At 42.0% G+C, this 72,089-nt stretch overlaps 3 protein-coding genes and 1 pseudogene across 3 annotated transcripts in view; 3 read left to right on the forward strand and 1 right to left on the reverse strand.

The window, feature by feature from the left end:
• The first annotated feature begins 14,100 nt into the window (after window positions 1-14,100).
• smox (spermine oxidase) lies at window positions 14,101-26,460 on the forward strand. The gene is made up of 7 exons (XM_056250509.1): window positions 14,101-14,271; window positions 19,572-19,806; window positions 19,932-20,158; window positions 21,041-21,214; window positions 22,033-22,732; window positions 24,413-24,573; window positions 25,944-26,460. The coding sequence occupies exons 2-7, from the start codon at window positions 19,599-19,601 to the stop codon at window positions 26,094-26,096; spliced, it is 1,623 nt and encodes a 540-aa protein (XP_056106484.1). The 5' UTR covers window positions 14,101-14,271; window positions 19,572-19,598; the 3' UTR covers window positions 26,097-26,460.
• A 4,596-nt stretch (window positions 26,461-31,056) lies between these two features.
• On the forward strand, window positions 31,057-49,428 carry si:dkey-37g12.1 (atrial natriuretic peptide receptor 1). The gene is made up of 28 exons (XM_056250510.1): window positions 31,057-31,176; window positions 31,364-31,558; window positions 31,648-31,769; window positions 32,119-32,208; window positions 32,299-32,444; window positions 33,919-34,040; window positions 34,127-34,273; window positions 34,383-34,537; window positions 34,730-34,865; window positions 35,156-35,247; window positions 35,361-35,490; window positions 36,577-36,655; window positions 36,952-37,051; window positions 37,273-37,362; window positions 37,521-37,598; window positions 37,686-37,790; window positions 38,067-38,138; window positions 38,227-38,389; window positions 39,824-39,976; window positions 40,104-40,278; window positions 42,005-42,148; window positions 45,265-45,388; window positions 45,991-46,059; window positions 46,132-46,306; window positions 47,717-47,815; window positions 47,993-48,084; window positions 48,487-48,652; window positions 49,365-49,428. The coding sequence occupies exons 1-27, from the start codon at window positions 31,170-31,172 to the stop codon at window positions 48,532-48,534; spliced, it is 3,108 nt and encodes a 1,035-aa protein (XP_056106485.1). The 5' UTR covers window positions 31,057-31,169; the 3' UTR covers window positions 48,535-48,652; window positions 49,365-49,428.
• A 2,245-nt stretch (window positions 49,429-51,673) lies between these two features.
• LOC130084970 (5S ribosomal RNA) lies at window positions 51,674-51,790 on the reverse strand (annotated as a pseudogene).
• Window positions 51,791-70,723: 18,933 nt separating this feature from the next.
• LOC130084968 (trace amine-associated receptor 1) overlaps window positions 70,724-72,089 on the forward strand; it is a 4,281-nt gene continuing 2,915 nt past the window's right edge. The window contains exon 1 of the mRNA XM_056250513.1: window positions 70,724-71,016. Within this exon, the coding sequence (XP_056106488.1) occupies window positions 70,859-71,016 (158 nt within the window). The 5' untranslated portion in view covers window positions 70,724-70,858. The remainder of the gene's footprint in view (window positions 71,017-72,089) is intronic.

Below are 72,089 nucleotides of genomic sequence, written 5' to 3' on the forward strand. Positions count from 1 at the left end.
GGTGCCCCGTCTCTGAGTCAGAAGATCCTTCGTCAGAGGAATGGGTCAGGGAGGGACTGTCGCGAGGAGCATGAGTTCTGGGAACCAAGTCCGGGTGGGCCAACAGGGAGCCACCAGAAGGACCTGCTCCTCGTCCTCCCTGACTTTGCACAGTGTCTGCGCAAATAGGCTCACAGGGGGAAACGCATATTTGCGGAGGCCCTGGGGCCAGCTGTGTGCCAGTGCGTCCGTGCCGAGTGTTCCCTCGGTCAGGGAGTAAAACAGCTGGCAGTGGGAGGTCTCTGAGGAGGCAAACAGGTCTACCTGAGCCTTCCCGAACTCTCTCCAGATCAGCTGAACCGCCTGGGGGTGGAGTCGCCATTCTCCCGGGAGCACAACCCGTGATAGCTCGTCGGCCACACGGTTGAGCACGCCGGGGACATACATGGCTTGAAGTGACCTCAGATGCTTCTGACTCCAGAGGAGATGGCGGGCGATTTGCGTCATGCGACGGGAGCGTAGACCACCTTGTTGGTTGATGTACGCAACGGTCACAGTGTTGTCCGTACGGACCAGCACATTCCTGCCCTGTTGCGGCCTTTTCAAGCGGCTCAGAGCGAGATGTACTGCTAGCAACTCGAGGCAATTGATGTGCCAATGCAGTTGGGGGTCCGTCCACACCCCTAACACAGCATTCCCGAGGACGAATCAAAACATGAAAGTATGCGTCCTTTAGGTCGATCGCTGCAAACCAATCTTGGGGACTGAAGATCGGTCGTAACCCACCACCTTTCTTGGGTACAATGAAGTAGGGACCATAGTGCCCTGACCTCATATCGGCTGGAGGGTCCGGCTCTATCGTGTCCTTCGCCAATAGGACTGCGATCTCCGCGTGCAAGACATGGGCATCGGCTGCTCTCACTGTAATGGAGTGGATGGCTGAAACTTGGGGGGATGCCGGGCGAACTGATAGCCGAGCCTGATGGTCCGAATGAGCCAGCGAGACGGACTGGGGAGTGCTAACCAAGTTCACAGAGACCGTACAAGCGGGACCAATGGGTCCGTAGGCGTACCCGGGGTGGGGCAGCGAGGTGGAACACAGGGACACGGCTCGGGAGGCTCTCTCTGGGAGGCGGACTGTAGCGGGGTCTGAGTGTGCTGTGCAACACTTACCTGGTTCCACGGGAAAGGAGGTGCAGGAGGCGGCTCGGTGGTGTTCTCGGAATGCACACTGCTGCCCGCTGGCGATAGAAGAGGCGGATGAGAGTGGTGAGGATTCTCTCCTCCCACTGCTCTCCGGGGCCTCTTCGGACCCAGAGATGAAGGAAACTGCTCTTTTATTGAAAATTTGGGTACCGCTGGTTTTTGAGGCCAGCGGCAGAACACAAACATAAGATTTTTCCACCCGGCCCTCTTCCGGGGGAGGAGCGGTGCGGTCACCGTCTCCTGGAGAGCAGTCCCATCCATCTCAGGTTCGCCCGTCTTGGGGCCGCTTACCTCTGGCTGTGCCTGGACAGACGGGCTGCCTGCCTGCGACTGGCTCCATGGCGCCGTTTAGGTGGAGGCTGCTGCTGCGGCGCGGGAACAGGGGCAGACGCAGGAGGACGCCCCCGGCGACGAGCTGACTGAGGAACCGCGGGCGGTGGGGTAAAGGCAGCAGCTGACCGCCGCGAGAGGATGCGTTTGATAGCCTCTGTCTGCTTTTGTACAGCCGAGAACTGCTGGGCGAAGTTCTCGACCGCGTCGTCGAAGAGGCCGGTCTGGAACACAGGGGAGTTAAGGAACCTGAGCTTGTCGGTCTCCCTCATGTCGGCCAGACACAGCCAGAGATGGCGATCCTGGACCACCAAGGTGGACATCGCACGACCAACTGACTGCGCGGTGACCTTCTTCGCACGAAGCGTGAGGTCCGTTGCGGCATGAAGTTCTTGGAGAACTTGTGGATCAAGACCACCCTCCTGCAGGTACTTCAGTGCCTTGGCCTGATGGACCTGCAGCAACGCCATGGCATGCATGGCAGAGGCAGCTTCCCTACTGGCCTTGTAAGCCTCGTCAAATAGGTCAGACGAGTACCTACAGGCCCGGGAAGGAAGACACGGTTCTCCGCGCCAAGTGGAGTTTTTGCAGCGGCCCGCTCCACTGGCGGAACACGCGTGTATCCCTTAGCTTGAAAAAGACGCGAACCATCTGTGTTAGCTCTTTTAGGGACTGCTCTCCTTGGTGCTGAAGCACGCAGGGGAACGGTCACCGCAAACACAGACAGGAATGTGCACCTGTCTGTGCGCTGTTCTCTCTCGCTGGTCTTACCAGCCGTGAAAACGGCTGTTGAGCATTCTCACCGCGCACCTTACCAGCTGTGAAAACAGCTTTTTTGTTTTGCTCAGTTTTTTAAAATAAAAAACAGAAAACAAAAAAGAGAGAGAGAATTGAAGACCGCTCACGCTGCTGTGCTGTCACGCCCGCACCAAAGTGGAGAGGTCCAGAAGAGGCTTGCAGATTCACTCTGTGTAGTCAGCATCCGAAGTGCTTGGCTCCGAAGCAAAAAGCTAGAGTGCAATCATCACCAGCTGCGTTAAATACCCGCGCTGCGAAGCTGCACAGCTGAGGCAAATGATTGCACGCCAATGTGCATTGGCTTGTTTAGTTTCACTCGAAGTAGATTGGCCTCTCTAGCGAGATTCCTATTCGTTGGTCTCGACGAGGCGTCGACTGACCGACTGAAGAGGAACATTTATTATTATCACATAATTAAAACAGTTGAAAATGTGACACATTTTTCAAGATTCTCTTATGAATAGAAAGTTTTTCAAAAGAACAACATTTAGTTTAAATATAATTTTTTTGTAACAGTGTAAAAGTCTTTACTGTCACTTTTGATCAATTTAATGTAGTCTTGCTAAATAAAAAGTAGTAATTTCTTACTGTTCATTTGGACTGTACGTTTTTTTATTGAAGGGGCTACCGGAGGAGTTTTGAGATTGTCAAAATAGACTTGACCCTCCCTTCGCTAGCAATAAATTGTTCTACGACCCTCCAAAATGATTGTGAAAAAAGGCATGGGCTGTACAGGGCTGTACAGTGCGACATATCTACGAAAAGATTGGTCTGTGCGATGAATAAATGTACCACTGTAGCACGCGTGCGATACAGTTTTGTAAACTCCTTTACTTGTGTTTGTTTTCAGACATAATCGTTTTATAGCTACTTGTGCTTATGTGATATCACGATTTTTGATCGTGGATGATTTAAATGTCTTCACGATCTGCTTTTGAAGAAATATGGTAGTCTCGTGCTACAGCGCACACTGTGTGCACGGGCACGGCAGATTTTGTAACTGCGCGCGCGGCTCCGCATCAGAAGATGCACGATTTAAAGCCGAATCTGGCCGAGCATATACGTCTCATCACACCGGCACCCAGTTTGTGCGTCTAGTAGTTGCTTAAATTTACAAAAAGTGCCTACAATAGCAGACATAAGCCCTTTTAATTATGGTCCATGTTTTATAAAAAAATGTTCTCGAAACTAAATGAAAATGTTTAGTGAAATTAGAAAATTTATTAGTTATCGTTAATTTAGTTGCATAGGCTATGTTCTCAAATTCATTAATTTTGTCTAATGTAACAAGTAATAATCTCAAGGTTTACTGCTTTACACGATTCTTTTGTAGTGTGGTTTTGGTGAAGAAGTGTGCTAAAATAAACATTCTCCCGTGTACCATACTTCTCACCGGTTTAGAGGGCAATTAGCCCTACTCCGAGTCGCCTCCTGTCGATTCAAATACTACAACGGCGAGCGCGTCATCAAGTAGCCTATACGCCTCGTCTGTTTGGGGAGGTGCGCGCGCAGGCAGCGGAGGCTTGCGCTGCGGAGCCAAGCATAAACAAGGCTTAAGTCCCAATACTGTAAAACGATACTCGGTTACTGACGTAACCTCGGTTCTCTCTAGAGAGGGAACGAGTATTGCGTAAGTTTAGCTTACGCTACGGGAAAGATTCATCTTCTCGAGATATTGAAGCCAAAAAATTATCCTTAATTTTGTATTCATTGTCAACGCAGTGCAGCAGCTAGCAGACCTAGAGCAGGCCATCTCGCGTGCTCATTGGCTGCCCTGCTGGCATCTGCTGCAGCCTACCAGTGAGCCCCGCGTGATGTCACGCCCAATGAAGGGCGCTCGCGCCTTCATAGCGTCACAGCCCGCCAGAATGGGCGTGGCTTAGCGTATAAAAGAAGGGGCTGTAGGCTGACTTCCCTGGTTTTTCGACGACTGAAGCGAAGTTGCTCATGGCGCGAGCACGGCCGGTTACGCAATACTCGTTCCCTCTCTAGAGAGAACCGAGGTTACGTCAGTAACCGAGTATCGTTCTCTTACGAGAGGTTCTCTCGTATTGCGTAAGTTTAGCTTACACTACGGGAACACTTTGTCAACGCCGTGTGCGCCAAGCATCCAACATGAGACCCCGAACTTTTAGGGGAACCCTATAAGGTGGAGAATAAGGTGGCCAGCCATGCGGGCCATCACTTGTACATAAGCACACATAGGGAATACAGAGCAGCGCGCCGGTCTGTATAGGCACATGGCACATACCCTACTTAGAGCAGCTCAACCAGGAGAGCTGAGTCATGTGAGAGTGATCTGAGCAGGAGGTCTGGGCAGAATACACCTCTCCTTTAAACTGACAACAGTTTAGCCTGCAAGGCAGGAACTTCTAGGTTATAAAACCTGACAAAGGTAGACGGGGAGCTGCAGCCCGCCGCTACACATATGTCATGGATAGAAATTCCACTGGACCATGCCCACGAAGAGGCCACGCCTCTCGTGGAATGAGCCCTGATGCCCAGAGGGCATTGCAGACCTTTTGACGCACAAGCGGCTGCTATAGCGTCCACTATCCATCTGGACAGGCTCTGTTTCGAGGAGGCGAGACCTTTGGTGCGGCCACCGAACGAAACAAACAGCTGTTCCGAACGCCTGAATGAGGCGGAGCGCGTAATGTAAAACCTCAGCGCTCTGACAGGGCAGAGGAGGTTCACATCACTTTCGCTGTCAGATGCTGGGAGAGCTGTTAACGAGATAACTTGCGCTCTGAACGGAGTGCCCATCACTTTAGGAACGTAGCCATGTCTAGGTCTGAGGATGACTTTAGAGTCATTCGGCCCGAACTCAAGACACGATGCGCTGACAGACAGCGCATGCAGGTCCCCCCCACGTTTTACTGACGACAGTGCAGTCAGAAAGATGGTTTTCAGTGATAGATATTTCAACCCCACGGAGTTCAGTGGTTCGAAGGGAAAAGCTTTCAGGGCCTCTTGGACCAGTGAAAGATCCCACATGGGAACTGACGGGGGGCGCGGTGGGTTCATCCTCCTAGCTCCTCTAAGGAAGCGGATGACCAACTCATGTCTTCCTAATGACTGGCCGTGCGTCGATTCTGCGAACGCTGCCACGGCCGCCACGTATACTTTGAGCGTGGATGGGGACCTTCCCTTATCCAACAGCTCTTGTAGGAAGGAGAGCAGATGCGCCACCCCGCATGTCCGCGGGTCCAGACCTCTGTCGGTGCACCATCCAGAGAACACCGACCATTTAACGCGTAGAGCCTTCTCGTGGAAGGGGCTCTAGACTGCGTGATCGTGTTCATTACTCCTTCTGGCAGGGCAACGAGTACCCGTTGATCAACCATGCGTGCAGAGACCAGCGCTCTGGATGGGGATGCCAGATCGTGCCGCGAGCCTGAGAGAGGAGATCTGCCCTCACCGGAATCGGCCACGGAGCTGTATGTGACAGCCGTGCTAGCTCCGGGAACCAAATCTGATTCTCCCAACGCGGGGCTATGAGGAGCACCGAGTGGCGCGTTTCCCTGATTCTCTTGATCACCTGTGGTAACAGAGAGACCGGAGGGAAAGCATATAGCCGGAGGCTGGGCCAAACCTGGGCCAGCGCGTCCTCATCCTTCGAGAAGAACGTCGGGCATTGAGCGTTGTCTTTTGACGCAAATAGGTCGACTTCCGCCCTGCCGAATAGGCGCCACAGTTTCTGGACCGTTTGGGGGTGCAGGGACCATTCCCCTGGGGGAACGTTGTCCCTGGACAGTTTGTCTGGGCCGTCGTTCAAATGGCCAGGCACTTGCGCCGCCCTCAGCGAGCGCAGGTGCATCTGAGACCAAATAAGGAGGCGTTCCGTCAGATTGCAGAGATTTCTGGATCTGACACCGCCCTGACGGTTTACATAGGATACCACAGACATGTTGTCCGAGCGGACAAGAACATGTTGGTCCTGTATAAACGGGAGGAAGCGCTTCAGCGCATTCTCGACCGCTATCATCTCCAGACAGTTTATGTGAAAACACCTCTCTTGGTCTGACCACTGGCCGAAGACCGGTCTGCCCTCGAACAGCGCTCCCCAACCCCAGTTGGATGCGTCTGTCGAAATTACTTTCCGATAAGAGATGGTTCCCATCATCACTCCCAGCTGGTACCAGTCGGCCACTAACCAGGGCTGCAGAGCCGCTATGCAGGTCTGAGTCACTCTGATTTTCTGACCGCCAGAAACCCAAGCTCGGTGGGACGCGCGAGCATTCAACCAGCGTTGGAGCGGGCGCATGCGCAGTAGGCCCAGCTGGAGCACCGCTGCAGCTGATGCCATACAGCCCAACATCCTCTGAAATATTTTCAAAGGGAGAAAGCTGTCCTTCTGGAAAGACGCGGCTAGGTGGCGAACACGGAGCGTGCGCTGTGCCGATAGACGAGCCGACATGGTCACCGAGTCCAGTTCTATTCCTAAAAAGGAAATTGACTGGCTGGGTAGTAATGAGCTCTTGGTCCAGTTGACCGTGAGACCCAAGCTTTCCAGGTGACTGAGAAGCACTGTTCTGTGAGATAGCAGCTGTGTCTCTGACTGTGCCAAAATCAGCCAATCGTCCAGATAGTTCATTATTTGCAGCCCCTGACTTCTCAGGGGGGCGAGCGCCGCGTCCATGCACTTTGTAAATGTACGGGGTGCTAGAGACAGGCCGAACAGCAGGACGGTGTATTGATATACCTGACCATCGAAGGCGAATCTCAAAAATTGCCTGTGACGGGGTATTATCTGAATCTGGAAATAGGCATCCTTCAGATCTAGAGAAATAAACCAGTCCCTCGGGCGAACGTGCCCGAGGATTTTCCTGGTCGTAAGCATTTTGAACGGTCTTTTCACAAGCACTTTGTTCAAATGTCTCAGATCTAGGATAGGTCTGAAGGCTCCGTCCTTCTTGGGTACGAGAAAATAACGGCTGTAAAAGCCTGACTCGCTCAGAGAAGGCGGCACCTTTTCTATAGCCCCTTTGCACAGCAGCTTTGCTATTTCTGCGTGAAGTAGGTGTGCTACTTCCGCATTCACTATCGTCGCGGTCCGGGCTCGAAAGCGCGGGGGACGGCGAATTAATTGAAGTGTATAGCCCTGCTTTATTGTGCTCAACACCCATTCTGAAATCCCCGGGATAGATTCCCACGCAGCTATGTGAGCCGCTAGGGGGGCGAATGGCCTCCGGGTTCAGATCGCCGCCATTTGCGGGCTTGTGAAACTGAGCCGGAGCTGAAAGCGCGGAGCGCGCGCTCTCTGTTCTGGGCAACGGCTGCTCGCTGAAAGCCGAAACCGGCTGATTTATGTGAGATGTCCCAATCATAAGGGATGGGGAACCTTTTCTCCTCACTTTTTGACGCACGAGCGGCGCTTTGGGCGGAAAAGCGTTCTGTAAGCGTGAGCGCATTTGCGCGGGCACGAGACTTACACGTGTATTTGACGTCCCGATCAAAATGGATGGGGAGCGTCTTATTAACGCCCTGCGTTTTGTGATAGCACTTAAACGTGCGGGCGGCACCCGGGGGGAGGTTTGTGTTAGTAAGCGTGAACGCTCTCTGGCGGGCACGGGACTTACATTCATAACCTGCTTTCTTGACCGTGTAACAGAGCGGGCAGATAGTGGGCACAGACCTGTGGACACATTTCTTATATTCAACACTCGAGCGGCTTTTCTGCGCTTTATGAGAGTGTGCTCTGTGGGTGACACGATATTTGAAGTGCTTGTGTGTAGGGGTGAACACTGGAGGGTGGGCACTTTCACTACACTTAAAACACTGACGGCGTGAGCCGGACCAGACACAATACTCTTTTTGAGATTTCTCTGGCTCGCCGTAAAAACGGCGTTTGTGTGCAGGCGAGAGGGTGGACAAACCGGCTCGTTGGCTGCTAAATGAACCACTGCAGTAGCCTGGTTGAAGGGGACTGACAGGGAAATAAGCTTTGACGGCGGTCCGGCCGTGGCGAGGACTTCGCGTGCTCAGACTTCAGCGTGATCTTCTGCCGAGACCCCCTGGGGGGCGGCGGTCTATGACGGCTGTCTGAGCGCGACCTAGGGCGGCCGCCCTGACGTCGCTGCTAAGGCTGGGGCTCCGCTGGACGCTGGGTGCTAGCTCGTACAGGAGGCTGGCTTTGTTTCTCGCGAGAGCGGCCTGTAGCGGAGCTCGAGCGTCGCGGCAGGAAGAGGTTCATGGCCTGCGTGGTCTTTTGCACTTCAGAAAAACGGTCAACGATCCCGTTAACCGCTGGGCCGAAGAGACCAGTGGGGGAGAGCGGCGCGTTCAGGAAGGTGGCTCGCTCAGCTTCCCTCATATCCGCGAGCGTCAACCAGAGGTGCCTCTCTGTTACAGTCAACGCGGCCATGGCTCGTCCGATGGCTTGAGCTGCGGTTTTGGTGGCGCGGAGAGAGAGATCCGTCGCGCTTCTCAGATCTGTAACCGCAGCTGGATCCTGGCCCTTCTCATCCCATTCACGGAGGAGGTCGGCTTCCAGGATCTGTAACACAGCCATGGAGTGGAGAGCAGACGCGGCCTGGCCGGAGGCGGCATATGCGCGGCCGACCAAGGCGGACGTGGCTCTGCAGGCTTTCGACGGGAGGGCTGACCGAGACCGCCATCTCGCGGAGGGCGGGCAAAGGTGCGCTGCGACCGTCTCTTCCACAGGGGGAATAGCCGTGTACCCTTTCTCGGCGGCGCCGTCCACTTGGGAGAGCGACGCGGAGGCCTGGGACTGAAGTCTCGAGGAGAATGGTGCATTTCAAGACTTCGTCAGCTCCGAAGTTCCGGCAGGAATGGAGCGGGCCTGCTCGCTGAAGCTGCACGGCGGCGACTTTGAAGGAAACAGCCGTCGAGCCTGTTCGGCGCAGGTTCCTTTGGCAGCGACCACTCGAGCCCGAGGCGGTCGACGGCCTGCGTCAGCAGGCGCATAAGTTCCGCGTCAGCTCCAGCGCGGGAACGGCTGGATTCCTGGATCGACGAGGAGCCGGAGTGAAGCGACCATTCCTCGCTGTCCGATGCCAGGATGGAGCAGCAGTATCTCGTGGCGTGTTCCTCGGCCTCCTCCTCAGACGCGACGGCAGTGAGGCTCGTGAGCGGCAGCTGCGCGTTGGGGAGGCGGGGAAGGCGAAAGCGGGGCTCGAGGGAGATCCTCCGGCGAGCGCTTCGCTGTGGCCACGGGCTCCGGCTGCCTCAGGGAACGGCGCTTCTTCCTGCGCGGTCCCCCGGAGGGCGGAGCGGCTGCATCCGGGTTGAAGACTTCGAGTCGAGCCCGTAGGGTCGACAGCGGAAGTGCTTCGCGGAGCTCGCAGCCCCCGGACGCGAGGGCGAGCTCTGCATGTTCCAGGCCCAGGCAGAGAGCGCAGATCACGTGGCGGTCTCCAACGCTGAGCGGGGCTCTGCACGAGCCGCAGGAAGTGCGAGGCATCTTTAAAAGACGCTCGCGCTCTTTTAGAAATAGAGTTTTGCAATGTAAAAAGGACACGTCGCCGGATAGCGTAGCTCGCACGGATGGCTGAAGGTGGCGAAGACGGCCGGCTTCCTCAGCGCTGTCCTAAGCTGGCTGTTCGCTGTTCGACGGCCGCGGTGGCTTCTCTCTGATCCAGCGATGCGGAGAGCTCGCTGAAGAGTTGAAAAATCAGGGAAGTCAGCCTACAGCCCCTTCTTTTATACGCTAAGCCACGCCCATTCTGGCGGGCTGTGACGCTATGAAGGCGCGAGCGCCCTTCATTGGGCGTGACGTCACGCGGGGCTCACTGGTAGGCTGCAGCAGATGCCAGCAGGGCAGCCAATGAGCACGCGAGATGGCCTGCTCTAGGTCTGCTAGCTGCTGCACTGCGTTGACAATGAATAAAAAATTAAGGATAATTTTTTGGCTTCAATATCTCGAGAAGATGAATCTTTCCCGTAGCGTAAGCTAAACTTACGCAATACGAGAGAACCTCTCGTAAGAGAACTCGACGTATCACATGTTAATGCAGCGGTAGAGTTACAATCACAGGACATTGCACTTATTCGCGATCACAAAAGTTCATTATTTGCTCGTACTTTAAAGCTTTGCTGGGTAAACATTTTATTGGCGTTCTGTTCTGGCATGCACTTTTTCTGAGCGCGTACGTCCGAAGCGCGCGTGCGCACAACAGCGCCAAACTGGACTTTATCTTTCGCGTCTGATTTTTGTTGGGTCAGACCCATCTGCTAGCGATGGGGGGCCGAGACTGAGAGAGCTACATGGAGCTACATGGAAAAATATGCCCCAAACAAGCCACTTTGAAATGTTGCTGTTTTCATGACAAAAGTTGGATGACCAACTTCCCCTCAAGTTTTTAAGACAGGCAAGAGTGACATTAGTACTCAACAAGGCCTCCTCCCCCTTTTTTTGAGTATGCCATGGGCAGTAATTATTCAAATGGTGAATACTGTGACGTGTACGTTCCCAGAAGAAAACTCAAATAGTCCAGGCATTTTAGAATGTCCAGAAACAGTTATTGATATTGAGAATTTGGAGTGATCTTTGTGCTTTGTAACTTTGCCACCCTTTTCATGCTCAAAGAGCAACATTACACACTAAAGAAAGTTTAGAATGTAAAAAACAAAAAAAAAAAAAAAAACAAGTGAAGCAAAATAGGTCCTCTTTAACAAGTAAAACAACACAGCCCACAGGGTAACCACGTCCAACATCCACATTGAAGCTGCCTGATGAGAACACTTCAGTTCCTGTGCTTGCTTTCTCCTCCCATTCATGAAAAGACACTTTCTTCTTTCTCTTTTGTATCATTGAGGCACACGGCCAATGCCAATTGGACTGCTAGAGAAAACGGAGGCTAGGCGGGTAGAATTCACAATGTGCAGGCTATGCACCCCACTGATGTCGCCAACAGAAGAGCCATTCTAGTTGGCCAGTTCACTGGTGAAGGCCTTTTACCACATTCCACTTTGTTCCACTTATTCTCGAAGCTCGTGTCCATTCACGTGTTGGCCTCATAATGGCAGCCTTTCTATGTGGCCAAGCTTGCTTTGAAATCATCAAGATAACAGATAAAGTGCAGCCCATGTGTTACTGAAACCAGCCGAGTGTTTTACATGTGTCGTTTCAAAGCGAGTCCTTGCTTTCAGCAATAAGGAGACTCAAATTGGGTGATTTCTCAATTAGATTTGAAAGACTTATTGTGTTTATGGGTAATCATACCCGCACTCATGCATGTTTGTGTGTAATTAAATAGACTCGGTCAGAGGATAATTTCTATCCAACTGCAGCATTTTCCATACAGTCAATGACTAATTTGGAGTATTTACAAAACAGCACAAGAAGCATGTCTGAGATGCTTAATCACTGTATTTTTTCTAAAAAAAAAAAACAAAAAAAACCTTTAAATGTTAATGAGGTTTAAGCAGTGTTTTCAATACTGAGGGATTTGACCAGCGTTTAAATGGGAAGATTACACTGTCAACAACCACCTACAACAACAACCTACAACTACACCACTACAACAACCACCGCCCAGCACTTCCCACAGTTTTTTCCACCCTGAATAAATATAACAGAATGGTAACACTTTAGAGGGAACACATATTCACTATTAGGTTGCTTAATAACATGCAAATTATTAGCATATTGGCTGTTCATTAGTACTTATAAAGCACATATTAATGCCTTATTCTGCATGACCATATTCTACACCCCCTAATACCTACCCAGTATCAATAAGCATTAATTAGGAGTTTATTGAGGGAAAACTCCTATATATATATATATATATATATATATATATGTTCCCTAATCTAAAGTGTTACCAACATAATTTTATTTTGATGAAAACTTTTTAAGTCAAATAAATCTTTGAATAACAAATTATATCTCTATATGATAAAACAGTCAGAAAACTGGCCGGCATTGGACTATGGGATTTTTCTAATTCCCAAATGGAATGCTTCTAATCCTCTGTGTTTTCATTTTAATGAGTTGTGCTTTGGCACCCATTCATGAATGAGATTTAGTTTATTGTCCTGAGACTATATCTCAGGAACATACTGACCAATGCTAATCCTCTTGTGATTTTATTTAAAAACCAAAGCCTGCAGAAAGCAGGCCTTTAAATTACACGGTACTGGAATATCGGCATCAAATCAAGTTTATAAGTATCCTTCAATTTGAAATAATAATCAAATAATTCTACCATGAATTGGTTAATGGACATTGTACGTTTTAAAATGTGAGATTTCCAGCATATTTCTTCTGTACAAAACAAGCATAAGAATTTCTTTTCTGTCGTATGTGCATGCTGAACTACGTCAAGCATAATTAAAAAAAGGAAAGTTGTATAAATTAATATGAAAATTGAGGAACAACCTGATGTACAAATACAGACTACAGTACTTTGTGTGTACAATGATTAGCATAAACCAAAGCATCCAGAACTAAATCACTATCAGGTTTCATTTGCATTTTTATCATATATTTGCATTATCGTAACAGAACATGAATTAGAGACATGTCAAAGTAAGTAACCAACATTTTATCACAACAAGGACACAGTGTTCTATTGAACCTAAAAAAGGGAAGTTGTGAAACTGCTAAACTGTTTATATTAGAACAACTATGAGAGCTAGAGAAATGAGCAAAGTCTGATGGGATTAATCCCTTTAAAAGAGACAAATATACATTCAGATAAGTTTGCCACTTGATTAAAATAGTCTCAAAGGTTGCATTTAGCCTTTGTATGTGTAAAACGTACATCTACCCAATAATGCCATATTACGGTCTTCTGTGGATTCCATCAGCGGTTGGGTCAGAAATAGTCTTTAAGCAAATGAAGGATCAGAAATAACCCCACCTTGAGAGAGAACAGAAAAATATAGGCCTTTAAAAGTATAATACAATCAGCTATAGCTTTTATTGAATTTTCTTTTTCTTGGATATTGTTATAAGAACTGTTTATATAATGTTATACAAATATATATTATATTAAATATATAGCAAGTTAAATATTTTCCTTGCACCTTAAAAAACACCTGTACATGTGTACTAACCTATTCTATAGGCTATTAAAAGAAAATCTAAAAAATGTCAAGGCAAAAATGATTTCACACATATGATGATTTTTTCATTAATATAATTTAATGAAATATCTGGCCGATTGTTAAATATTTTTCTATAGGTTACTATAGCCTTAATAAATATTCAAATTCAGAAACTGAAAATATGTTCATCATAAAAGTACACTGTAAAAAAAAGTTGCTAATCAACTTGGATGTTTAAGTCATTTCAACTTAAAACTTCATTAAACTGACTTAAAAGAGTTGATTCTTGTATAACTTATAAAAAATAGAAAATTGCTTAACTTATTTTGATGAGTTAAAGCAATGTAAAAACATATGTTGTCATTACATATTGATTCTGTATGTACACTTTTTGCAGGGTATTGGTGACATATTTGATTGAATTGCATTTTAATAACTTCAGAAGCATTAACTCATGTAGAGTCTTAGACATGAACTAATCTGTATATCACAGATAGCCAATGACTTAAAAGTAGGCCTAGGCTAATTGTTAGTCTAGAACACATCATTTGAAATTTTGATTGATTCATCCAGAACCAGCCAATTTATTTTGTTTGCTTAAGGATATGAGTCTGGCGTAATCTAACAGGACTGAACAAAACCAGCTGTATACTCATCCAACCAGCTCGTCATCACTACAGAAAGGATGGGCTTTGTGTGTAGTTCAAACGCCCCTGTCTGTTGCAAACAGTGAGTCACGTCAAGACTCGGTTGAGCGCCGGTGTTGATTTCGTGTCGGTACGTCACAGATCCTCATATTTATTCAGCGAGGAGGCAGCGGCATCGGCTAAACTGGCTGCTTCTGGTTTCAAGACATAAATACAAAGCGAGACACTGCGAATAGGCTATACAAAGAACAGAGGATCGCTCTCCGCTTTACGCTGAAGACTATAAAGTCAGGTAAAGACCATACTAAATATGATGACCTGCGTGTGTTTTACCGCTACAGTGTTGCGTGTTTTAATGATGTGGTTTGTTAACGGAGACACGGTGAATCAAAATTGTAAACAAAACGGACTTGCTGGACTGATCAGTGTTTTCACATTGGAAAGAACGTGTTTCTCTCAGTCTTTTCCGGGGTTTTTTTTTTCACCGTTATTTTTTTCCTGAAAGCGCAGTCCATTGTCTGTCACAGTTCAGTTTTCATTCAGCTGCTTATTATAATGCGCTGTTATATTGAGACATAAATAATAGCAAATGCTCAGTCAGCTGAATACGGTAGCCTACAGTAAAGGTTGACTTCATGAAAAGAGTATTTGGTAAATGTCATAGGTTGACGTTTATTTTCGTATCACTGGAGGCCACTCGCCCGTTACTGTATGTAGTTACGTGGCAGCGCTGATTCTTCTGGACGCACTTTGTGCTGCTACTTTATCAGCAGCCAAACTTCACTTATCTCAACTCAATTGGCCCAGTGCTTCGGATAATAGATTGTATTGATCAAAACCTGTAATCTACAAAATTTTATCCCATCAGGATAGAGATTCCTCTGCCGGCTTCAGTGTATTTGGAATCCAAGTGGTTCTAACAATTCCAATCAATAAACCATGTTTATGATGTGGAGTGGGGTAAGGGGGAAACTGTACAGTGCCGACATATACTTTGTCTTACAATGTGTGAATGGAGGGGCAGGTATTATATAGGATGTAGGTTGTGATTTATTTCTAGGTCATTAGTGTGTGTGCCTCCCCAAAGCCCTCCCTGAATCTGCGGCAAGTGAGGAGCCAGGACATGTGGTTTGGTGTGGTTATTATACTTCTACAAGGATCACATTCAAATCCACAATGGCTGGAGGTGAGAAGAGTTCTGAAAAAAATTCCCATATAGCAGAAGTACTATCGCTTCAGGCTGTAGTTCAGCAAAACAGCAAAATAAAGTTTGAGCCACAGTGGTGTAAGAAATGAATGCTATGTAAGGTTGCTCAAAAGGAAGAATTTCAAGATATATCAGTAACTTCCCTTTTATATTAGGCAATGTCTCTGATTCAGTTTGATTTCTAAACACATGAATAAGGTCAAAATCTCAGGCGGAGAAGCATCACCAAACATACCCTTGTTCAGAAATGGCAATTTTTTGTCTAAGTCGTCTTAAGACTTTTGTTTTGAGAACATATTAAAACATCCAAAAGCCCCAGACCCTGTTTATGGGAAAGATGTTACAGTGTCCTCAACATCAAAACTTCTAGTTGATGCTAACAAGGAACATAAGTGTTTGTTAAAAAAAAGTTTGAGAAGCACAAGGCTATATGGGTCATCTAATGTAGGATTAGAACAATGGAAACCATGCCTAACATTATCTCATTTTCTGTTATGGCCTCATCTTGACTTCACAAGATGTGGCCTTTTGCCTTTGCCTTGAAAAAAACAGATGTACCACAAGGCAAGGACTTTCTCATGCATACAGTATTTCGTACATAAACCTTCTCAACCATGACCATTGCATTGAAAAAAAGGTGAATGTCTGTAGTTATGTTTTATTTGGTACAGCTGTTTCTAATGCCTTCAGCAACTTCTGATTTGCTCCATGATCTAGAAAGCCCTAGTTTTACCAACTATGTGTGTCTGTTAAACATCGCACATGCATTCTGATTAACCTTAAACGGCATAAGATTGGAACGGGTGTGGTTAGGACCTGCAGTTGCACTGAAGTTATCCAAAACTTTCCATTTCAGGACCCCATCAAAGAACCTCCCTGTAGAGTGTCCTTTCTATGGGAGTTTTTGGTTATGGGTCATTGATAAATGCCTCACTGCTTCTCTCAGTTCAACAGCAAATGTCTCCTTGACCTACATGATGACATCACACTCTCACATTCGCTAAAGGGACCCATTCTAGATAAGCATTAATCCATGAATCAGGCACTTCCCATTCTATCACTGCTGCCACTAACCAACGTTACAGGAGCTGCTTTAGAAGTATGAATTTGATTAAGTCATAAGTAAAATTACAAAAATAGTGTAAGGTTAAATATTTGAATCTGAAAAAAAGGCCTTCAATCTGTAATTTTGGATATACAACCACAAAGCTTCCCTATAGTCTAGTTGTTTTTCTAGCTGTAGGCCACACGCTGAGAAATTTCCAGCTTGCTTCACTGTATGTCTGTGTCTAAAGCTCAGAGTAACAAAACTGTGTGTGTTTAGCTGAATCCTTATTACACACATATTACTTAACATGTTTTAGCCAGGATAAGATTTCATGTTTTGCTATTTTCCCCTGACACTGGTTGCTTTTGCAGGTGGAGTCGATTGTAATCATTGTAAAATTCTGTGCCATTTGTTCAGAAAATTTATTTAAACTATCTTAAGTTTGTTTTTGTTCAGCCATATTTAAAGCCTGCTGATATTCAAGGCCTTAAAGGGATAGTTCACCATAAAATGAAAGTTCTGTCATTAATTACTCACCCTCATGTCGTTCCAAACCAGTAAGACTACCGTTTATCTTTGGAACACAAATTAAGATATTTGTTAATGAAATCTGAGATTTCTCTGTCCCTCCATTGACAGTCCACACAACTATCACTTTGACGCTTCAAAAAGTTAATGAAGAGATCGTAAAACTAATCCATATGAATTGAAGGGTTAAGTCCAAATTTTCTGACGAGACACGATCACTTTATACACTGAACAGATTGAATTTAAGCTTATATTCACATATTAACATTCATCAACGCACACATAAGAAATGGTAAATGGAACCTCAAGTAGGCTTGCTTGACTTGCGAGAACACTGTAAACCCTAACGCTCAAAATAATTAATTGGTTTGAGTAGGACAAACTTAAATTAAAAAAATTAGTTCAGTCAAATTAACTTTTATGAGTATTTAGCACTTTCTTTTTCTTTCAAGTTCACAGAACTGATATATTTTAAGTAAACTGAACTGTTTCATTGTTTTGAGTTTTATGAAATTTTTTATTTTAATTTAGACGAACTTAAGTTTAACTGAAACAGCTGGGATGTCTATTTCCCAGCATGCTTTGCCGATGGCACTCGAAAGGGAGAGTAAATGCTAAAATTAAGTGTAATATAATGTTTTTTTTTTGTGTAAGATTAATGTTATGTGTGAGATTTAGTAGTGATTAATGTTTTGTTATGCTAATTTAGAAGAATTTCTGTTAATGTTGGCTTTAGGATAGTTACCATCATGGTGACAAGTGGTGCATGCAGCTTGATTTGAGAGCAAATAATCCCTTTTTATTGCTGTACTCATACAGCAAGTGTTTCAGTATAACATACTATTGCTAATGTGTTAGCATTTACTATGTTAGCAGATTAGCTTTTTAAAGCTAACTAAGTTTATACTAATAAAAGTGTTTCTGCCAACTTATTTGGGTTTACAGTGTACTTCATAGATTTAAGTTTTATGGAATGGAATTAGTACTATTAACTTTATTTACCCAAGATATTTTAACAATAAGTTATTGAGTTACTTGGACACAAATCAAATATTTATTTATGCTTAAATTGTTTGAGTGAATAAACTTAAATGATTTAAGGCAATCGGTTTCCTCAAACGGTTTGAGTTGAACTAACTCATCAGGTTTTACAGTGAACCAATGAGGTTCATTCCTGTGTTATGCAGCACGTTTAAGCTTCTGCAAGAACCAATGAGGTTCATTCTCGTGTGTTACGCAGCACATTTTAGCTTTAGCAAGAACCAATGAGGTTCATTCCTGTGTTATGCAGCACGTTTAAGCTTCTGCAAGATCCAATAAGGTTTGTTTCGGCGCGTCAAGCAGGTACGGGTGAGCTTCTGTTTATGTTTGCTGATCAATGTTTATAATAAAAGCCTAAATTCAATCTGTTCATAATATAAAGTCATCATGTCTTTTCAGAAAATTGTGACTCAACTGCTCAATTATGGATTAGTTTTATGATCTCTTTATGAACGTTTTGAAGCACCAATGTTGGTAGTTGCGTAGCTGTCAAAGTAGGGACAGAAATCTCTCAGATTTCATTAAAAAGATCTTTATTTGTGTTCTGAAGATGAAGAAAAGTCTTATGGTTTTGGAACAACATGAGGGTGATTAAATGCTGACAGAATTTTCATTTTTGGGTTAAGTATCCCTTTAAAATGTGTGGCTAAATTCAGTTGAGGTCACATGCTGAGAATTCTCAAGAAGGAAACAACCCATTCAAATAGTAGCACACATTGCCCCCATCACACTAGTACCTTTCGGTGTTTATAATAAGTGTTCTGATTGTCATTGTGCGTCAGGGAAACCGCAGGCAGCCCTTACTGTCCTTTCCGCAGTCTGATAACAAACAGTGTTGATGAGTTTGGCCTGTGCAAACTCCCAACAGGAGGTTATTGTGGCGTGTACTAAGAGCATAGTAGCCACAACCTCATTCATTCAAATCAAATTTATTCACAGTTGTCAATCTCTTCCTCATTGCATGTGAGCGGCTGTGCCTACTGGGTACAATAACAATGTTGACAGATAAGGAGTGTGTGTGGTTGTGTGATCATGTATAAAGAAGGGTATCAGTTGTATCATCACTCTAATGCGAGGAAAGATTACAGTAAAATTTCCATTTGGTCCACTATAATAACATCCTCTTTCCAATATTCCATTATCACTCTTTCCACATTCAGGTCCTTAAAACAATAAACTTCTCTTATGAGGTCTGTCCAACATCAGGTGTATCTTTTTCTTTTGGCTGTCACACGTAAGCTGGCGTGTTTATGTGAAGACCTTGCCTGAAAAGCCTGAACGGAAATGTGAAGAGCACATTCATTTCCTATCACAGTGTAATTATTTTCACAGCCACATACAGACCTTTTCCATTCACTTGTGCAAATGGACTCTGTGCAATGACATTTTACATTCTCTAGTATGTTGTTGCGAGTCTGTTGCCGACACTGTCCGCAGATGGGTGAAGACAAAATGAGAATCAAATTTACACTTCACTGGCATTTTTGCTTTGTCTTCATTCTTATTCAGCACTGCATTAGTGATATAATCACTCTCAACTCATAAACACGAGGTTAGAGACAAGACACCTTATTTTGTGAAGAGTGTTATTTAAGGTTGTCCTTTGAAAAGACACAGTGTTGCAGTCAGTCCTTTGAACCACATGCTTGAAGATGTAAAGTTCTGTATCTTTGATGCGTTCTTTTCCTGTGAATAACCTCTATTATTAGTCTTGCTGGAGGGGTTAATGTTTGCTCTAATGATTTCTCCTCATCTCACCCTTCCCCAGATTCCCTAGAAGAAGAGCTTGGACGGCATGCAAAGTTGTGAAATATCTTCAGACAGCACTGATGATCCTCTTTGTAGAGCCCTACACAGACATCGACAACCTCGAATAGTAGTTATTGGCGCGGGCTTGGCCGGCCTAGCCGCCACCAAAACCCTCTTGGAGAACGGCTTCACCAATGTCACGGTGCTAGAAGCCTCAGACCGTATCGGAGGCAGAGTGCAAAGCATTCAGCACGGTGAGAACAACTGTCATGTCATATGACAGCATCCTTTTTATTCTTTCTTAGTCCAAATACATAGTCAACTTTTTCAGATCAGAAAATGCTTATTTTTAAGGTGTCCTATCTCCTTCTTTCAACAGGTAAAACCACTTTGGAACTTGGAGCAACCTGGATACATGGGGCAAATGGGAACCCCATCTACCACCTGGCTGAGGAAAATGGGCTGCTGGAGCACACCACAGAGGAGGAGAGGAGTGTGGGCCGCATCAGCCTGTACGCCAAGAATGGTGTGGCCCACTACCAGACCAACAGCGGCAAGCGGATCCCGAAGGATCTGGTGGAGGAGTTCAGTGACCTGTACAATGAGGTGATGGAAGAGAGCGGAGTGCTTGGTTTTGTGCAAGCTAAGCTTGAACCTTTTGGTGTAGCCTCTTGTGGATAAGGCTTGGATAAATAAACACATTATGGCAGAGTTTCGCCTTGTGATCCAATCACAAGTGGTCTGCCAAGATGCATTTCTGTTTCCATCTGTATTAACAGCTTTACTGCAGTCTCAGACCCCTTCAAAATGGATAGCATTTCCACTACAAATGTGGTCACATGCGTTTTTGATAGAGGTTGGGGGAAAAATCCGGGCCAGTAGAAAAAATCCTTTGCGATGAGCACTGCATGTGTTCTGTGGTTGTTACCTCATCCTGAGCTGCTGTTCTCACAGTGAGCCTTTATCCTTCTATATCTCTCTCAGAGTGTTTAGCAAGATCCCTGTCTTTTGTTTGGGACTAATATTTATTTCATATTTATTTTATTTTGCATCTAGTAATCACACACAGCTTCATGAATACAGCAAATTTTGGCTAACAAATGAAAGAGACACTTAAAGGGATAATTCACCCAAAAATGAAACACCCCCTTTTAGACACCCTCATGTCATATGATTCCAAACATAGATATTTTGATAAATCTGAGTATTTTTCCCATACAATAGAAGTCAATGGTCACCATAACTGTTTGACCATTGACATTCTTTAAAAAGTTAGTTTCGGAAAAACAAAAGGATGAGTAAATGATGACAGAATTTACATTTATGGTTGAACTATCCCTTTAAAGAAATGCAATATTTTGACCATAGTGTATTCCATCTAGAGTAACTAATGCACTTAAACCATTGTTTGTAGTAAGGATAGCTCCATGATCTGATGACACTAGGATCTCACTCTCTTAATCTTGTCGAACAACCTCCTTTGAGCAGGTGTACGAGCTGACTCAGGAGTTCTTCCAGAACGGAAAGCCTGTGGGAGCCGAGAGTCAAAACAGTGTGGGGATCTTCACACGAGATGTGTTGCGCAAGAAGATCATGCTTGATCCTTATGACTCAGAAAGCACCAAGAAACTTAAGTTATCTATGCTACAACAGTACCTCAAGGTGGGCGGGGCATTAATGTCTTAGAGAGATTTTTCATAAGCAAATCATGGTTTGATTACTCATAGGATAGTTAAAAATCAAGATATTCCTCTCTGAACCTGATTTTGAAATTAGAGGTGTGGCATCACATTCACCATCTACGTAACAAGCCACAACAGGAAATAGCTGAATTCCTGTCATAAGCAGATTTGTTGCAAATCTATGACAACATGAAACAAATGGCATGTGTCATCACCTTTGTAAAACAACAGTGATGTCAATCTTACTGCCATGCTCACTTCCCACTCTGTTGCAAAAGTGAGTTTCTCTTGTGAAATGCAAAACTACTGTTTTAATCATTTCCCACACTTTGACTTAGACTCACAATGGGCTTGCATTCACAATTCATGGAATATTTAAACTTCTTTGTAAAAGTCTCACACTACTGTTTGGTCAGGCTATTCACAGAAATCCTGATAGTACTGAAAGCTTTGGATTATTGATGTAAAAGGACAGATATTGAATGTCATCCTGTAATACTAGAGGTTATGGGAAGAAGGGGCAGAACTAGACAAAACACTCAGCTGCCTATATGCCTGCTAGACTATGTCTGCTTGTGTTTGTTTAGAGGAATATAATTTGAAACCGTAATCTTAGAGTAAATGGTGTTTAGCATGCAAACAGTAAACAAAGCTATGGAAGGCTATACATAAAAAGAATGGTCACATTATCTGACTCAGTATATGTAGTTTTGGTGCCTAGAAGTATATTAACAGCAAGATGCTGATGAGACAAGTTAATGCACAATTTATTTCTTAATATCTTCTTTTGTGCCTCAGGTGGAAAGCTGCGAAAGCAGTTCCCCCAGCATGGATGAAGTGTCTCTAAGCGAGTTTGGTGAGTGGACCGAGATTCCCGGTGCTCACCATGTCATTCCTGTTGGTTTCATTAAAGTCATTGAGATCCTGGCTCAGGACATCCCAAGTCGTGTCCTCCGCCTCAGCAAGCCTGTCCGCCGCATCCATTGGAACCGCAGCTCCCAGGATGCAGAGGAAATTTCCGACCAGGCTGACCATAACCAGGACCAACGACCCAGCCCTTCTCCAGTCTGTCTGGAGTGCGAAGACGCAGAGTGTCTGCTGGCAGACCATGTGATCGTAACGGCCTCTCTTGGGTTCCTGAAGAAAGCTCACGAGACTCTCTTCTCCCCAGGCCTGCCACAAGACAAGGCACAGGCCGTCCAGAAACTGGGCATTAGTACCACTGACAAGATCTTTCTGGAGTTTGCAGAGCCCTTCTGGAGCCCCGAGTGCAACAGCATTCAGTTTGTTTGGGAGGACGAGGCACAACTGGAGAGCCAGGCATACCCAGAAGAGCTGTGGTATCGAAAGATCTGCAGTTTTGATGTGCTCTATCCGCCTGAGCGCTATGGCCACATGTTGAGTGGCTGGATCTGCGGTGAAGAGGCCCTGCGCATGGAAAGGTGTGACGACGAGACTGTGGCGGAGATATGCACTGAACTACTACGCCAGTTCACAGGTCAGCATATGTGCAAGTGTAACACTGTAAGTCTTTAACTGTAGTTATACACGTTTCCACAATACCATGCAAGAATCTTAGTATTTGGGTGAAATCTTGTTTAAACTGATCTCTAATCAGGGTGTTACAAAGCAAGAAAATTACACCTCTCTTAATCTCTCATTGATTTGCAGACTCCCTGTTTTTCCCACCACTAAGACTTACTGTTGACAGTTCTTTTGCTGTTTGTCTTCAACAGAAAGACCATTTAATGTGTTGTTTTCAAATTCAATTTAGCTCTTCAATACCTCATTCTTATAATCCCCCATTTTGTTATTATGTCTCTCTGATAGAGCTGCACATACACAACAATCAAGGTAGATAATTTCCAGGTGACAGGATATTCGTGTAGGGGTTCAGCAATTTAATAATCAAATGTGTCATCCAAACAAAGAGTGTTTAACACTTAGTTAAATGTTTTCCACATTTAACTGGCTATAGTAACTCTTTCCCCGCCATTGACAGAATTTTCCGTCATTTATGAGACAGCGCTTCATCGCCATTTTCTGGCTTTCTGTGTTTTCACTGTTATACAGTAGGGGGCGCTGTGACATCTTCTGAAAGAGTATTGAATCTCTGGATCAAAACACAGGCGAAAAAGAAGCAGAAACAAGCAATAGCATATGTAAGCAGATGCATATGTAAAATAACTGACTAATGTTACAGAATTAAATGTCGACCCGGGACAAGCTAGCTATAGGACTGTGACTAGCTATAGTGGTGTCGATGAACGCGATCTACTCCATCTATGTTTTAATCTAGATGTAGTCTTTTTACAAAAATATGATTTTTGCTCTATATGTTTCTTTTTTATTAGATTCATCCACATTCAAGTGTTGATAAAATAGAATGCATGAAGCTAAAATACAACTTTTTTGTGGTTGTTTAAAAGGAGAATCTCTGTTCTTTCTTTTGATATATTGCATGTTCAGATATTCCTTCAATAAAATATTCTAGGGGCCATAAATTTGTGATGATCAAAAATGCTGGCGCTGGCTGGCAACTTAAAAAAAAAAGCCGGCGGGGAAAGAGTTAATGCTGTCTTGTCATGCTTATAAGTTATATTTCTCTGTGAGAAGAAAGCACATGTACTTGTTAAATCATGACAGAAAAATGACCTCTGTTAAAGTCAGGGTAAAGGTATAGACAAGGGCTCCAAACTTTTCCAGGGTTGTGTGAAAGATTGTACTGTAAACAACTCTGGTTTCTCTTCCATTGTAACCCTTTCATGACAGAACACTTAGTCAGACATGAGGGTCAATGCACACATTTTCTCTGTAGATGATGTCAACAGGCTGGCATGCCAGTTAACTAGGTCAGTCTTTTTTTATCCAGATCCACAGCAGGTTTCCCTCCCATCTGCTCCAATCCTATATAATTAGTGTGCTGAAATTGGATTTGGTCACACCTTACCAGTAATAATTAAAAGGGCCCCTAATTTCTCATTATATATGACCTAAGACTAACTTCCCTTACATGTCCATTAAATCCACACCACCAAAACAAACACAGATCAGCATAAAAGAACAACACTTTAAAAAAGACTGATCCCTGTAAAGTTTACATTTTCACAACAATAAGACCAGATTTACGTTTTTAATCAATTAGTCAATTTATTTTCATATGTTTGACTTCCATCAGGAAACCAGAATATTCCTAAGCCAAGGCGGATCCTGCGCTCCTCGTGGGGCAGTAACCCCTATATCCGGGGTTCTTACTCGTTCACTCAAGTTGGCTCCAGCGGCAGAGATGTGGAGAGGCTAGCTGAGCCCCTGCCTTATATTAAGAACACTAAGGCTCCGGTGAGTTGAAATTTCCACTGAGTTGTATAGACTATTAAAGGCGCAGTAAGCCATTTCTGAGAATCATTGTTGAACACTGTTGATATTTGAATTCAACCCAAAACAAAACAAAACACAAGCCTCCCTTCATTGCTCCGCCCTCAAAATGCACAAACATGCAATGCAAGACTGGATGTCTCTTTATCATAGCTAAAGCAAAGCAAAATAATGCTTCGCAGAAAATAAAGCGAAGATCACGAACGAACGAACGAACAAGGAAGAATAAAAAATTAACATATAGTACACGAGTAAATACAAGAAAGAGTTTTATTGTTAGTTGCCAGCAGCACACACTTCAAAACCAATGTTACTCATATATGGAGCAGAAACAACGCAACCTCTGAGTCCGTTTTCAGGCCTTCCCACTTCGGTCACTCCAGCACTGGAAAGCTTTTCTAATATTAACACGGGTCCTTAAGCTCTTGCCTGATCACAACCCTTCTTTTTACAGCGATATTCCTCTGACCTTTTCTCTTGTGTAAAGTTTCTCAGCCATCTCTCTTTCAACAGTCTTTCTTCAAATCTCCCTCTTGCTCACTCGCTCTCCTCCCCCATCATGAGTATACTGCTGCTGATTGGGTACAGGTGTGTTGTGGTGCTCGGTCCGATCCATTTTCAACAGTGTTTTTCAGAAATCGCTTACTGCACCTTTAAAGCAAATTTTGCAATAGCCACTTAATATAGTTTAGAGAACAGAATGTATTCAGTATCAAACTCTGTTGGAACAACAGAGTACAAGCATCGCTGCCCTTTATAAGTGCAAAAAAGTGATTTTTTTTCTTTTCTTTTTTTTTCTATGAACTTGAATTAAACTACTTGCCAATTAAACCAAAGACAGCAGGTGACCTTCCAAGGAATAAGACTCGTTTCTTATTGTTTTACTCAAAGACATTTGAATCTAGTTTAGTTTATAACCACTTACATGGCCTCTTCACCACTTGCCATTGTTCAACTTTCCCCTGACTGCTCTTAATTCAGGCTGAGCGAAGTCGCTTGCGTGGTGGTTTTTTAAATGTGTCATATTGAGCTGTGGAGTGCTGAGACTGAAATTTGAGTCAGATGAGAAGGTTGGGTTGTACAAGGCCAAGGGCCAAACAAACACACACATATACGCACACAAACATGCTCAGGCCAATTAAATGTCTGAAAGGAACAGCCTGACCCCACAGAGTACACAGCACAAAAGAACAAGAGGCTGGAGACCTCACTTTTCTATATCGGAAAGATTAAGACTTATGCTAAAAATAGTATATTGGGCCTTACAGGGCAGTAATGTTGTATGTTTTGTCAAGCTAACTTTTTGTTATTCTTTTCTTTACTTCTTTCCAAAGCCTCTACAGGTTTTGTTTGCTGGGGAAGCCACCCATAGAAAATACTATTCCACTACCCATGGTGCTTTGTTGTCAGGACAGAGGGAGGCCAACCGCTTGATCGAGCTGTACCAGTACTCATTCGATGCAGAAACCACAAAGCCTAACATTTAAAATAAACAAATCGCAACAAAAACAAGAACCACTTACTAGTGACAAAAACAATGGTGTTATGTGCTATCTGTATTTTAAATGATTGAATTATGTATGAAAACCTAGTAGGGGCATTAAAATAATAACAATAAATCCTCTTTTTACTGTACTTAGATTAGCGCTCTGTAGATTTTACTTGAGATGTACTGTACAAGGCTGCCATGTGGCGCTATCTCTGATCCTTATTTTTCTGATTATTTTTAATCCATGTTAATATGTTTCTATAATTTAAAAATTTTTGTAAGTGCCTTCTGTATTTAATGTTATGTCTTTAAAAAAAAAAAAAAAAGACTTGATATGAATAAAGTATTAATGTGAATAAGCATCAAGTTTCGTTCCAAGTCTTTTTATGTTTATTATTCATTATTAAAATGTTTTTTTTTTTAAACAAAAGAACATACCTATGAAATATGATTGAACTAACTTCCTAAAGTTAGGCCTTCCGGATTTACATATAGTGCAAATTTTAGTATAAGGATACACTTTTTACTGTTTTGGCCTTGTACTAAAGCACATTGGGTTTGAAAATGGTGTTCACTCTAAACTTTATGTATTCACTGCCATCTTCTGGTCAGAAAGAAAATAACTATTCGTGGCTTTTTTTTCTTCTTTTTTTTTTAATATATATTTTGCCTGTGTTCAAGTGTCATATTGGCCTCCAGCTGTCCAGGGTTCACTTAATGTGTCAAACAAAATACCCCCTTCTTATCTTTTATATTTGTAAAACCAAAGAGGCATATGATCACATTATAAATAATGAAATATAGCTTGAACACGAAACTAGGGTGACCATCCGTCCCGCTTTGCGTTGTACCGCACAGCATTTCCCCCCCTTGTCCCGCACGTCGCATACTGAGATAAAGTCCCGCATTTTCATCAGTCTGTTAATTTGTAATTATCATTTTAAGAAAACGTGCATTTTGCCTTTTTAAGAAAGCATTTTATTTATTCTTTTTGCGGCATAGTTTTTCACCTAACGCTTCGTCAGAAGCAGAAATACAACAGCCGTTTTTTTTTAAATCCTATCCAATGGTTGAAAAGAAAGGAGTAAACACGGTCACTAGTAGGTTGTGACGGCTGTCAATCAAAATGTGGAACGGTTATTGTTCCCTGTCAGAAAACAAATGGATAATTCGGTCAATTAAAATTTTAATTTAACAGAATTTATCAACTTGTTGCCTGCTGTGGTGTTTTAATTCACATCCTTTCTAAATATGAAAGTTTTTGGTTTAATATATTTTTAATAAAAGGCCTATAAGACTGTCAATGAGCTAATTTCATGTTGTTTTATATTTTATCTGTTCATATTTATTTTGTTGGATTTTTGTTGGACTTGGTCAGAACTGTTTCAAAAATAGTTATCTGCATGATGCCTGCTGACTTTGGGGTCAGTGATGTTGAATTTAAATGACATAAAATAAAGACATGTTACATTGTGATGTAATGGTGTTTTCTGGAAGGGACTAAAGAACAAAGTAGCCTTTTTTTCAGCTGAAAGGCAGAATACAAATGTTTTTATTAAGTTAGTTATAACATATACATTATATAACAGTTTCAGGTTATGTTTTAGTGTTGGTAACATGTCCCACATTGTCCCACTCCCACACAAACTCGTCCCACATTTGATTTGCTTGATGGTCGTCCCTACACAAAAGAAAAGAGATTGCTTTTGGCTGCTTACCTAGGCTTAGTTAGACGAGTCATGACGGATCGGCAGATTAAACTGAGACTAGCCTAGATCCGGCGTTTTTCCCGGATCTCAAAAAATTGAATTTATTGATAATTATTATTATTTTTTAATAATTTAGTATTTATTAAAAAAATTGACCAGGTCTTTTAATCTATCCTTCGGAATCATGTATTAAAGACGATTAAAATGTGTTCAAGCAGATCAAAGTTACTATGGTTACTATGGTTATAGCATGCTTGCATTTAGATTGCATTTGGCTTGCACTCGCAAGGTCTCTCGCTCGCTTTCCCTCTCTGCCGTCCGCGCGCTACGTGGTTTGGAGCACAATCTCTGTCTCGCGTGCGCGCTCGCTCTAAATTACGGGAGATTTTAACTAATTTGCGGCATAACTAGTCCATCACGAGTGGCTCAACAGGTAGATATATAGATAAACTCATCTTCCAGGCATTTGACCGACCAGGAGTGTGTTTCCCGAAAGCATCGTTATCCAACTATGATCGCAATTTCCATTGAACTCCAGGGGTGCGTTTCCCAAAGCCAACTATGGTCGCAAGTTCCGTCGTTACCAATAGAGTTCAATGGAAATTGCGATCATAGTTGGATAACGATGCTTTCGGGAAACGCACCCCAGGTTGACACCTCAGCGTGAGAAATCGGGGTGTGGCTGTGGCGTGTGAGCGTGTGAAACCAATCAAATGCGTGTGTCTCACGGCCAATGCGTGAGAGTTGGCAGCTCTCTCAGTATAAATATATATTTATAAAATTTATAAGTATATAATATATTTGTATGGTCCTCGAATGTGTTCGAATATTTCACCAGTATCAGCCTTTTCACCGTTTGTATCACTCCGCTTGTCTGTGTTTGCCCAACTTGCATCATTGCATCATTGGCGACAAGTGACTGTTTTTATGAGTGAACAATTGAACTTTAATTGAACTGATTAGTGCCAAAAACATTGATTAACTTAAGAAAGAAACAAGTTGCTGAAACCAATCTTTAATGCTAATATATAAATTGCTCATTTGCCTCTGGACACAAAAAGATTGCACTGGTGTTTGATTGAAATGTAACATCTATGCAAAATAATCCTTGAAAGATTTCTCATTTAAGGCCATTCCTTTCTGCATTCCAAGTGTGGATCATTCATTTCAACATTTATCCTCATTCTCATATTTAAGAATCTGTTATGCTTGACAAATAATTTATGCTACTGCCCACTGACATGCTTTTAAAGCTATTGTTATCCAATTTTATGACCTTCAAACACCTTAAAATGCACACATGTAGGTCTGAGAAATCCAAATTTTCTAGGGGGAGTATGCACCCGAACCATACCTCACATTTCAATGTGCGTGACTGTGTGGTAATGTGGGCTGGTTTGGTTACAGTGCCAGGGATGTTTTTTTCTTAATCAGTCTGCCCCCTGCATAGGCCTGCAATATACATTGTTCTCTGATATCGAATCATGTTATCTTATTACCCACCCCAGCCCCTGATGTTTCGGGTTCAGCCCCTGATGTTTTTAAAACCTAGAAACGCCCCTGGGCCTAAGGAAAATTAAATGGCTGTAATTATGAAAGCTTATGCTTGTAATTTGAATTTATTTGTCATTTACATGCATTTAGGCTATAATAACATCAAACAGAGTTTATCAAACAATTTAAATAAATTACAATAAGATCAATTTTACAAATATTTCCTGGTCGCGCCCCCAGAGTTGCAACAATTGCTTTAAATCGGAAAAGTTTAAGAGAAAACAATCACAAAAAAATATTTTAATCGCAGGACATAGTGATTCAACTAGGAGCACTTTTGGCACTGTGAGCTTATGGAAAATTCACTCTCGTCTCTTAAAACACACTTAAAACAATCTTCCTAGCTTCATTAATTTGTCTTCTAACACAATATAACTGTGGGCAGTTTTAGAATTCCATGGAATATTATTATTTTTAACAGTTTTTCTGAAGAGTGCTTTCAAAGATGTCATTGCCACCACTTTTCCATTTGTGTATTTTATTACACTATAATATTGTAAAACTGATTATATAGGATTATGTATCAGTCAACAACATCAGTGGCTACCTAATCATGTAACAAAATAAATCTTAATACTTCATGAACTTAATACATTTTTATTTAAAGTTGCTAAATGCCACGAGTTGGGATTTTTGCCTACAGCATTTGTCATTTTTGCTCAGGTTTATGTTTCTTTTTTAAAGTCATTCACACATATATTGTAAGAAATGAACTATTAGTACTTGATTTAAAATACATTTAGATCCAATTTAGATAAACACATTTTTTATGTAGGCCTATGTTTTCATCTCTCTTTCCTTGCGATAATAGTTTGCATTTGTGTTTTACTTAACTGCTCTTGCTCATGGTTGTTCAGTTTTATTTGGAATTATATGAAAAATGCTATAGGCTAATCTTTTTTGTTTTTTCTGAAAATGCGAACTGAACTTATAAAATCCCAGATTTGAAGCAGAAAATGTCTCTCCAACTACTATTCCTGTATTTTTTCTATTCCCTGCGTATTTGTGCATGACACAAACTGACCCCAAAATAGAGGGGGTGGAGTCCTCAACATTTATCTCTCTTTGTCATGGTGCTCAGCTGTATTGAGAGAGGCTTCAAATGTTTTCTGGCCTGTAAAATGGACAGACACTAGAGGGCATTCAGTTCCCACGATATAGAAGCCTCCATAGTGCCAGTGTGCATGGAGCTGACACTGTTCTTATTTTAACTTTAGCCTCATGACCTCTCATTCTTGACCTGGCTGATTCCTGATCTATAATTAATTAATGTCCCAAATTATACTTAATATTCTTCTTTCTATTTTTCTTTGAGACACAGGAAGTTGGCAATCATACCAGTATATTTTCATTAGCTCCTTACTTTCTTGCTATTAATAAATATGAGGAGAGCCATAAGCTTACATTCACATTTTAAAAAAGAGCCATTATGTATGTAAACAAAAAGCTACTCTATCACTCAAAGAGAGACAAAGACATTTTTTTTTTTCAGACCTCATAGAGATGAGAATTCCCATAGACATCTGTAGACCAGTGTTTACTCATATGCTTTTTTTTAAGCTATAAACAAACGTCAGAGGAGCACCACAGCTTGAGATACAGAGCAGTATTAACGTGAGACCCTTGATTTACAGTCACTCTGGGGAGATCACTGTTGTGGATGGCTGGTTTCAGAGCTAAACCATATGGCCACTGGATATTTTCCCATCCTCGATACAGGTAGTTTCTGATGCAAGGTCCCTTTTTAAAAATTCGTTGGACTAATTTTGATCACCCTCTGTATTGAAGCTGGAATTATTCTTTTTGGCATGAGTGGTAAGTGCAGTCATTTCAGGTATTATTCATTTTAACAAGCTCATTTAGTGTTCGTAATCGTAGCACATTGGATTTTACCACTGACAATGCTAAAATGAGATAAGATGTTTTCAAATACTATACATAGTTTGCTTACATATGAAATATTTGTATGTACAAATATATCTCTGTGCGTACTGTCATCTAGAGTTAATGAAGCACTTGGAGAGAGTTCCTGGCTTACTGCTCTTTTTGATGGCTCTGGTTCCTCTCAGTCTGGGCGCCAGATTCACCTTGCTGATCTCCATGCCCAACACTTCCATTCCTTTCAGCGTTGGTCGGGTTGGGGCTGGAGCTCTTGTCGCTATCAGTTCTGTAAATAACAGTCCGGACCTACTGCAAGGTCAGTGAGCTATTTGTACCAAGTATAAAAAGGAAGATGAGCAATATGTATCTATCGTCTTTAATGTGATGTTGAATGATTTGTGTCAGGGCATTATCTGGATTACCATTATGTGGACGATGAATGCAATGATCTACGTGGCCCAGGGAAAATCGTGGCGCTTTACCATAGACACAAATACAGCGCTTTCATCGGACCGTCTTGCTCAAATGTACGTGGTTGCATTAGCATCATTTCCAGGACAGTTGAAGGTCAAAATTAATACAAAATTAAAATACAGCTAGTTCAAACAGAACATGTCAGAAATAACAATCACTCACTTATTATATCATTACTCAGACAATAGACTCTCAAATTAAGGTATTAAGGTCTTCTACAAGCACACAGTTCCAATTAAAGCTTAAAATGGACTTTTAATGCATGAAGGGCTATCAAAAAGTAATTACAAAACTCGTTATAATCTTATTTGTCACATTATATCATCATTAGAAGATAGGATTATCTATTGTTCGTTGTGCAGGAAATGGAGTATTATCATTTGGTGCTAATTTTTATTCAAGGTCTGTGCAGTGACTGCTAAACTAGCAGCTTATTGGAACATTGCTGTCATCAGTCCCGTATGTGCAGAGCAACAGTTTCTAGATAAGAAGGTCGGTTATGTTTCCATTAACATGCTTGTATCTGAAAATGCACTTTGCCTTTTGGTTTTTAATGTTGCTTTTGGTCCCTTTTGAATTCAGGCCTATCCGACTTTAACAAGAGTGTTTGGACCTTTCACTAAACTAGGGGCTTTCTTTGTGGGAATCTGTAAACATTTTGGCTGGCAGCGCATAGGCATCATCCATGACAGCAAACCTTCCTGGACTATTCCTGCTGAGGGGATCAAGTATGTAATATAGGCATAACACTCAGAGATGGAAAAATTGATGTAGATTTACATTTATTTTACACTGTATGTATATTTACATTTATTATACCCTGTATGTACAATGTAAAAAAAAGTATCATAATTTTAACTGTAAAAAATATGGTCAAATCCTGTTAATTGGTTGCCTTACTCTATACAGTGTAAATCTGTCAAGTAGTTTTAAAGTGAAATACTGAAAAAGAACATCATCTTACAATTTACAGTGAAAAATCATAAATTGACAGAATTTTCTGTGACAGCTAATATTTAATGATTTTTCATTGAAATAGTTTCTTCTAAGGCTTCTTATGTTGTTAAATGAATGTTTATTGCATTCTTTATGTGTGTTACCATTATGGTGTTTTGTATTAGTGTGTATGACACTGTGCACCTTCAACATATTAGAATTTACCTTAGCTTGTGAAAAAACTGCTTATGATGAATTTTGATTCATGACAAAAGCTTTCACTTTTCCACCTGTGTTTTTAAGGTGTCTGTCATAAAGGTTATGAACAGATTTTAGTTATTTGGTATATTAACATTATTTTAGTTTATGAAATATAGGCCTACATGTTTTTTTCCAGTGTGAATTTAATTTAAATCTGTAAAATTTCAAATGTTTCTTCCCATAGGCTACACACTCCAAGGCAAGAAAAAAAAAAAGAAAAGAAAAAAGGCCCCAAAATGGCTAAACACTGTGACTAAGCTTTTATTTGTCTTAACCACAAACTATTGGTCAGGAAATTAGCAAAATGTAAGCAAATGCACTACTTAAAGAGCCATTGCTGTCTCTTTGGCAGAATATGGGAAGTTGTGTGTGCAGCGATGAACAATAAAACACAATTTACATGATAATAAGTGCATCTCTACCACAATGAAACACAGAGGATGTGTCATTGTGTGTGAAACATTTTTAGCTGCTGGTATTTGTGAACTACTTGTGAAAAGTCATTTAATGCTTTGGAGTACAGCTTCCCACTAATGGAAAGTGATCTAAGGAATTATCAGATGTTACTTTTCAACAAAACAATGCTCCTGCCCAAATTCCAAAGACAACTAAGAAGTGGCTTGAGAACAAATCCACCAGCTTTGGCCAGAGTCCAGATTTAAACCCTTTAGTGAATATTTGGTCTCAAATTGAACTCAGACGCACTGGAAGACATTTTCAACTACGCATGAACTGTTTGAAGCCATTAACATTGAGTGGAACAACACTGACTCTTCTAAAAAGCTGTCTGCAAGTTGGGAAAGGCTATTCTGTGCTAAGTGACTATGTCTAGTACAGTATTTGTGCAATTCTTTCTAATTTCCTGACCAGTGATTTGCGATTAAAATGGTTAAGACCTTTAAACGTTTTGATACATATTTATATTGTGAGGTCAATTAGTTTGTTTAAGAAAAATGGTTACCACTTTAATTTTCAATTTCATTATTAAACCTAATTTCTTCAAAGGTATCAAGCAGAGCACAATAACATCACAGTGGCCAGGTATCAAGAGATCCATGGCTCTCTCTCCCAAGGGTCTTTATCCACCTGGTCCTGGATCTTAACTGAGATGGCTCAAGTCTCTCGCAGTAAGAACAATTCTGTTCTCACGAAAAGTTTGTTATCACAAGACCTGTGAGGAACTAAACAATGAAACCATTGTTTGTGTTTTCAGTTATTGTGATATCAGCACATGGCAAGGTTGTCCGCAGCTTGCTTATTGAAGCTCACAAGAAAGGCCTGACTGACGGAGATTTTATCTTCTTTTGTTTCGAGCCGTACAAGCAAAAGGTCTTGTTTGGCAGTTTTGACTGGAAACAAGGTGTGTTGTGTAACCACAAAAGCAATGACTTCTCTAACCTCACAAATTGAGGCATTACTGAATATGACGCCATTTTCTATTCATAGTGCATGGTTTTCTTCTTTCTCAGGTGATGAATATGACTCAGTGGCCAGGCAAGCTTATCAGGCTCTGTTTTTCCTGTCAGTGTATAAACCCAGTGATAAACGGTATCAGGCCTTCTCAGAGAATGTCACCAGAAGATCCAAAACAGACTTTGGCTATATATATGCTCCTACTGAAAAGGTTGGATTTTACATTATAGACATAAACAAAGGTAGAGTCTGATGTCAATGATGCTATCAGTGTTTTGATGCAGATGGGGAAGCCTAATTCAGTGGCTTATGTGAAACCAGATGTCCATCTTAGATGTGCATGTTTTTAAATATAAAACTTAAAGGTTATTTTATTATGAGTTTAATTGTTTTAATTTAACAGGTGTCAGTGCTAGCAGCCATAGCCCATGATACTGTCTGGCTGTATGCCCAGGCGTTAAACGAAACTTTGGCAGAAAATGGAAACCCATATGATGGCTTGGCCATCACTAGACAAATGTGGAACAGGACCATAACAGGTTTGTAGAACTTAAACTATATCTATTGATTCCCAATTGGGTATAGTGAACACTGCAAATTTGTAATAATGAAATCTTTCCCAAACCTTAAGCTTGCATGTGTGAGCAATGCTGAAAACAATATGAGTTATAAAGTACATAGCCTATTTCTAGTTTGGTTTTGTTGACAGGGTATTGAGCATTCTCTTTCCTACACCAACAATTCATGTCATTTCCTATTGTAAATAAAATTGTTTGCCACCAAGTTGACAGGATTTCATAAGGTACATGCTTTGTGACTTATTACACAGGCATCCAAGGCGATGTAACCATTGATGCAAATGGAGATCGTGAGTTAAACTACATGATGAAGCAAATTCAAGATAGTAGTAACCAGAGTCAGGTGAGATACTGCCATGCTCACTACTTATATCAACCGTAAGCGAAACCAATGGAAGCCATGCTCTGCTATTCTGAATTACATTTGTCAAATGAGTCATTGGGTTCTCCACACAGGTCATTGCAAACTATTTTGGGACATATAAGGCAGTAAAAGGGGTTCACATCAGCTGGCCTGGAGGACGGACAACTCCTCCCAAAGACTCTCCAGATTGTGGCTTTCAAGGGGAACTCTGCATCAATCTAGGTATTAAGAAACCCAGGCTCATTGCAAAAAAAAAAAAAAAAAAACGTGTCTGTGTGTCAGAATCATTATTGAGAGCCCTTACTACCACATATATCAAATCAAACCCTAAACCTTAACAATAGTGTTAAAGAAAGAAAACGTAACATAATGCATTTGCTGAAGCAACCATGCCATTTTAGCTTGCTTCTACAAGTCTTTGAGCTCTTTTATCGTGACCTGTGTTTCACAGGACGTCAAAATGTATTCGTCTACAAATCAAGCACTATGGTAAACGTGTTTTGAGGTCATAGTATCGTTCAAGGAACCACATGAAAATAAGTCTTTATTAATCAATGATCTGCTGGAAACAGCAGTTAATAGTATGTATAGCTAAGTTTTTTGGAGTTTTGTAAAAAGGTGGAGACACATTTTCCTAGGTTGGTTTTGGGACTTTCATAGCTTCAAGGTTGTTGAATGTATTTCACTATTGACCCTCTCTTGACTAATTTGTAAATTGTCTTGTGGTAATAACTCAAAGCAACATGATATGAAGCTTGGAAGCGTGATCATGCGGTTATTGCTTATCAACTTCTTCAAGGGGCCAGTCCGAGGCCATAGTATAGTAACTTTGTTTCCAGTAGGGGGCACCAAAAGCCCACCTTTGCTCCTCACATCAGTGGATTCACACCCCACCACCCAGCCGTTGTTTTCCCACCCCTTCATTTTCAGTTTCTGGCACTGCCCCATCCACTCTCTTTGATTAAAAAAGAAGGAACAAATCTTGAATAATGTACCATTGCCTGCAAGACCCAAATGTCCAACTGAATGGCAATATAGATTTCTCAGCTATTCACTGACTGAATCTCCCCCAAGCTAACAGGTCGAAGCAATAAAGCGAGGACAGTCTTATGCAACCAGATATAATCCTTTTATCAGAATTCTGAAAAGGTGACTGTTTCATATTGCATTCCTACAGAATTACCCTTGGCGGCTTCAAGTCTTGCTGTATCAGACTTCTATAAATGGACGTAGTTGGATGTTGACACCAAGTGCGCTTTAATCACACAGCAGACCTGCAGATTACAAATGTATGTGTTTTATTTTCAGAGAGAAAATTTTTGATTGCTTTGGGGATTATTGCTGGCTTGGTGGCTGCTGGAACGCTTGCAATCTGTGTTCAATACAGGTAATAGTCAAAGTGTATATTTTTCACTGCAGATTGCGCCTTCAGAACTGCTGAACTTTTAATAATCGAAATGAGATAATTTGAATAAATGAGATGTGTGTATACTTGATTTTCCGTTCCAAGTGATGCTTTTTTGCCAGTTACACCATTTTTATTTATTTTGGATGTAAGATTTGCATGTTATACAATTATGTTGAAACTTTCTGTGGATTTGAAAGTTCATGAATTCCAGACTAAATTCAGCTAAAACATTTTAACTGATGTCCAAAAATGCAGGCCTATATTTTTATTACCAGGAAGTACAAACTCCAGGAGGAAGCCTCCAAGATGTTGTGGAAAGTCAATGCTGATGATGTCATAATGATGAAGCATCACTCATCAACCGTGCCAGCAAAGGTTTTCAAATAATTGAATGCGTCATATGTGGATTAAGTATCTCTTCCGGCCCACAGTTTACTATATGTTCTCATACAAGTGTGTGAACTCATATATGAGTATACATACAGTACATGCTTGTTATAAGTACTAATAGTAATTGTAAGGCAGGAATAATGAATGAATGAATGAATGAATAAATCCATTACTTTAATAATAGGCTCTCCCCTTTTTTGGCTCAGTCCCACAGTTCCAAACCCATTCAGGCTTCTTTGGAATCTATCATAAGCAGCATGCAAGACAAGACATCCGCGCAAACCGCAGCCTACAAAGTAAAGTATTTGGGATCTCTTAGCGATTAAACATTTACGTCACTGTATTGTGACAAGTACAAGACAAATTATGCTACAAAACATTGGTTGTGATTTAGTTGCCCTATAAATCTATTCATAGTTAATTTAATTATTCTTTTTTTTTCTTTCTTCTTCAGGGAACAATTTGTTCTGTTTGCTTTCTGAATTTAAGAAGCACTCATCTGAACAGCGAGCTGTTGGCGGAGCTCAAACTGGTGAAATCTGTTTAAAGCATTGACAAATATTGATTCTTAGCCTGTCACAACAAAACAATGACACCTCTATGGGTGTATGTGTTTCAGTGCAGAGATCTGACCCACTATAACCTTTGTAAATTTATTGGAGCGTCCCTGGAAACCGATCAACCCTTCGTCCTTACGGAGTACTGCCCTAAAGGGAGTCTGCAGGTGCTATAAGATAATTGTTTCTTTTCTGTTTAGGTTGGGAAATGGCATTTTCAAACCATGCATTGACTCAGGATTTCCCTATGGGTTTTTAATAATGGCAGTTTTGGATTTATGAATAAAAGAAGTGTATCTAACAGGATAATGGTTGTAGTCCTACAACCTTGCAACATATATGGCAACTTCAAAATTAATGTCAGAATGCCAATGTGAGGATGGTTTCTAATTATTTTACGAATGGCCATTGCAACGAAAGTTTTTTGTCCACAAACTTTGCAGGACATTTTGAAGAATGAGTCGATCAAGCTGGACTGGACTTTTAAGTATTCCCTCATGCTGGACATTGTAAAGGTCACCGTGTCTTTGTCTTATAGTTTAAAATGATTTTGCTGACAGTAGAATATAAAACAGTGATGGATAAATTTGGACTCTCTTGTAGGGCATGGACTATTTGCACTGTAGTCCCCTGCACTGTCACGGTCACCTCTCATCATCGAGCTGTGTGGTGGACAGTCGCTTTGTCCTGAAGGTCACTGATTTTGGACTTAACGCTCTGAGGCGCTCAGACTCAGAGCAGAGCCCTGGATCTGACCCCTGGACCGGTAAGCTGGAATTCTGGAACTTCCGAAAAATGCATTTCCACCAAGTTTTTTTTTGGAGAAAGAGATCATGAAAAAGTAATAATTGGTTTAGAGTTCAATGCATTAAACACATAATTGTTTTGCACACATATATGCAAACAGAATTTTATAGTTTTAGGGCGGATTCCAAATGACATTTCGGGAAGGGGACGCCTATTGTAGGGGCGATCCAAGCGAAAGTGAACATCTGGATAGAGGGTATGGGGGTATCACCGTCAGCCGGTGGGACTGCGGTTACGCCCACTAAGTGGCAAAAAAGACTTTTGGAAGCAATTGTTTTCAGCGTGAATGCCGTGAAAAACACACAAAACATCTCAAACGGGAAAGAGCTATGCGATTCACTGTACAACTACATTTGACAAGAAATCAGAGGTATATTTGTACAGACTGCCGAAAGCTACAGAACAGAGAAGCAAATGGATAGTTGCAATTCATAGAAACAACTGGACTCCAGGCAGCGAAAGGTGGATTTGGAGTTATCATTTAGTGTCAATATGCTGAATTTAGGGGTAAAATCGTACCCTATATATTGTATTGTTATATATTGTATTGACAACTCATCATTTAAATATTTAACCATCGTATATTCATAATTGGACGTGTTTAAATAAACACTGACAAAAACTGTACAAGTTTTAAGGCTGGACGATATGATGATATAACATTAATATGAGCGATCACATGGTTTTAGACCTACCTATATTGTATTTATATAAAGCGTTCACAGGCAAATGTGCTGTATGTATTTCCCCGGCGTCGAAATCAGGCACATAAATGTCAGGAAACACAATTCCTGGCTGCATGTCAATTTCCATGGATCACTGGATCTTTGGTAAGTTGTAAGGAACACTATTTACTTCAATCTTTAGTTTAAAATGATAATCGTTTGTTTTACTTGCGTTTTCGCAGTTTCCCCTATTAAATCCAGTCAGGCTATTTTGCCACTCAGTCCGGCTGAGGGGGGCGTGTTCCGGCGGGAAAGTGACGTCAATACATTCCTTCTATCCCTTCACGAAGGGCCCTTCCACAAGTCCGTTAGCGAAGGTCATATTCGATGGTCACATTAAGGAAGTAATTTTATCGATCATGGTCATGTGACCTAGGGTGATGAATCCTCGCAACTCATTTTATAGCTGGATGGCGGGAGTGTCCGAGTTAACTCATAAACAGAATACTTCAAGTTGTTGAACAGATAATGATTACATGTTGTTCACTTCACCAAGTGTGTTCCAAACGGATACATTGTGACACAAGCAGGGGCTCCCTCCAAATTCCCCACTTCAAAGGTTCTGCCCTTCGGAGTGAGTCGGGCATAGGGAAGCTCACTTGTCATTGGAATTCACATTTAGTTACATTTAGTCAGTTCTGTAAATAAAATTGCGTTTGCATTTTAAGCTCTGCTATGGAGGGCACCAGAGCTGCTGAGGCAGTCCATGGCTGCTAATGGCACTCAAAAAGGGGATGTCTACAGTTTTGCCATTATCGCTCAAGAGGTGGTATATCGCAGAGGGCCTTTCTACATCCCCAACAGTCACTTCAGTGCTAAAGGTACGACAATACTCTCCACAGCCTCTCTCCAAAACCCCTTTTCTGTCATTAAAGCCACTCTTCGTAACACAAAGTAAACCACTGCAGATGGGCACCCGTGAAGGACTCTCTCCCTGTCTGTTTTCAGAGATTGTGGAAAGGGTCAGGACGGGGGGCTGTAGCCCACTGAGGCCGCATATAGAACAAGCGGAGTGTGTAGAGGAACTGGAGGGTCTCCTGGTCAGCTGCTGGAGAGAGAAACCTGCCGAGAGACCAGACTTCTCATTTCTCAGGACTGCCATCAAAAAAATGTGTCCTAATGGGTCAGTTATGAAGCAAGACATAGAGCAATAATGTGTTGTTCATCATCTCTTCTTTTCATTGTCTAGATTTCTTTTGTAGTCCGAAATAGTTAATTTACAGTCACACACAGTTTATTTGGTCACACTTTAGATTAGGGTCCAACTCTCACGATTAACTACTACTTTTGCCTCAATACACTCCTAATTACTGCTTATTAATAAGTTAGTTGTTAGGTATGGAGTAGGATTATGGTCATGCAGAAAAAGGCATTAATAAGTGCTTTTTAAGTACTAATAAACAGCCAATATCCTAATAATATGCATGCTAATAAGCAACTTTAATAGTGAGAATTGGACCACAACTAAACTAAAGGGTTAAGTTATTTTTTACATTCTTCTTGGTGTTGTTGTTAATATTATTATTATTAAAGAAATAAAAAATAAAGAAAATAAAGTGTGTAGTGATTAGTCATGAATGAGAAAACAATAACGTTTTTTTTTACAATTATTAAAAAAATAATATTCGTTTATTGAAATAAAGCTGAAATAAAATACATATACATATTAGATGAAAACTTAAGCTTAAAATACTTATTAGGAATGTCGCCATGGCAAGTAGCCTAACTGAAATCAAATGTTTAAGTTGAAGTACTAAAATTACTTTAAAAAAAAGAAAAGACAAAAGCACAAAACAAAATCGCTAAAAAATCGCTCATTTATTTATCAGCGAAAAAATAAGCTTTTTAAACTGCATTTTAATTTTAAGCCAAATACCGTACACTATGGCCTGGTTTCACAGACAGGGCTTAGATTAAGCCAGTATAGGCTTTAGTTAAGGACATTTAAGTAGCTTTTATAAACGTGCCTAAGAAAAAAGAAAAACATTACTGATGTGCATCTTGAGACAAAACAATGGCACTGACATATTTTAAGATATGACAGTGCAAGTTGCTTTCAGTTAAACATGCATTTTAGTCTGGGACTAGGCTAAAACAGTTTAATTGCCAATTTACAGTTAGTACTTGCATACCACAAACCAAAACAAAGAGAACCACCACAGACACTCTGACTTTTATATCTGACAGTTCCTCTGCGGACTGCACTTTCATTAGAGTTTCTGTTGAAACAATTTTCCCCACTTGCACTTCTAAGACTCTCAAGTGAAGTCAGTGTTAACATTGAGGTAAGTCTGATTAAAGGCACTTTAAACAAGCAGTGCTGAGACATCAGAAGTGTACAGCTATCTCTCCCTTCCAATACAATTATGTCTTGATCCTGTAACAGTTGCACATTCTTCCTCTCTGTGGTTGTTTCAGCTTTATAAATGAGGGTAGTTGTGACTAATGAGCACTTTTGAGGTAATAAAGAACAACAGGGCAGGGACACAGAGGATCATTAATTACATTTACAAATGACAGTGCTTAATCAGGTAGACAAACAAACAAGATATGAGCACTCTGGGGACCAGAGACACACAACCCAGCAAGCACAGCGTCTCGTGAGAACAACACTGTCAAAGCGTATCACTCTAAACATTTATACTGGCCTTAGAGGAGCAAGGGTGAGAGAAAGAGAGAGAGAAAGACAGATTAAAAGAGCAATTGTGTTACAGTATGTGTACTGTATGTTGATAATAATTATTTTGCAACAGCATGGCCCTTAAAGGCACAATAAAGAATTGCTACTGCTTAATGTGATAGTACTAAAGCTATAATATTAAATGCTAATCGTTTGTGTGTGTTCACAGGGGGTCTGAGAACATTCTGGATAACCTGCTGTCCCGTATGGAGCAGTATGCATGCAATCTTGAGGAGATAGTTAGTGAGCGTACCGCTGAACTTCAGGAAGAGAAGAAGCGGGCAGAGGGGCTACTCACACAGATGCTGCCACGGTAATGCTCCAGATTATAACCCAGAAAGATGGATATAAATCCTTTTCCTTTTTACACTTCCTTGATTTACAATCTCATGCTGTTGTTTGGTATGGAGGCATATAAATCATGGGGTTATCATTGCGCCAACTGATGTTTTACTTAATTCGTAAAAGAAAATATGCATGTAGGCCATGAAGCACTAAGCCGATGGTTGGCCATTGGCCAATGACAGGCTGTCGTTAAAGTCAACCAGTACACAAGATGAAAAATGGAAGTGAGAAGCATGCAAATGACAAAGTCAAGAGGGCATACACAGAATTCTTGTTTGCCTATTTAAAGGGGTCCTATTATGCCCTTTTAAGTCTTGATTTTGTTTTTGGGATGTATTAGAATATGGTTTCATGCTTGATTGTTCAAAAACCATATTTTTCACATATTTTACATTATTACAGCTCCTCTCTCCCCAGTCTGGTTGAACGTGTCATTTTTGATGAAGCCCCTCCTTCCGAAAGACAAAATGTGCTGTGATTGGTTAGCTGGCCCAGTGTGTTGTGATTGGCAGCGCTTAATGTGTGTTCAGGAAATGTCCCGCCCCTTCATAACCACGCTCTACTCAGATGAAAATATTAACGATGGCGTCAATTTCAAACCAATTCAGACCCTGACAATGTTAACGAACAACAGGATTGTGCTGAACAGATTTCAAGCATTGACTTTGCAAGCACATATTTCACAGGACTTTTCAGAGTGGTATGTTTTTTGTATTTTTCTTATAGATATGATGTAATCGATCACAAAATCATGGATCATTTTTCTAAGGGGCATTGAACAGTCTTACAAAAGCAAGAGCTTACAAAATCTAAAGTAAACACTACATCAATACTGTAATGTTAGTTAGCAGGCTAGTGGAGGCAAAGCTTTGCCCTTCCTTTATATCATAGCTAACTACATAAAACTTATAACTGGAACTGTAAATAGAAAACACAACTACAAAAAATAAGACATACTTGCTTACAAGTTGCGATCCATAACTTACAAGTTGTGAGCCATAAACAACAGATAGTCCCAACAAAATGGGAGCGGCTACGTCTTTCAGGAGAAGCATTTGAGCTTATAGCCTGCATTGTACTCTCTTCTGGAAGTAAAATGTGGAGTGCACAGACAAATGTTGAGGTTATATTGTTCAGGAAGAGTGATAAAAATGCATTTTAACCACTCTAAGTTCGTCAGCCTTAGGACAAACTTTTATTAGCCAGGCCTCTCCAACTTTTTTTGCCTACTCCGTGGGTGGGTATTATTTAAATGAGGAACATTATGACTTCATGAGATCCGGAAAAAGTGCGCTGTAGTCCAAACGAGCCGTTCGTTGAGGTTCTTGAAAAGTTGATTCTGTTAAATAAAATATCTCCCTTTGGAGTTATGCTCAAAAAGCAACGTTACACACTAACTAAAGTAGAAAAAGTGGAAAAGCATAATAGGACACCCTTTAAATAATGAATACAGACTACTGCCACCTGCTGGTATCAAGAGTTATTTCCTCCCATACAGGCACAGAAAGAATGCACTAGTTGGCAGTTGGCTTTAGTCTTTGCGGTGTGTTCAAGCGCAGATATTTTTCCCTGACAGGTAACAAGAGGCATCACCACAGTCGGCTTTCATTGCCGCTAGTTTTTTCCTGAAATTTTCCTTAAAGGAAAATTTTAATTGTGTCATCATTTACTCACCCTCAAGTTGTTCCAAACCTGTATGAATTTCTTTCTTCTGCTGAACACAAAAGAAGATATTTTGAAGAATATGGGTAATCAAACAGTTGGAAAAAAATACTATTGAAGTCAATGTGGTCCATCAACTATTTGGCAACCAACATTGTTCAAAAATAATTTGTGTGTGTGTTCAGCAGAAGAAAGTAAATTCATACAGGTTTGGAACAACTTGAGGGTGAGTAAATGATGACATAATTTTCATTTTTGGGTGAACTATCCCTTTAACACTGAATATTTTGAAAATATTTTGTACTGAATGCAATTTGCAATATATGTGCGAAACTGGATATGTGCTTGGGTTATAATGCACTTGTCTTTCATTTGATGAATTATTGCTGCAATTATCAATAAAAATGTACACAAATATATTGTTTTAATAAAATTATGTATACTACCTCATATTAAGGCAAAATCTTTATTAACTTCTCATTTACATACAGCGAAGTCATTTTCGCTCTGAGAAAAAAAGGACACAATTAATTAACTATGGTGCTGTGCTGTTTCAGTACATTTAAGGGGAGAGTTGAAAAAAAAAAATCTGTCAATTACTCACAAGACTTTTGTTCTTTTTCAAAACACAACTGAAATTATTTTTAATAAAATCTGAGAGATTTCGGTCTCTCCATTGACAGTCCATTCACCCAAACCGTATACAGTAAATGCAATCCATATGAAATATGGATTCATATAATCAATCCATCAAATAATTCATATTTAATCCAAGTCTTCTGAAGATACACAATCTCTTTTTTTTATATACAGATTTAATTTAGACTTTTATTCACATATCACTCTTGTCTTTAGCCTTTGAGATGTTGGGCTAGTATCTGTTTTTGTAAGTTGCATGTTGTTTTTATGTGTTGTTTGTTTTATGCTGCCGATTGTACAGCACTTTGGTCTGCAGGTACAGTTGTAAAGTGCTTTATAAATAAAACAACCCCCCACCCCAAAAAAAAAAAACCCAAACATATAAACATTGATCAACGCTCCTACATAGAGTACATCAGTTATAGTAAACGAAAGCTCAACCATACTTTCTTGATGCGTAAGATCCAGTAAGGTTTGAGATTGAGTTTCTGTTTACCATTTGGGTTTTGAAGATGAATGAAACATTTGGAATGATATGAGGGTGAGTTAATAATGACAAAAATGTCATTTTTGGGTTGAACACCTGGTTAAACTGGATGCTTAGTGAAAAAAGATGCATGCTTTTGTGTTGACATATCCCCAACACTTCAATAGTGTTACTAAAAACTTGCCTGCACCTGACCTAACGACAAGCCTATACGTGACCAGTGATCAACATCACCAAGGCCTCCACTTGAAACCTGCCTTTGAAAAGTGCCTGTCTTTTTTCCCTCATATTTTTAGATCTGTAGCTGCTCAGCTCTTAGCGGGAAAGACAGTGAGAGCAGAGACCTACGACTGCGTCACCATCTATTTCAGTGACATTGAAGGCTTCACAGCCATGTCAGCATCCCTCACGCCAATGCAGGTGATGAAAGACACCAAGACTCAAACAGCATCTCGGAGAGTTTCTGCCCAGTGCTTTCTGAGCAGGCTTGGCTGCATTTCGAAAACATTTCACAGAGGGTTTTTAAAAATGTAGATCCTATGTGGCGTCATTTGAACTAACTTCGATCCTATTTTGAAAAATACATATAACCAGAGCCATTTGGCCAGGCTTGATGAGGTGCTGATTTGAGTTGTCTAAGACTTTGAAATTGTTTAACAATGTGTGTGTGTGCATGTGTGTGTGTGTGTAGGCGTCTGTTGTAAGATCAAATACCCGCATAGTAAGCTCTGGAATGGGTCTCATGTGTCCTATGAGAGCTCCTGACATTACTAGATCACATGGCTCAAGTGCTGAAAACTCCACTCTGTCACGAATATCAGGCTTCTGTTAGCATAGCTGTTGGCTCGCTATCTCGGCTGAGTCTTAAAGTGGAAATAATACATTCACATGAGGCTATATGTGGACCATACTAAAGCCCACAGCTGAACCAAAGTGGAAAACTATGGTCACCTTACTGAAACTTTGATCTTTGTATCCATAAGCTGACTTTAAACCGGCCGCACTTGTTTCCTTTCCTGTAGGTCGTGAACGTGCTGAATGATCTGTACACATACTTCGACAATATCATTGACAACCACAATGTTTATAAGGTACGTAATATGAATGCCTCACCGTTTCATTGTAGGTTATTGGTTGCTTCATGTTTCCTTTGCTGTATCCAGGTGGAAACCATTGGCGATGCCTACATGGTAGTGTCGGGCCTGCCTATAAGAAATGGAGTCGAACATGCAAAAGAAATAGCCAGAATGTCGTTGGCTATAGTGCAGGGCATGAGGAGCTTCCAGAGTCCACACGTACCAGAGCAGCAGCTGAGGGTCCGCATTGGAGTCCATTCAGGTAATAACTGGATGGTGACAGCTCTTTGGCTGCATGGGCTATTCTTGTATGCACTCGCCTGCAATGACCCTGATCAATCAGGAAAAAGAAATTCACTCAGGATATGAGTGTACTTTGGTACTGGGTTGTAATTTATGTTACTGTATGTAACAAAAGAGTAAACCTTCATGAACACTTTTTTGTGCTATTCAACTAAAATATGAACAAGTATCAGTGGTGCTCAACCTTAGCAGTAGTTCAAGAGCTAGTTTGGAAAATTTCTTTTGTCTGCAAGAGCCACATTTTAAAAATTCCCTCATGCTCCACCACAGCTTGGTACATGAGAAAAAAAATAGCTACTCAAAAGTTGCCACTCAACTTCAAGTGTTCAGTAAGCCTCTCATATTTCCACCTGATTTTCTGCCCTAAAAATGTGTACTGTGATTCAAAAGTTTGGGGCTAGTAGGATTTTTTTTATGAAATAAATTAATTGTATTCAACTAAGAAGCATTAAACTGATCAAAAGTGGCAGTAAAGACTTTTACATTGTTACAATCAATCAATCAATCAATCAATCAATCAATCAATCAATCAATCAATCAATCAACCAGTCAATCAGTCAATCAATCATTCAGCCAATCAACCAATCAATCAATCAATCAATCAATCAGTCAATCAACCAATCAACCAATCAATCAGTAGATAAATGCAATTCTTTTGAACTTTCTATTAATTAAACTGTTAAATAATTTTTTAACTGTGATAATAATGAGAAATGCTTCATCAGCAGCAAATCATCATATTAAAATGATTTCCAAAGGATCATGCGACACTGAAGATTGGAGTAATGATTCAGCTTTTCCATTACAGGAATAAATTACAATCTAAAATATATCATAGAAAAAGTTACTTTAAATTGTAATATTTTACAATATTTCACAATCTCTGTATAGTATAGGAAACAAATGTTGTGCATTGTTTTCCACAGGTTTGAGAGACTACCTCTCATAGATATATTTGATTATGACTTGTTATTTATTCAAAAGGTTTATACAGTACATTTCATTTCTTCTCTCTCTTGCCTTTTTCAGATGTGTTTTCAATAGAAAACCAATGACACATTTGTATATTCATTCTGATTGGTCAATTTACGCATCAGAGGAGTGTTTACGCTGTCAGCCGCTCTGGCATTTATGCCGAGATTCCAACATGCCAACATGTTTTATGACACATATAAGAAAAATTCTAAATAAATGACATCATTGTACATTATATTACATAACACCATCATTAAAGAGGTGATTTAAGCACACAGACCGTACTACTGTGACAGAGAAATAGAAGAAACTTTATTTGAAATGTGTTTGTTAAAACTACTAGAGGTCGAGGAAAAATGCAGAATCATAAAAAAAATCATATTGCTTGTTACAGGGCCTTGTGTCGCAGGGGTTGTGGGTCTGAAAATGCCACGCTACTGTTTATTTGGAGACACTGTGAACACGGCCTCCAGGATGGAGACATATGGATTACGTAAGATCACTCATGAAGGATGTGCTGACAGTAGATTAGTAAAATGTCAGAGAAGAATTTCAAATGAAACCTGTATGTGATTGACGTTGCATTATCTTGCCACTGCCTGGACCTTAGCACAGTTTTAACACCCGCAATAGTGTAGACAGGTATCATAACGTTATACTTTTCCCTCAGCACTGAAGATCCATGTGAGCAGTTCCACCAAATCTCTCCTCGACACTTTCAGGACTTTCCGCTGTGATCTGCGAGGTGACATTCACATAAAGGTACTGCTGTCACTTTTGACATTCACCTCAGAAAACACCATCTCACTTTCATCTCGCCTGTCTTACCACGTCACAACAATCCTATTCGCTCAACTGGTTCTTTTCACCCGTATTTATTTTAGGATTGGTGCTTCAACATTGCTTGCGCTAACAGTGAAAAATCCATTGTTACAAAGCCATAATGTAATAAAATGACATCATAACTACAATCAAGGATGTAAACATTGATATCTGAAAAGTTATGTATACATAGCAATATAATTTCAGAAAGAGTGGAAATATTTCTTCGGTAACGAGCCACAGCTGGCAAGGACCTATAAATAGATCTCAATAGTTGATTCCTGACAATACGTTTTCAAAGCTTCGGAACTGCTTTCACCTCCCTGTTCTCTTCCATTTCAGGGAAAGGGCTGGGTGAGGACATTCTGGCTTTTGGGAGAGGACCACTAAAATAGACGTCCCACTTAATTTTTGTTTTTGTCTTTAAATGCTGAAAAAAAAGTCTGTTTATTTTTATTAGAGCATACTACACTATATCTCTAATGTTACTTTGTTTTGCATGTTTGCAGTGTTTTATGGCGCTTTTCCACTGCATAGGACGGTACGGTTCGGTTCGGTACGGCACGCTTTGGCGCTTTTCCACTGCATAGTACGGTACGGTTCGGTTCGGTACGGCTCACTTGTGGTGCTTTTCCACTGCATGGTCCGGTACGGTACGGCTCGCTTCGGCTCGCTTTAAATGGTACCTGGTCTGTTGAGGTTCCAAGCGTACCGTACCGGTACTAAAATGTGACGTAAAAACACTGCAGATCACTGATTGGTCAGACAGAATCGTCACTACCACCGTCATTGGACACTAAACCCGCTAGATTTAAATAACCAGTAGACAACAGCCAACGCGGTAGCATCTGTTTTTTAAACTTTAAAAAGAAATGGCTGAATCGTGGTCAGTGGACGAGGTGCAGACGTTCCTCTCGTTGGTTGCCGAGGAGCGGATCCAGCGAGAGCTGGATGGGGCAAAACGGAATGAAAAAGTGTTCCAAGAAGTAGCTCAGCTCTTAGCCGCACACGGCTATCACCGGACCTACAAACAGTGTAGGGACAAAATAACGATCAGTCCCACCCACTTTGAAGAGGTACTAACTGCGGTGGAAAAGCAACCGAGCTAAAGCGAACCGAGTCGAGTCGTACCACGCAGTGGAAAAGCGAAGCGAGCCGAACCGTTCCGCGCCGAGTCGAACCGTACCGAGCCGAACCGAGCCGTACCAGCAGTGGAAAAGCGCCATTAGTTCAATTAGCAAATTTCTAGGTACAGTTTGAGGCCGCACACATTGTTTAATGTTTTAAAAAATTATATATATATATATTATGCTTTTTTATTGCATTTAGGCTGGATTTATTTGATCAAAAATACAATAAAACAGTCATATTGTGAAATATTTGTGTGCCTTTTTTCTATTTTAATTCTATTTACTCCAGACTTTTCACAAAATTGAAAAGACTGTGTTGTGTTTTGTGGAAACAGTGATCCTTTTTTCCCCAGGATTCTTTAACCCTTAAACGCATACTACCTCAGGTCTTTAGTGACCCAGGACATCATTCATTTTTTAAAGTTAGACATTTTTTAACGACACTCGCGAGGAGTGAAACAGTGTAATTATATTTTTTCAGCACAACAATAATTGAATCTTTGATGACTGAATAAGTGCGATTCACATTTATTCTCACGAGACTTCCTATTTCCACCTTACCGGGACGTTAGTCCTGATGTTGCAAGGTTGGTTTTCCGCCTGGGAACGCTGGGGGGAGCGGGGAAAGTCACCATTCTCTCCAGAATAGGTTATTGAACCATTCAAATGATTTCTAAACGGTTTTATTAAGTTGAAATAGTTGCCAAGTTTCCCTTTAAGGGTTAATGAATAAAGTTCAAAATATTATTAATGTTTTTACTGTCACTTTTGATCAATTTAATGCATCCTTGCTGAATAAAATTATTAATAATAAAAAATAAAAAAGTATTAAAGAAAAAAATCTCTTACACTTTATTTTTGTTACAGTGTAACTATCTAATTACTGCGTAATATTAATTAACAACATGTTCTTTCGATATAATTAATAAATAATATAATAATTTGGGTTAGCTGCATGCAATTATGCATAATTTACTGTTTACTAATTACACAATTTACCAACTTACTGTTATTACTACAGTAAGTACATGTAACACATGTAACAAGGACACTGTAAAATAAAGTGTTACCAAAAAAATCTTACTGACCACAACATTTTGAATGGCAGTTTATATATATATATATATATATATATATATATATATATATATATATATATATATATATATATATATATATATTTATATATATATTTATATAGCAGTAATCTCTATGTTGCATTGCCACTGGAGCTTTCACTGAAAGCCTTTAACTGTCGTGCCATATTGACAGCAAACCTGTAAAAACTCTATAGATTCAATCTTAATGGTCTACACATTACCATTGTTGAAAAGGGACTGTCCACATCGGCATTACTCCTTTCTTGCTCTCTGGTAACATTTATCACACGGGTCACAGACAGTCTTGTTATGGGGGAAATAAAAAGGACTCTTTTAGAGTTAAAAGGAAACTTATCTGTCTTCGCCAGAATTTGTTTCTGCAGATTATCTTTGATTCCAACACAAACATCTCATGAGAAGAAGGCTTTAAATCTTTAAACTGCATTTAGAAATTTTGTTCAACGTTTTAAGATTTAAAGATATGTTATGTTGAAAAGATAAATTCGGGATTGAAACTGATTAAAGTAAAACAGGAACAAGGGTTTTTATGATATTTCAGGCTTTGACAAGATGTTGTAAATTTGCCAACTTATTTTCTCTAACACACTCGCATGGCAATTGGTTATACATTTTAGTGAATTGATGGCTAAATTGTATTAGTTCGTACAATCATTTGTACGTTTTCATTCAATCTTATGTCCAATTGACTGTTAGGTTTAGGGGTGGACTTTCATATTCGTAGAAGTTGTATACACTCTAGAAAAAAATCTGTAGAAATTACAGTATTACTGGCAGCTGCTTGCCAGTAACTTACTGTAGTTTTAAATTAATAAAAATAATAATAATAATTCATTACATTTATATAGCGCTTTTCTAGGCACTCAAAGCACTTCACATAGAAGGGGGGAATCTCCTCAACCACCACCAATGTGCAGCATCCACTTGGATGATGCGACGGCAGCCATATTGCGCCAGAACACCCACCACACACCACACACCAGCTTACTGGTGGAGAGGAGACAGTGATGAAGCCAATCAGTATATATGGGGATGATTAGGAGGCCATGATGGACAGGTGGCCACTGGGCAAATTTGGCCAGGATGCCGGGGTTACACCCCTACTCTTTCGAAAGACATCCTGGGATTTTTTGTGACCACAGAGAGTCAGGACCTCGGTTTAACGTCTCATCCGAAGGACGGTGCTCTTTTGACAGTATAGTGTCCCCGTCACTATACTAGGGCGTTAGGACCCACACAGACCACAGGGTGAGCACCCCCTGCTGGCCTCACTAACACCTCTTCCAGCAGCAACCTGGTTTTCTCAGAAGGTCTCCCATCCAGGTACTGACCAGGCTCAGCCCTGCTTAGCTTCAGTGGGCAACCAGTCTTGGGCTACAGGGTGATATGGCTGCTGGATAGAGAGAATAAATTGAGGTTATTTACTGGCAACAGTTTGTTCAAAGTTAAATGAACATTAAACATTAACAAGTCTTTATCTTTACAGAATAAAACTAAAATAACAGCCTCATGCAAAGCATTCTGGGAACCAAAATCTGAAGGAAAAAAAAACAGAAAAAGGTTGATAAAGATTAATGCTTTGCATTAGATTGTTATTTTAGTTTTATTCTGTAAAGATAAAGACTTGTTAATGTTTAATGTTCATTTAACTTTGAACAAACTGTTGCCAGTAAATATATACATCAATTTAAATCTACAGTAAGTTACTGGCAAACAGCTGCATAACTACAGCAATTTTTTTACAGTGTATGTTTCCATGCAAATAACTTTGTATGAATTAGCCTAATATGAAATGGTCACCTCCTAAAATAGTACACGAGATCGGGTTGATTTTCTGACAATACATTTTTGACGTTTTACTGATGCACAACTGACATGCCACTATTTGTGCAGTTTTTAGACATTGGAGTGATTTTTTTTACCCCCCAGAGATTTTAATATGAACAAAGTTCTGTCATCACAACTCTCAGAGTGATTGGCATGGTAATGGGTATGACAATGTTGTTTGGTCTTGGCAGAATAGATCTGCTATGCTGCTGCGGCAGAGCAAGTACGGGACTTGCTACTGCCAATACATACACGACACTCTGCTGTGAGCAAGACATGCTGCTGCTGTACAATATAGCGCACGTGAATTACCCGCTGTCATGGTGCAATAGATCACAGGAAGCAAATGCGAGTGAAAGATACTTTTAATAAACTCAGTCCAAGGCAGTAGCCAGAATACACGGTGACGCAGGGACTGGATGGTCAACCCGATGAGTGAAGACAAACGGTGCGAAGAATCCCAGGTGAACGAAGAACACACTCCAAGCACGATAAACACTCCACGGAACACGAGACGATCAGGAACAGGATAACCAGACAAGGACACACCAAACAACGATCTGACAAGGATGAGAGAACAGCAGTGAGTATAAATAGTGTGGCGATGATCAACTGCAGCTGGTGATGTGATGATGAACAGCTGGAGCGGATCAGGTAATGCCATACAGACACGCCCCTCACACACGTGCGTTCATACAACAACATAAACACGAGACAAGAAGGAACAGAGAAAACGTCTACCGTGACAGTACCCCTCCTCCTAAGAACGCCTCCTGGCGTTCTCAGACTCCCTTACCTGTCGATTGTAATCATCGATAAGAGAGTGATCCAGAATGTCTCTAGCAGGAACCCAACTTCTCTCCTCCAGACCGTAACCTTCCCAGTCCACCAAGTACTGGAATCCGCGTCCCCTCCGTCTAGAGTCCAGGATGCGATTGACCGAATAGGATGGTTCCCCATCTACGAGTCGCGGCGGTGGGGGAACCGGGACTGGCGGATTAATGCGAGCATAAAACACGGGTTTGACTTTGGATACATGGAACACGGGATGAATTCTCTTGTACGCAAGAGGAAGTTTGAGGCGGACTGCCACCGGACTAACAATCTTGGTAACAGCAAACGGGCCAATAAATTTCGGAGCAAGTTTATTCGAGACGGATCGGAGAGGAATGTTCTTGGTAGAAAGCCACACTTTGGAACCGACGACGTATACGGGAGGCCTCCGCCGGTGGCGATCGGCCTTGGCCTTGGTGCGAGCTCCCACTTGGAGTAGAGTCTCACGGGCTCTAGTCCAAGTGCGCTGACACCTCTGGATAAAGGCGTGAGCGGAGGGGGCCGCGACTTCGGATTCCAGACTAGGAAAAATTGGTGGCTGGTAACCTACACTACACTCAAACGGAGATAGGCCCGTAGATGACACTGGTAACGTATTGTGGGCGTACTCCACCATTGACAGTTGCTGACTCCAAGAGGAAGGGTTCTTGGAAACCATACATCGCAACGTTCTTTCCAAATCTTGGTTGGCTCTCTCAGTTTGACCATTGCTCTGGGGGTGAAACCCAGAGGACAAACTAACAGTCGCCCCCAGTAATTTACAAAATTCTCGCCAAAATTTGGACACAAATTGGGGACGCCTGTCGGAAACCACGTCTATCGGGAGGCCATGTAACCGAAAGACGTGATCTACGATAGTTACCGCTGTCTCCTTAGCTGAAGGTAATTTGGGTAAGGGGATGAAATGTGCTGCCTTCGAGAATCGGTCCACCACAGTTAAAATCACTGTGTTACCCTGAGAGGGTGGGAGGGCGGTAATGCAATCTAGAGCGATATGGGACCAGGGTCTCGAAGGCACCGGCAGCGGCTGAAGTAACCCATCTGGAGGTCGATTGGAAGACTTACCAATGGCACAAACTGAGCAAGCCAAAACAAAATCGTGAATGTCGCGAGCCATACGTGGCCACCAAAACCGTTGCTTGACTGAAAAACCAGTGCGATAAACTCCTGGATGACAAGCTACGTTGGAACTGTGACCCCACTGGATAACGTCCGACCGTAATCCCTCCGGCACAAACAAACGATTCGGTGGACAACCGGGCGGAGGCGTTACCCCTTCTAAGGCCCTCTTGACCTTCGCTTCGATCTCCCATGTGAGTGTTGAAACAAATATGGTCTCGGGTAAAATACACTCGGGAGTAGACGGGCGTTCGGAAAAATCAAATATGCGAGATAAAGAATCCGGCTTGATGTTCTTAGAACCCGGACGGTAGGATAGAGTAAAATCAAATCGACCGAAAAAAAGTGCCCACCGAGCCTGCCTGGAGTTCAATCTTTTGGCAGTTCTGATGTATTCTAGATTCTTATGATCAGTCCAGACGATAAAAGGTACCCCCGACCCTTCTAACCAGTGGCGCCATTCTTCCAACGCCAACTTGACTGCCAACAACTCTCTGTTACCAATGTCATAATTGCGTTAGGCTGGGGATAATCGATGTGAAAAAAACGAGCAAGGATGCATCTTGTCGTCCACAGGTGAACGCTGGGATAACACTGCTCCTACTCCCACCTCTGACGCGTCGACCTCCACCACAAACTGACGTGATGAATCAGGGGTTATAAGAATAGGAGCTGAAACGAAGCGGCTCTTCAGTTTAACGAACACAGCCTCGGCTGATTCGGACCACCTGAACGCAGTTCGGGGGGAGGTCAAGGCAGTCAGAGGTGCGACTAGCTGGCTGAAATTGCGAATGAAACGCCGGTAAAAATTGGCAAACCCCAGAAACCTCAGCAGGGCCTTGCGAGAATCTGGACTTGGCCAATCCACCACAGCCTTGATCTTCTCAGGGTCCATCCGCATTCCCTCGGACGACACGATGTAGCCTAAAAAAGGAACAGACTGTGCATGAAAATCGCATTTCTCCGCCTTGACAAAAAGCCCATTCTCTAGCAACCTCTGAAGCACTCGTCGGACGTGCTGCACATGCTCCTGGAGAGACGAAGAAAAAATCAATATGTCATCCAGGTAGACATATATGAACTGATCGATCATGTCTCGCAGCACGTCATTGACCAGTGCCTGGAAAACTGCTGGGGAGTTGGACAGCCCGAACGGCATAACCAAATATTCAAAGTGCCCCCTAGGGGTGTTAAAAGCAGTTTTCCATTCATCTCCCTCCCTAATGCGAACCAAATGATAAGCGTTACGTAAGTCCAATTTTGTGAAGATAGATGCTCCCTGCAACCTCTCGAAGGCTGAAGACATTAACGGCAAAGGATAAGTATTCTTTACCGTGATGGTATTCAACCCTCGGTAGTCAATGCAAGGTCGCAAAGATCCATCCTTCTTCCCCACAAAAAAGAACCCCGCCCCCGCTGGAGAAGAGGAAGGCGAATGAATTTGGCTACTAGAGAATCAGAAATATATTTCTCCATAGCCTCTCTTTCAGGAATCGAAAGTGAATATAACTTGCCTTTAGGCGGAGACTTACCTGGCAGTAAATCTATAGCACAGTCATAGGGACGATGCGGAGGGAGAGAAGCAGCACGAGACTTACTGAACACTTCCTTCAGATCCAGATACTCCGCGGGCACGTTAGACAAATCCCCTGTTTCCTCCTGCAACACAGAAACAGGTACAGACGAACAAGCAGACACAAGACAAGACTTATGACATTCCTTATTCCACTCCAGCACAGCTTTATGAATCCAGTCCACACGGGGGTTGTGTTTGATCAGCCAAGGATGTCCGAGAACAAAGGGGGCCAAAGGTGAGTCCAAAATAAAAAAAGAAATAGTCTCGGTGTGATTGCCAGAAGTAATGAGTGTGATGTCTTCAGTGGTGTGCGAAATGGTGGGAAGTTCTTGACCAGTTAATGCATGAACAGAAATCCTGTGAGTAAGGGGTCGAAGGGGAATCTGGAATGTGCGTGCGAAATTAGAATCCATAAAATTACCTTCCGCCCCGGAATCCAACAGTGCAGAACAATCAGGCTGGTTGGTTGACCATCTCAGTCTTACCGAGAGGAGGGTGGAGGTAGATGTAGCTGGTGAGGTCTTCCTGGCGGAGATCCCACCCGATAGTAGCCTCATGTTTACTATCGGGCTTGGCCTTTTACCGGGCAGTTGTACGCAAAGTGACCAGTCCCTCCACAGTAAAGGCAAAGGCCCTGGGACCTCCGCCTCTCCCTCTCCTCTCGGGAAAGCCGAGCTCGACCCACCTGCATGGGCTCGTGATCGTCGACGGGGCTGACCACGCCCCTGCCGCTGGATCGCCGGCCGTCGAAATCTCCGAGAGGACGGGTGGAAGTTGTTCTACGCTCGACTCTGGACAGTCGAGCGTCCACCCGCAGGGCAAGGTCGATCAAGCCATTGAGATTGGTGGGGAGATCCAGGGCATAGATCTCCTTCTGGACGTGGTCAGCCAGCCCATGCAGGAACATGTCCCACTGCGCCTCCTCGTTCCAGCCACACTCCGCCGCCAGGGTCCTGAACTCGATCGAGTAATCGGATACTGAACGTTCTCCTTGACGGAGTTCAGCCAATGTCCTGGCCGCTTCTCTTCCTGATACCGCTCGGTCAAACACCTTCCTCATCTCCTCCGCGAGGGACTGGAACGAGGAACAGCATGGGTTCTGGTTCTCCCACACCGCCGTTCCCCAGAGTGCCGCTCTCCCAGTCAGCAGTGTCAGTACGAATGCCACTTTCGTTTGTTCATTGAAAAAAGTGCGTGGCTGTAAGGCAAAGTGCATGGAACACCGAGTTAAGAATGCTCTGCAATGTGAAGGCTCACCCGAATAGGCTTCTGGAACGGTAACCGAGGCTCCGACTGGGAGGGGCTTCCAGGTGGTGCGGAAGGAACGGCAGGTGTGGGGGGCGCAGCGGGGACACGTAGGCGCTGGATCTGCTGGGTGAGCTCAGACACCTGCGTCACCAAGGCTTGAACTGCGCGACCCGTGTCGCTGATCTCCTTCTCTTGGGAATTCATTCTTTGAATGCTGTGATGTACAAACTCTTCCATGGATGGTGACGCACTCGCTGCTCCCATTTCCTGGTCAGATCGTTCTGTCATTGTGCAATAGATCACAGGAAGCAAATGCGAGTGAAAGATACTTTTAATAAACTCAGTCCAAGGCAGTAGCCAGAATACACGGTGACGCAGGGACTGGATGGTCAACCCGATGAGTGAAGACAAACGGTGCGAAGAATCCCAGGTGAACGAAGAACACACTCCAAGCACGATAAACACTCCACGGAACACGAGACGATCAGGAACAGGATAACCAGACAGGGACACACCAAACAACGATCTGACAAGGATGAGAGAACAGCAGTGAGTATAAATAGTGTGGTGATGATCAACTGCAGCTGGTGATGTGATGATGAACAGCTGGAGCGGATCAGGTAATGCCATACAGACACGCCCCTCACACACGTGCGTTCATACAACAACATAAACACGAGACAAGAAGGAACAGAGAAAACGTCTTCCGTGACACCCGGAGCAGATCTATACAGGTGGTGCTGGGGAAGGTGGAGGGTTTCTGAAGCGCGCTGCACTGCTAGGCAAATGCTATAGTATTTGAAGGTTGAGCAGCGAGCTCATTGGCAACTGATATGGCAGGAACCAATCAGCTGCGCCCTATAGATAACAATGTGATTATGAAAAGGTGAGTAAAAGGACCTATTAGCCTGCACCATCTAGAGTTTCATGCCAGAATCCGTATTTCATTTTAGAAGATATTCCAAAATCAAGTATTTTGACTCTAATATCTCATGAATACCTAATTAAATTCAAATCCCTCATGAATACTTTTATATCACTTAAAAAGGCAAAGACTGTTGGTGTTATTGTTAATGTAAAAAACAGATATACAGTTATTCAGAATACTAAATGCATTTTATAGCACTTTCTACGGACAAGCTGCATTCATTGTCACTCCAAGATATTTGTAATTTACTAAAAGCACAAACTGTTAAAATAGGGTTGTATTTTCACTCTAATCAATCATTCATGAACACTCAATAAAAATTCTAATTCCTCATGAATACTTTATTTATATCACTTAAAGGTAAAATGTGAGCTCCTGCAGAATTCAAAGATAATCATGTTTTGTCTTGTAATTCATTTTCTAGCTCAGGTTGCTGCCTGCTTCCTGCAATATAGTATAATATATCCTGTAAATGTCAACGGCACTCATCCAAGACCACTTTAGCAATTTCCCTCCGGTTAAGATTCTTGTCATGGAAGCTGGATCAGTGTCCTCTGAGAGGTGCTTTCTTAATGAGCCACGACCCGTGATTTGTTTTACGAAGTGAAAGTGCTGATGGGGTAACTTCCTCTTCACGATCACCCTGTTGTGTCAGTGGTCAGTGTTGTTATAAGCAACATACAGGTCATGTTTACAGTAGAAACTGTGTGTGCAGTATGTTTGCTTTGGACTTTTGCCTGGTTGGCATTGGTGTGCTGTGGACAGTCATTGGCTGGATGGATGAGGAATAATAGGCGGGGTTAGTTCATATTGTATGAGACGGGCCTATGCTTTCCTTGCTGACCTGTGACCGGCACCGCTAAAGTCCCATCAATCACCGGGGACTGTCAATGTCTCCCTGCTGAGCACTCAACAATCATGTGTTTGTTTTCTTTTGTGATGACCCCGATAAGCTGCTGTGAGTGGCTTTAAATACTTGATGCAGATCATTGTTCTTGCTACATAGATGCAACTGAACAGGAGAGTTTTAACCCAAACATCCTGGAGCAGATTGAAGGATATCCTCCTTTCTTCAGCCAGTAAAAGGCAAAGACTGTCAACGTTATTGTTATTGAAAAAAGAAAACAGATATGCATTTTATTTGCGTTTAGTTTCTATCAAGCTTGCATTGTTGCTACAACAAGATACATCTATAAAAGCAGAATAACATATGGTAAAAAGAGGTTTTAAAAATGGCAAACACATTTTTTTTTATTAAATTCACTGCCTCTTTCCCTGATTAAATATAGCTGTTTAAAATATATATATATTTTAATCAAGACAGCTTTTAACCATTTTTTTTAACACAAATTAAGTTGTTCCATTACAGTAATACTTAATAAAAAGTTATATATAGTTTTGATCTTCATATATCTTTTAACAATATTTTGTTTTCTGTAAGGTGGGCCTTTTGTCATATTGTGTCATATAATGTACATGCTAAACAACCCATTTTAAGTACTGTAACATTTCTTATTATGCATTATAATACATACCATGCATACCTAAACTTTAGTCACATAGGTGGTGATACAATTATTTATCAAAATATATAATGGAATGCAATGTGTCTTTTACAGTTTTTCTCAGTTGCTTTGGTACATTTCTCAGATCAGAATTGAAATTCCCAAAACTACCTGTTCAATCTTCACATCTTTGTGTCACTTGTGCACATCAAAAAAGCAGTATTTCTATACATTTCCATTTAGACTTTTTTTCTAAATCTGTCCTGTTCACATATCTTTTTTCTTTGTGCTATGCAGTGCTGTCTTTTCCTTTCTGTATCGCAATGACATGGTCTGTCAACAAATTACAGTACAAACAGTACAAGCGTGAATGTGAATCTTGAACTGGCTTTTGCAGGTAATCCATGGTGTTTTGCTATTTGTACGAATTGTTTTGAGAAATGCACTTACTGTTTTGCAAATGTCGAGGATGATTCGAGAAATGTACCAAAGCGACTGAGAAAAACTGTAAGATATCTACGGTATAGATATTTATATTGCGATAGACAGACAGATATATATATATATATATATATATATATATATATATATATATATATATATGTGTATATAGATAGATAGATAGATAGATAGATAGATAGATAGATAGATAGATAGATAGACAGACGGACGGACGGACGGACGGACGGACGGACGGACGGATGGACGGATAGATGGATAGATGGATAGATGGATAGATGGATAGATGGATAGATGGATAGATAGATAGATAGATAGATAGATAGATAGATAGATAGATAGATAGATGGGTAGAGAGAGAGAGAGATCAGGATGTGCAACAATGTAATACAGGCTGTGGTTACCTTCAATGAATTCTGCTGTTTTATAGTCATAGACTATCCTTGATCATATTCATAATTAACAAAATTCTCATTATGCAGGGCTCAGTGCAACACATCCTGCCTGTTGGTCTCAATCTGCTTATTCAATAGCGCAGATGCTCTGTGCCTCTCCTGACAAACACTCACATTACATATGAATGACTGGGCTGGAGACACCGCTGGCCAAGGAGTGAGTCTGCCTTTTATCTGGGACCAATTGAAAAGCCCACATGTTTAATTAAAGCTCATCCTACACACTTGAAGGACTTGAGCTCAGACAGGCGCTCCAGGTATCTGGAGGGCAGTTTCACCTGTCAGATGTAGCACAGCAGGGGGTCCTGGAGGGAAGAGGGACATGCATAGCACCTCATGTGTACGTCTTGCTTCACATATTCTGTTCGTGGTGAGAGAGACCCGAGTGCTAAAGGAATTACATGTGTAGGTGGGTTGGGGAAGATGATTAGTAGGGTTACAAGTTGACAGATAAAAATCATTATGTTAATGTTTAAATTATATAGATCAGCACCTTCAAATCCGAGGCCATGGTCTTCAGTCGGAAAAGGGCGGCTTGCTCACTTCAGGTTGGTGGAGAGATCCTTCCTCAAGTGGAGGAGTTTAAGTATCTTGGGGTTTTGTTCACGAGTGAGGGAAGGATGGAACGGGAGATTGACAGACGGATCGGTGCAGCTTCTGCAGTAATGCGGTCGATGTACCGGTCTGTTGTAGTAAAGAAGGAGCTGAGCCGTAAGGCAAAGCTCTCGATTTACCGGTCAATCTACGTTCCTACTCTCACCTATGGTCATGAGCTTTGGGTCATGACCGAAAGGACAAGATCCCGGATACAGGCGGCCGAAATGAGCTTTTTCCGCAGGGTGGCTGGGCGATCCCTTAGAGATAGGGTGAGAAGCTCGGTCACTCGAGAGGAGCTCAGAGTAGAGCCGCTGCTCCTGCACATCGAGAGGGGTCAGCTGAGGTGGCTCGGGCATCTGTTCCGGATGCCTCCTGGACGCTTTCCCGAGGAGGTGTTCTGGGCACGTCCCACTGGGAGGAGACCCCGGGGAAGACCTAGGACACGCTGGAGAGACTATGTCTCCCGGCTGTCCTGGGAACGCCTCGGTGTCCCCCCGGAAGAGCTGGAGGAAGTGTCTAGGGAGAGGGAAGTCTGGGCATCTCTGCTTAGACTGCTGCCCCCGCGACCCGGCCCCGGATAAGCGGAAGAAGATGGATGGATGGATGGATGGATGGATGGATTTATATTATATTAAAGGGGTCATAAACTGCGTTGTTTTATTTTTTTATAATGTTTCCTGGGGTGCACTTGTAATGTTAATATGATTTTTACATCAAAAATGGTCATAATTTAGAGATGAAAAGCATTTTTCCTAGGATTTTAGCCCTCTGATTTGAACGTTCTGTTTGAAGGGGCGTGTCTGCTGTGAGATTTCAGTGTAAATGCCCATTGCTGTGATTGGCTGACATGTTTGCATATGAAAGTATTACATGTGAAACCCAACGCTATCTCACGACCAATTCTTACGAATTCGTACGAGTGATTAAAAGGTGGCTAATTCGTACTAATTCATACGACCTCACTCGTACGAATTTGTACGATTTGTCTAAACCCACGTTATGGGTAGGTTTAGGGGTGGGGTCAGGGGTAGGTCATTCGTACGAATTCATACGAATTTGGTAACTCGTAAAATATGTACGAATTAGCAAAAATCGTACGAATTTGTACGAGTGAGGTCGTATGAATTAGTACGAATGAGCCACCTCGTAAAATTCGGACGAATTGCCGTGAGATCGGGCTGGTGGAACCCTCTGGAAAACTTTCAGCACATTTTTTACTATTACAGCTGTCAAGGTTAACTAATTTTGAAAATTGTTAATAATAGTATAGCATTATATTAAGATTGTGGCATGAAAGGTTGCAGTGCTGAACATGTAGCCGATCACAGACATGTCTGTTGAGCGCATGAATGCAGTGATCTCGTCATTGCAATACGATTTTTGCACACTCACGAATGCTTTCATCATAATTAACAGTGCAAACACAATGTAAATAAGAGATTCGTTGATTATAACCGAAGTTTTGGCGAGAGTCCAGAACTCAGTCACTGATAAACTTGCGCTGTTTGATTGACAGCTCCAGGGATTGTAAAGGGTGTAAAGGGAGCATTCTTTGATCGCTTTCTATATATCATTTTATCAGTTTAAATAATTTTTTGAAGGAGTTACACCGCACTTACGATCATCAAGGTGCCAGACACACAAGACTAAAGATCTCAAAAAATAAATAAACTGTCCGCACACTTAAATACTTTAAGCAAATTTAATCCAAGCTTTCGGTCAAAAGACCATCCTCGGGGCATACAGACAATAAATGCAACAATCAATTTAACTGTGTTCAAACACATCAGGACAATCAACAGTGATTACCAACACCCGTGAAAGCCAGGTGGGAGAGTTGTAGTCCAATAGTGGGAGTTGTAGTTTTTCTTTGACCTACCCAATATACTGAGTTATCTAGGTAATTTACATATTTACTCCCCATAGTGAAAATCCCCAATACAAGAAACAAACATAAATACACTTATACAAAAATACTGGCGCATATATATATATATATATATATATATATATATATATACATACATATTATCAGTTTAAATAATAGATTATTTTCATCCTACTAAGAGAAACGTCTCAGGTTACGACTGTAACCTATGTTCCCTGAGAGCAGGGAACTCAACAATACGTCATCGACGTTATGGGGAACGCCTCCGGCGTGACAGGTGTCTGAAATCAAATATCAACTCACAGCAATCATGTTGACCGGCGACAGCCCGTGCATCATCAGCTCGAATGATGAGCGCGCAACCTGGATGTATAAAAAGGGTGCCTTGAAACCGTGACAACATCCTATCGTCTGAAGGGACTGTTGCAGGCAGGCCCCGAGGTATGGCAGGGAGACGTATTGTCTCGTTCCCTGTTCTCAGGGAACATAGGTTACAGTCGTAACCTGAGACGTTCCCTTTCGAAGGGAACTCAACAATACGTCATCGACGTTATGGGGAACGAAATACCCACGCCGCCATACTGAGGGGAGTGCATGTCCAATGGCAGTGACAACTGTCAGAACCAGTAATACAAAGGACACTAAAACCACTCACCCTAGGTCACATTGGGCTGTCAGTGACAGCACTCCCTACCGGTCATAGCCCAAGCTAATGAACTGAGAAAACTGCCAGAACATAGTTCATGGGAGGTATATCTGGGCCAGCTCAAAGGCTTAGGACCACAACTTCCTAATAGAAGGGGTCCCTTCTAGGGAGTGTGGCTAGGGGACTCAAGGGACTCCCAGCCAGTCACTATTCAGGAGAGCATGCCTCCTGACATGCCACCAGGCTGGCCTGGTGATCTATACTAAGACGCACAGTCTGGCCATAGCCTGTCTGTCCGAGACAGAGCCTCTGGAAACTGCCTTGGAAAAGGCATCCAAAACTAAAGGCCTGCAAAGCTGGCAGAAATCATTCAGTTCCGGATCACAGAGACGGGACTACCTGGAGAGTGTAACTCAACCTCAAGAAAAGACGGAAGTCGTCCACTCAATCCATGGGTCTACCCAATGCTCGTCCTGAACACTGAGGAAGTAAGAGAGGAATCAAAAACCAGGAAGGTCTGCTGATGCCAAAAATCTGATTACCCCCTATGTGGGGAGCTCCAGTACCTGAGAGCTCACATCAGGAAAGGCCGGTGAGGCCTGTAACCTGGCGACCACAGTATGTGGGAGCTCATATCAGGAAGGCCGGTGAGGCCTGTAACCTGATACCCAGTATATGGGAACTCAAATCAGGAAGGCCGGAGAGGCCTGACACCTGACGACCACAGCATGTGGGAGCTCATAACCAGGAAGGCCGGGTGAGGCCTGTAACCTGGCGACCACAGTGTTTGGGAGCTCATATCAGGAAGGCCGGTGAGGCCTATAACCTGATACCCAGAATATGGGAGCTCATAACCAGGAAGGCCTGATAAGGCCTGCAACCTGACAACCACACCACGTGGGGGCTACATTAGAAAGTACATGAAACAAAAGTGCATGTACTTAGTTATTCTGAGTCCAGAAAAGACCTGGATCAGAATGAAGAAGTTAGCCAGAAAGGCGTCTGTCGTAGCATATTTTTACGACAGGACGCATCTAGAGTGGGACCCGAGGTTAAAGACTTGGGTCTGGGCCACATAGAAAGGGACTGAAGCATACAGCGCATGACCCTTACCATGAAAATGGATTTTAGAAAGTACACAAGACGTTCTGTCGTGTGACTTACCATAAGTATGGTTTTGACATGACCAGGAAGGCCAGATGAGGCCTGTAACCTGATAGTCAAAAATGTGTGGGAGCCCACCTTCAGGAAGGCCTAATGAGGCCTAGAACCTGACATGTGAAAGCTCACAACCAGGAAGGCCGAGGAGGCCTGAAGCCTGGTGACCACTGAATGTGGGAGCTCATAACCAGGAAGGCCGGTGAGGCCTGTAACCTGACGACCACAGTAGGTGGGAGCTCATATCAGGACGGCTGGTAAGGCCTGTAACCTGATACCCAGTATTTGGGAGCTCATAACCAGGAAGGCCGGTGAGGCCTGTAACCTGGCTACCACAGTATGTGGGAGCTCTTATCAGGAAGGCCGGTGAGGCCTGTAACCTGGCGACCACATTATGTGGGAGCTCATATCAGGAAGGCCGATGAGGCCTGTAACCTGGCGACCACAGCATGTGGGAGCTCATAACCAGGAAGGCCGGGTGAGGCCTGTAACCTGGCGAGCACAGAAGGTGAGAGCTCATATCAGGAAGGCCTGTGAGGCCTGTAACCTGGTGAGCACAGTAGGTGGGAGCTCATATCAGGAAGGCCGGGTGAGGCCTGTAACCTGGCGACCACAGTATGTGGGAGCTCTTATCAGGAAGGCTGGTAAGGTCTATAACCTGATACCCAGTATTTGGGAGCTCATAACCAGGAAGGCCGGTGAGGCCTGTAACCTGGCTACCACAGTATGTGGGAGCTCTTATCAGGAAGGCCGGCTGAGGCCTGTAACCTGGCGACCACAGTATGTGGGAGCTCATAACCAGGAAGGCCGGGTGGGGCCTGTAACCTGATAACCACAGTATGTGGGAGCTCATATTCAGGAAGGCTGGATAAGGCCTGTGACCTGACATATGGAAGCTCATAGCCTGGAAGGCCTGGTGAGGCCTGTAACCTGGCTACCACAGTGTGTGGGAGCTCTTATCAGGAAGGCCGGGTGAGGCCTGTAACCTGGCGACCACAGTATGTGGGAGCTCATAACCAGGAAGGCCTGGCGAGGCCTGTAACCTGGCGACCACCGTGTGTGGGAGCTCACATTCAGGAAGGCCTAGTAAGGCCTGTAACCTGAAACCCAGTATGTGGGAGCTCATAACCAGGAAGGCCGGTGAGGCCTGTAACCTGGCGACCACAGTATGTGGGAGCTCATATCAGGAAGGCCGGGTGGGGCCTGTAACCTGATAACCACAGTATGTGGGAGCTCATATTCAGGAAGGCTGGATAAGGCCTGTGACCTGACATATGGAAGCTCATAGCCTGGAATGCCTGGTGAGGCCTGTAACCTGGCGACCACAACATGTGGGAGCTCAGCTCACCTTACAATACATTACCTTTGCTTACCAAACATGTCCCCGGCTCTGTACAGGAGACGAGTTCTGAAAAAGAAGAGAAAAATGTTATTTGCGCAGAAAAAACATTTTCACTCAACATAAAACCTGCAACGTGCGAAATGAAGCACACCAGGACTCAGGAACTCAGAAACCTGAATTCTACTGTTTCACAAGCCAAGGGAAGGCGCTCCTAACAACCAAGCTGAAGCGGGCCATCAGAGAGTTCTTGAACTCATCATGGGCCCCGCCCCAGGCCTGATGTAGGAGGAGCCTGGCACGATGGTGGTAAGGAGACAAGATCCAGGAAGGTGATGTCTAACGTTCAGTCTGAGAACGCTTACTCTGGATCACCTCCCTGAGATCCTGCCTCCCGCGGGAGTTATGCCTCCTGCGCGCCCTGCTCCCCCTGCTAGGAGGAGGGGGTGCACGGGAAGCGACACTGGCCTTCTGGGTCCGTCTGTGATCCTCAGACCACGACGGACCAGGCCCTCCCGCCTGCCTGGGCTGGGCCGAGGACCTCTGCGGTATGCAGCTCTTAAACGCTGCAGAGCGCGCCCTTGCCTCCCTGAACTTATCGACCACTGTCTCGACAGAAGGTCCGAAAAGCTCGGAAGGCGAAACCGGCGAATCGAGGAGAAAAGTTTTTTCTTTCTCCCCGATGTCAGCCTGGTTCAGCCACAGATGCCTCTCCGTGGCCACCATACCAGCCATCGCACGACCGATGGAAACCGCAGACTGCTTGGTGGCCCGGAGAGTCAAATCCGTGGTGCGGCGCAGCTCCGCGACCGCATCAGGGGACAGGCCGGTCCCCTGATCGAGGTCCCGCAGCAGTTCGGCTTGGTAGGCCTGAAGGACCCCGAGGGTGTGCAGAACCGCACCCGCCTGACCTGCTGCCGTGTACGCTCTGCCATTCAAGCGCGAAGTTGTCCTGAGCGGCTTGGATGGCAGGGTCGGAGCTTCTAGTGAAGACGACCGACCAGAGGCGAGATAGTTAGCCAACGTCTCGTCCACAGGCGGCATCGACACATACCCGTGCTCCGCGGCTCCCTCCACAGCAGCGAAACTAGCTCGTGTAACTACCCAGTTACAGACCCATCAGAAAGAGAAAGAACCTCTTCTATATCGACCTGTAACTCATCCTCGTCAGCTGGCAGATCATCCACGAGGTTAACGCTACTCTCCAGCTGATCTGCCAGCTCCATCTGAGAGCCCCACGAGCTCAAGCGCCGCTGAGCCTCAGCCCGAGCGGGACCAAAACCGCGGGGTTCAGATGCCGCGCCCACTTCCCTCGAGAAGTGGGACAGACGAGAACGGAGCATTTTCAGAGAAAACCGCTCACAGTTTGCGCAGGAAGCTCCCTCGAGAACTCCCCGCGCGTGCTCTTCTCCCAGGCAGAAAACGCACAGATCGTGTGAATCCTCCGGTGTCAAATATCTAGGACACGGGTCGGCACACTTGCGGAAAGTATTTTTCCCCTTCTCTGCACGCTTCATTTTCTTTTTGTTGATTACTCAAAAAACAGACAAACAGTCCCTGAAGACGAAAAGATGTTGTCACGGTTTCAAGGCACCCTTTTTATACATCCAGGTTGCGCGCTCATCATTCGAGCTGATGATGCACGGGCTGTCGCCGGTCAACATGATTGCTGTGAGTTGATATTTGATTTCAGACACCTGTCACGCCTGAGGCGTTCCCCATAACGTCGATGACGTATTGTTGAGTTCCCTTCGAAAGGGAACAATGTGAAGTTGACCGTTTAGTCACTGGTTTGTTTTACTGAGACAAAGACAAAAAAAATCTGACTTTACATGAATCATTACATATCAGAAATCACTGGTCACAGATCAGGCATTAGAATTAACACCGTTACTTACATGTTGTTGCTTTACTGTCGAGTCCATATCGTCAAAGTCTGTTTGCAAAGCCTGCGCCAAAATTGTGACTAATTTAACAAAGAATCTACAGTGAAATATACTGAATACAAATAAATAATGCTTAACTGAGAAATTCACATTGATGAAAATAAATTACCACATTCTTAGCATTAGAATCCTTTGGAAGGCAATGTTTATAATAGTTGCATGCATGCTGTCCACATTTGTGGATATTTCATTTATCATGGTAATTTTCCCCAAACCACTTGAGGGGAGTGTCAGTAGATTGACAGCAATATTGTAACAGTGGCTACTGTCTTGCATTCCAAATATTCATTGCTGGATGACATCATTAATCCAAGATGGCTGACAGCGATAGCCATGTGCCAAATGCCCCAGGCTTTTTATACTTTTATACAAGGTCAATTGAGGTAAAAAAAAAAAAAAAAAAAACTATCTATCTATCTATCTATCTATCTATCTATCTATCTATCTATCTATCTATCTATCTATCTATCTATCTATCTATCTATCTATCTATCTATCTATCTATCTATCTATCTATCTATCTATCTACCTACCTACCTACCTACCTACCTACCTAATCTATTTATCTATCTTTAAAATCTAGATAAAAACATATGTATATTTCTTATAAATTTAGCTTTTTTATTTATGTTTGTGTCATACATTATCGAACATTCTTTTTGACCCCAAATGACGTTTGCAGGAACAAAAAAAAATGTTCCCTTCAACTAAATGGCATGAGATTTGATGTTGTGGTTGACATTTGCTAGTTCTACAAACAAAACAAAAATATTGGAATGTCAGCGTAAAAAAAAAAAAAGTCACAATCAGGATGTTTGGGGTCTCCCGAAATCTCCCGTAAAGTGTGATTTGGTAACATCATAATGTCTTTTTTTTTTTAAACAAATGCAATATAACTCAATGTATTAATGTTTTTACATTTGTGCAGCGTTTACTCCATCAAGGCAAGGCAAGGCAAGTTTATTTATATAGCACATTTCATACACAATGGTAATTCAAAGTGCTTTACATAGAAGAAATTAAAATAATCAAAACAAATAAGAATAATCAAAACAGTTTAGAATAAAAAATAAAGTACAGTAAAAACAGTCGGACGAACAGTGGCACAGTGCTCATTCAGTAAATGCATAGCTAAACAGATGTGTTTTGAGACTGGATTTGAATGTGACTAGGAGCACATCTGATCTCTTCTGGAAGCTGGTTCCAGCTGCGGCTGGCATAATAGCTAAAAGCAGACTCTCCTTGCTTAGAGTGAACCCTTGGTATTTCTAGCTGATGTGATCCTAATGATCTGAGTGATCTGTTAGGTTTATATTCAGTGAGCATATCTGCAATATATTGAGGTCATAGCCCATTAAAAGATTTATATACCAGTAATAATACTTTAAAGTCAATCCTAAATGTAACTGGGAGCCAGTGTAGAGACCTGAGGACTGGTGTGATGTGTTCATATTTTCTGGTTCTGCTCAGGATCCTGGCAGCAGCGTTCTGTATGAGCTGCAACTGTCTTATGGTCTTTTTAGGAAGGCCAGTGAGGAGTCCATTACAATAATCCACCCTGCTGGTGATAAAAGCATGCACAAGTTTCTCTAAGTCTTGATTGGAAACAAAGCATCTAATTCTTGCAATATTTTTCAGATGATAGTATGCTGATTTAGTTATTGCTTTGACATGACTACTGAAGCTAAGGTCTGACAGGGATGTGTTGTGGTATCGCCCCTTCATGTTTTGTGTTTTCTGCTTGGTAACTGAATTGTTTTTGACAAACTATGCAACAAAAAGCAATTTTTATAGTCTCCCATTGATGTCTATGAAAAAAATATTTATTGATTTATTTATACAAGTTTTTAAAAATAGCTTTAATCCCTCCAACACTGCACAAATATAGAGTAAAAACATAATAAACTGAGTGATATTACATTTGTTTTAAATATATATATGTATATATATATATATATATATATATATATATATATATATATATATATATATATATATATATATATTATTTTGTTACAAAATCACATTTTATTGTCTAGAGTCTCTAGAGCCCAACACTCTGAGTGTACATCCCAAACTAATAGTTTAGAAGGGTTAAAAAACATCATAAATAATTTATTAATTATTCTAAAATGTTGAATACTGTCAACTGTAATTAAAAAGTAATATAAAAATACAATTCAACATATTATTATTGTATTTTTGATTTATATATATAAATATATTGGCGGAAGTTTTTCAAATAATAATTAAATCTTTTAAAAGGTTTAATTATTGCTGATTGATATTCCAAACTAAGCAATCAATCATTATTATTATTGTTATTTTTTTAAGAAACAAAACAATGCTAAAACAATGCCAAACTGCCAATACAATATTTATTTTTAAAGAATTTATGCCCTTTTAATGATACTTACATTTTTTATTTTCTTTCAGCACCTGGATATTTTTGAATTTAAGCCCCACACAAGTTATCCAAAGGTGTGTATTTATTATTGTCGAATAACTTATAGATCCAGCCAATAATCAGCCAAGATTTCTGTGGAGTCGTGTGGGCACAGATTCTGTATGGGCCTGGAGCTGAACTCACTCTGAGACCAGAGCGGAATGCAGTGTGTTTACTGATCGTATCTGTGAAATCCAGATTCTCAACACAGCAGTTTGTGTCCTTCTGCCTTCCGCTTAGCAAAAGCAATCATTTCATCTGATTCAAACAGCAAGCACAATTTGGAAAACATGTAACCTCTCTGTTTATTACCTTGTGACTTTGATGTCTGCATTAGCCACACTGAGAAACAGCGAACAGTGCGGGAAATCTGTCGGATGTGAGGATGATTTGCATAACAATGCCCAACTCTTAATAATACCCAACACACAGGCACCTACACACACACACGCCCCGCCTACATTCTGATCAAGAGGACCGTTTTAGTGCTTATTAATGTGGCATATTCAAAATAACGCGCACACGCAGACACTTTACCACCCTTACTTTACCGATGGAGCTGCCACTCGTCTATTCATCCAGGAGAAATGGAGGAAACAAGAAGAGTCAGATAAACATGGCATTGTAAAGAAAGAAGAAACACTCCCATTTAGGTGAGTAGATCATCTCTGATTTGACGTGTAATACATGATTGTAACATGCTTAATATATAATAATAAAAGCAATAATAATCAATTATTATTATTAGATCTGATTCCAGTATTTGTATTGCATTAAGCATGTTAATACTACTACGAATATAGTATTTTTTAATAATAATGATAATAATATAGCTCTCTCCCAAGACTTATGGCATATTTAAGCATGTTATTATTAATAATAATCAATTATATTAGCATTATATATTTCATAATTTTGTTTTAACCTTTCAAATGTCTGTATTTTTTGTCTTTAAGTATGAAAAGCTGGTATGTAGATCAACTTTTGCACTGTTATTCTTATTTTTTTTAGTTTACATAATCATGAACCCTGAATGTTCTCTAAGTGATTCCCTTTATGACTGACAGGTCTGTTCGTCTCCTTGTTAGTGTGGGAAGGTGAGTTTTATGCAGCCCGCTTTTTGTAGACTCAAATGGCCATTCCTGCCCGGTCCAGTCTCTCCCTCCAATTCCTTGAAAGTAAAGCAAAAACGTATTTTAAGTGAGCTGGCAGAATGCAACGGTTTGATATGGGTCAATTGTTTTGCTTGGAACGCGCCAGAGATTGGTTTTGTTCAAGAATAACAAACAAAGCGACTGATAGCACAATCCTATTGGATTTCCAGCGGCTTTAGTTTAAATATAAAGATTACAGGGATGAATGGCAAGTCATTTGTAATAACTCCAGTAAGTTAATTACAAGAATATAAACACATGAAAAGTGCTTGTGTATTGTCTCACATGATAACCGAAGGAGAGGTTTTGTTATGGAACAGCTGAGCGCTCTGTTATGGTCTGCATGTCTTTATGAACTGGATCAAAAATGGCCCCATATCTTTATTATGCACTTAGAATTAGTCAGTGTTTACATCTGTAATGTGGAGCGTGGGGCTGAGTTTAATAGGTTGTGTCTGAAATGAGGAAGGACCACACACGCAGACACCTGTATCTGTTTCTCCCTGTGTCCCTTTATCTTTAAACTGTGTTCTCAGAACATTGTCTTGATGTTCATGGGTTCTTACTGCAAT

The sequence above is a fragment of the Rhinichthys klamathensis genome, unplaced genomic scaffold, assembly GCF_029890125.1.
Source record: "Rhinichthys klamathensis goyatoka isolate OS25496 unplaced genomic scaffold, OSU_Roscu_1.1 h1tg000069l_1, whole genome shotgun sequence".
Lineage (NCBI taxonomy): Eukaryota > Metazoa > Chordata > Actinopteri > Cypriniformes > Leuciscidae > Rhinichthys > Rhinichthys klamathensis.

Coding starts and splice junctions, on each gene's coding strand:
- smox (XM_056250509.1), top strand. CDS start 19,599: ATGCAAAGTTGTGAAATATCTTCAGACAGCACTGATGATCCTCTTTGT. Junction 20,159..21,040: donor TCAGTGACCTGTACAATGAG/GTGATGGAAGAG, acceptor TCCTTTGAGCAG/GTGTACGAGCTGACTCAGGA. Junction 22,733..24,412: donor ACTACTACGCCAGTTCACAG/GTCAGCATATGT, acceptor GACTTCCATCAG/GAAACCAGAATATTCCTAAG.
- si:dkey-37g12.1 (XM_056250510.1), top strand. Junction 35,248..35,360: donor ATAGTAGTAACCAGAGTCAG/GTGAGATACTGC, acceptor TTCTCCACACAG/GTCATTGCAAACTATTTTGG. Junction 46,307..47,716: donor CCGCATTGGAGTCCATTCAG/GTAATAACTGGA, acceptor TGCTTGTTACAG/GGCCTTGTGTCGCAGGGGTT.